The sequence below is a fragment of the Primulina eburnea genome, chromosome 4 (genome assembly GCF_022965805.1).
Source record: "Primulina eburnea isolate SZY01 chromosome 4, ASM2296580v1, whole genome shotgun sequence".
Lineage (NCBI taxonomy): Eukaryota > Viridiplantae > Streptophyta > Magnoliopsida > Lamiales > Gesneriaceae > Primulina > Primulina eburnea.
Window position 1 is genome coordinate 7,497,527 of NC_133104.1, and position 72,089 is coordinate 7,569,615.

General features: G+C 37.7%; 1 protein-coding gene and 1 non-coding gene across 6 annotated transcripts; both read right to left on the reverse strand.

The window, feature by feature from the left end:
- Positions 1 to 26,904: 26,904 nt before the first annotated feature.
- LOC140831249 (small nucleolar RNA R71) lies at positions 26,905 to 27,010 on the reverse strand. The gene has a single exon (XR_012117825.1). It is a non-coding gene; the product is annotated as a small nucleolar RNA R71 (small nucleolar RNA).
- A 14,263-nt stretch (positions 27,011 to 41,273) lies between these two features.
- On the reverse strand, positions 41,274 to 51,707 carry LOC140830831 (uncharacterized). 5 transcript variants are annotated; one of them, XM_073194335.1, is made up of 6 exons: positions 51,469 to 51,705; positions 48,807 to 51,249; positions 48,670 to 48,715; positions 48,450 to 48,560; positions 48,193 to 48,264; positions 41,275 to 41,764 (listed from the first exon to the last, which is right to left on the reverse strand). In XM_073194335.1, the coding sequence occupies exons 2-5, from the start codon at positions 51,168 to 51,170 to the stop codon at positions 48,218 to 48,220; spliced, it is 2,568 nt and encodes an 855-aa protein (XP_073050436.1). In that variant the 5' UTR covers positions 51,171 to 51,249; positions 51,469 to 51,705; the 3' UTR covers positions 41,275 to 41,764; positions 48,193 to 48,217. The 5 variants fall into 5 exon arrangements, with proteins under 5 accessions (XP_073050438.1, XP_073050439.1, XP_073050436.1 ...); XM_073194336.1 differs by having other exon boundaries at positions 48,807 to 51,384; XM_073194337.1 differs by having other exon boundaries at positions 41,274 to 41,782; positions 48,807 to 51,706.
- Between the last annotated feature and the right edge of the window lie 20,382 nt (positions 51,708 to 72,089).

The following is a 72,089-nucleotide window of genomic DNA, read 5'->3' on the forward strand; positions in this document are numbered from 1 at the left end:
CAGTCGTCAGAGATAGGGTTGTGGTGGCTAGAGCTTTGTTGTGTTGAGGACTGAAGGGCTCTTCTTCTGTCTTGATCTCCATCAAACTCGTACGCTTTTAAATATGCAAATAGTTCATGCAGCTCGAGTTTGTTGAAATATTTGGACTCCCGCATAGTTGTGGTCTTTACATTTCATTTTCTTGGAAGAGCTCCCATTGATTTCAGTGAAACCTCTATGTTGTTGTACTCCTTCCCAAGAGCGGCTAGCTCGATCACCATGCTACTGAACCTCTCATCAAACTCATTCATGGTCTCTCTAGCCTTCTTCTTAAGATGTCAAACTTCTGAATAGCCACAGTCAGGTTACTCTCCTTATTCTAATCATTACCTTCACAAAGTTGAGTTAGTTTCTCTTGAATTTCTTTGATAGTAGAACAAGTTTTACTCGTACTAAATATATGTTTATCAAGAATCTTATAAAAGATATCTTTGGTCACATTATCGATATTGATCTTTTTCTTTTCTTCTGTTGTCTGTTCTGACTGGTGCTTTTCCACTATCTTTGGAGCACCCTCAGATACTGCTACTATTGTATTGGCTTTTATAATCTTCATTGGACCATCAATGATGACATAGCACTTGTCATCATCATGTGCGTCTGCATACGAATCTTTCAATCATCATATTCTTCTTTTGAAAACCTTGAAATTTTATTAAAAGATACCATAATGAATATTTGTCTATCAAAGCACAAGGAAAACCCCACTTTTATACCATTTGTTGGAATCGAAAAATGTGTTTAGATGAGATAAATAAACACTTTTAAACTTCTTGCAAAAACGAGCTATCTTTTACAATTTTTAAGTTATAAAGTTATTTCTTGAGTGGCTGACTTTGTTGTATTATTAAAATAAGTAAGTACCAAAACGATACGGCTAGACTAGCGATAAAATGTCTGTGTGTGTTTATGTATTCAATACGAGCAGCAATTTAATAACTACTTTTAGAGATGCGTAATAAAAAAAATGCGTAAGTAAATGATACGATATTTTATGGATGTTTAGATATGAATACTTCAATCATATCTTCTTTCACTTTGAAAAAAATATACCAAAAAGACTTTGTTTTTATAATTTTTGTAACAGCTCATTTGGACTAGGACTTGTTAAGCCTAAATCAAAGCTCGTAGTGATCACACAACTTCTAGCTACTTAAGAACCATCGGTCCACACTATTTTTAGTGTGACCGTTTCCTAAGAGTTGAGAAAAAACAGATATTGCATAGCTAACACTAACAACACCGCTTGTAAAATTTTAAAAAAATTGTTTATTCACTCCTCCTCTAAATACATTAATGGTCTTATATTTTATATTATCTAATAAATGGTTTGACATGAAATATATTGAGTGGATTATTATTTTAATTTTAAATAATATTAATTATTTCATAATATTTATTCCATTACGATATGTTTAATTTATAAATTTCAAAATTCTAATTCGATTAACTATGCAAGTAAAAAATTTGAAAATAGAAAAATTGAAGAAAACTTTGTGATTTTAAATAAAATAATATATCTTTCTCAATTTTAATTATTGCAAAAACTTGTCTTGTATATATAGAATTGGACTATTTTTTATATAATATATGTAGAATTTAAAGATCTTTAAAGATTTGAAGTTCCTCCAGTTTCTGATTGCATAAAGATTGTATGTAGAGCATACTTTTACAAAGAACACCACGAAATCTTCAAGGAAAAAATATATATATATATATATAATATATATATATATATATATATATATATATATATATATATATATATATATATATATATATATATAGGCGGTTTAACTGGCCATATAATATATAATATATACATGCACAAGTATTTAATACATAAATAAAAAATATATTGGAATCAAAATAAGAACTTCAATATGAATCTTCAAAAGATTTACAAATTCTTTAAGAATATAAAGTTTGAAGGATAAGAACACTTTGAATGTGAGTGGAGAAAGTAGGAAAAGTAAGAAAGAGAAGAGAGAAGGAGAAAGAAAGAGAAAGAGATAATAAAAACTCGGTATCAAAAAACTGGCCTTTCCTTGAGGGACTTGTCTTCTTTTTATAGATATCTTCAAAGACATTTTCGAAATCTTTAATAGTATTTGTCGTTGTCATGCTTGCATCATTTCGACGTCATTTTTCAATTTTTTTATACACGAATATTACAATCAATATACAAAAATTAAAATTTACAATTCATATTTACATTCCACTGTTTCCAAAAATAGGTCCATCATCATCATCCAAATGGATAGAGGGCTCTGGAGATTCTGATCTGTTTGATAAGGCTGGTGTAAATTTCATCAATATCCCCTACATTTCTTCAGGAGTTTTGTTGTTGCAAGCATAGCTGCCATTTGAGATTTTTGTACCAATAAGTCTGTCTGTTGTGGTGTTAGGAATGTTTCTGGAGTTTTGACATTACAGTCTTTAATCCACTTTTGAATATTCATAATTGAAATGCTTAGGGGACTTTTAAATTTATCCCACCATTTAACTTTGAATCTTCTTATGAGCATGGGATGTTTTTGATCAGAAAATTCTACCTGTCCATGCAAGAACCCATGAAACATAAAATTTTGTACAAAAAAGGGCTAAGGGTTATAATGATTTTTCTTCGTCTATGGCTTTATACTGGGCTTCGAATAAATTGAAAGAACTTTGGATTGGGGGTTTTTGAATTTCATATGATGATCCGAAAAATTCCCACCATGAATTCCACCGAAATAGAAATTGTTTGGGATCACATATTTTTGTGTCAAAATAGAAAAGCCATGTGCGTTTATGTTTTTGGTTTTGGATCAAAAAAGAATTGTACTATGTTTGTTGATAATCCCAATAATTAAAAGGTATTTCAAAGAAATGTGTTTTTTAAGTTTTTCTGAAAAGAATAAGGATTTGGTTAAGTCATATCCCCAATCAGCTAGAGCAGTGACATTGAGAATCTTACAAGTAGAATATGCCGGATTTTCATATTTCTCTTCTAGGAATTTTTTTTAAAATATTAAGGATCCTGTAATTTCAAGAATGGCCTTGATAGAAATAAGGGGTTTTATTAAAATCATATAGTTTATAATATCTTCCTTTTCTAAAATATTTTTGAAGAATCTGGAATGATTCAGAACTATCGAATCCTCTTTCAGTATTAATAATATTTTGCCACATAGGTTTTTCAAAAATTCTGAAGAGGTTTTTAAATAAGGTTGTATAAAGAAAGCTGATGATTTAAAGATTGTTTTTTGTGAAGATGTTGTAGGGAAATCATCTGAATTTGACAATACCTAGAAAGTATTTGATACTTGGATTTTTGAGGATTTTTCTTCTGAATTTTCTTTTTCTAGAGCTTTTTTATCCTTTGATGCTTCAAGAATTTGAAGTCTGGTTTCAATATCACAGTTTTCTTTCTTTGGAATTTGGAGTTTGGATTGAGCTGTGTTGAGCTCTTCTTCTTTTGTAACAATTTCATACCAACTTTTTGGTTTTACTGGATCAACAGAGGTTTGGATAGACTTTTTGTCTTTATCTTTTTTCGGCGGCATTGTCTCTGTCTTGAAGAAATTCTCGGGTAAGGAAGTCTAGTAGAGAATTTGTATCTCCTTTGATAAATTCAATATTAAAATAAAAAATACTTAATATAGCCTACCATCGTGCAAAAATTTGTTTTGATTCAAGATTTTGAACATCTTTTTGTAAAATTTCTTTCGCACTTTTACAGTCTATTCTTAGTAAAAAAAATTTGATTTAATAAGTCACTTTGAAATTTTTGTATGCATAAAACAATGCCCAAAGTTTCTTTTTTTATAGTAGAATAATTCTTTTGGATGTCGTTCCAATGAGCTGATGTATACTGAAACTCTCTGTCTCCTTGTTTTTGTTTTAAAATACCTTCATATCCTATATCTGAGGCATCTGTCTCAACTATTTTTGGTAGGCTAGGATCTGCAATATGTAAACTTGGGATTTCTAATACTTGTTTTTTGATTATCCAGACTAACTCTGTATGTTTTTCTGTCCATGGAACCGGGTTTTTCTTAATCCTATCATGTAAAGGTTTTGCTATTCTATTAATGTTAGGACGGAAATTTAGAACATAATTTAAACTTCTTAAAAATCTTTGTAATTGATTTTTATCAAGTATTTTATCAGGGAATTTATTTGTAAATTGCAAAGATCTTTCAATGGGTGTAATAGTTCCTTGTGATATGTAGTGTCGTAAAAATCCGATTTTAGTATGAAATAGGTTCATTTTTTAATTGGATACCACTAAAACATTTTGTTTTGTGATATAAAGGAATTTTTTTAGGTGTTTTATATGCTCATTTATGTTGTTCGAAAAGACTAAGACATTATCGATATAAACTATGAAATATTTTGAATAATCATTGAAGATTTCATTCATAATTCTTTGGAATTCAGAAGGGACATTTTTTAACCCCAAAAGGCATTATATTTCATTCATATTGTCCAAAATGGACTGTAAAAGCAGCTTTGTACTTGTTCTTTTGAGAAATTTGTATTTGCCAAAATCCGATTTCATATCAAATTTTGAAAATATATAAGCATTATGAAGTTTTTGTAATAGATTTTTTTTATTTGGTATAGGGTATCCGATCCATTTTAATGCTTTATTTAATGATTTATAATTTATTACTAATCTGGGAGTCCCTCTTTCGATTTCAGAATTTTTATTAACATAAAAAGCAGCACAACTCCAAAGAGATCCAGATTTGGAAATTAGACCTTTCTTTTCCAAATCTTCTATTTCTTTTTTACAATGTTCTTCTAGATCAGAATTCATTTGTATTTGTCTAGCTTTGGTTGTGATTTGTTTATCATTAAAATCTTCTTCATAAGGGAGATTTACAATATGTTGTTTTCTATTTCAGAAAGCATTTGGAATTTCTGAACAAATTTATGTTTCTAATAGTTTTTGGAGTTTCGAAATTTTATTTGAAATTCTTGTGTTTCTAACTGTTTTATTCACCCCCCTCTAAACTCAACCCGATCCTCAACATTGATGCTGATTTAAATGGTATAAAATCAGATATAATACCTAAAATTTTCAAGAAAAAACTAATGAAAAATTTCGGCTGCTAGCAATTCTAAATTAAATGTTAATTCAAAAATAGAAGCATCGATATTAAACAATGGAGTTTTTATTAAAACTACATTCGTTCTAGTTAATGATATACATCATATTGTAATTCTAGGAACACCATTTATAGGATTAATTACTCCATATAAAGTAAATAATAATTCTCTCTCTTTTAAATTTAATTACAAAAAATTAGAATTTGAATTCTTAGAAAAACCCCGTACAAGAAATCTCAATTTAATAAAAGCATATTCTATATATAAAAATAGTATTAATATACTAATTCAAGAAAAAAAAATTCAGCTAGAAAATTTCAAAAAAGATATTTCTCAAAAAAAGATATCTTGAAAAGTGTTTCGTCTCCATATATAGGCTTCATCCAACGTTCTAAAATCTGAACGACTCTTTTGACTTTTCAGTGGTTCAGCTTTATTGCTGAAAATGGACCCTGCAGAATACACTAAAGCAATCAGTCTCAGTTCATACCAAAAATGGTAAGCCGTCTTAAATGTTCCCGTACAACATTTAATGGCATTTAATGAAGCAATAAATGCTAGTATCACGTTAATAGATTCAAGGTAATATTTAAAGACTTGAGATACGCAAAATTCTGCTAGTGTTTATTTCGAGTTTGTATTTCTTCTAGTTCTGGTTTTAGCTAACAAGTCATTTGTTAAGTAGATTAAGCAGTACTTGATAGGTGCTGTTACTGGTTTTAGCGCGGTACAAGTGCTTCTGGTTTTCTGCTTATGTACATCTACTGGTTTTGTACTTAAGCCAGCATCTACTGGTTTTTTACTAGCATCTCCACAACAAAATTAATTCTAACAATTTCCCCCTTTGTGGTGATGCCAAAACCTAGATGTCCCTTAAAACGTTAGTAGAATTGAGAAAACAGATTAAGAAGCAGATAAAAGCAATTAGTATCCAGAAAATCAAGACAAGAAAATAAAACTAATTTGTTCCAATATCTCTGAAAATAGCTTCATCTGGATTTTGATCCCTTCCAGAAGAATGAGGTCTGCTGCTACTCGCTCCAGTTCTATCTCCAGCAGTTCTATCTCCAGCTCTATCGTCTTCCCCTTTTTTGGCATCACTTTCTTTAAATTGAGTGATTAGATCATCAACTCGGTCTGTGAGGGTTTGGATTCCCGCATTCAGCATTTCCAAGTATGGTGCTTGGCTCGAAACTCTGTCTGACATATTTGTAAGAGATTGAAATTGAGATTCAATCTTGGTATCAAGGAGTTCCAGCTTCGAATCCAAGGCTTTGACTTTGGTAGAAACTGCTGAAATTGAGGAGTGATGATCAGATACGGTCTTGATGAGATCACTTTGACAAATCAAAATGAGACCTTGATTGTGGAAAATATTCTTCTTGAACAAACTGAATTCGATAAAAAATCTCATCAAAGAGTTGCTGGTGTTTGCGACTTCTTTTGATATACGTTCTTGACTAGTTTGACGCGACCTCTATGATCATTGTGTTCATAAGAGAGCTGTTTGACAATCTCAGATAGATTATGAAGTCTTCTTTGAAAAGTTTCCATGGCATATTCAAGAGCAGAAGTCTCAGAAGGTGAAGGAGATTCTGCAAGAGCATGTTGCTTAATATCTTCTATTCTGGCGATGTGCTCAGGAAAATGCTGAGAAGAAATTGTAAGAGCAGTAGTAGGTGCAGTTTCTGCTTGAGTGATAAAAGCTGGTTCTGGTTCTGGTTCAGCAGAAGGACCTTCTGAAGCAGTAGTTTGATCTGTTGGCCTCATTTCTGGTTGTTGCAAATCAGCAGCAGATTCAGTAATAGCTCTCGGCTCAACAGCAGAAGGTGAAGTAGGCAACAGAGTTTCCATTTCAGCTTGATGAGATTCTGAAAAATGTTCAAGCTCTGGAAGAGATGAAAATGTAGTAGCAGTAGCAGTAGCAGTAGTAGATTCTGGAATGGATTGGACTGGAGGAGGATCAACAGAAGTGGAAATAATTGGCAGTGTGTCATCCTGTGCGGTTTGAGTCTGCACAATCGATTCGATCACTTCATCAACCGATGTCAGATCATGAACAGAGATAAGTGAGGAAGATTGGGTAGGAGTGTAGTGACCCGTTCCAGAATCACCTACTAATCAAGAACTAAGCATGCAATTAACCTAATTAACAATAATCAGAGATAACAGCGGAAAATACCAACAAAAAAACCGATAAACTAAACCAACCAGATACTCACGTCCTCCTCCTGCTCCTCCTGAGCTGTCCAACCTGAGGCCTGCCCCGTGGGAATGGGGTGTCCAAGAATAAACAAAACCGAGGACGTGAGCGATAAGAACGCCCAGTACAAAAGTATGAGTATACAGACCTATATGAAATGCTCATGCTATGATCATGATACCGGGGTAGTCAAGAAACAGGAGTCACAAAGGAAAGGATCTCAACAATGCTCAGTCTAGAGGCGCCAAGTGGATAGTGCCGCGCGGTCCAACCTCTGGGTCACTGCATCCACTACAAGACAGACGTGGACCTAAAATGTCCCGGACCACCGAAGCCCTCCCGACCCGTCGGCCACTGTGTACTCTCGGTGTCCATGCGTCCACAAGACAGGGCTGAGCGGCCCCAAGATATAGCTTATCTCGAAAGAGATACAGCTCAACAGTAAAGGCTATCTCGAAGGAGGTACGGCTCAACATGAAATGCAACGTGCAGTAATAAACGTGACATAATAGCATGCATCATATGACATATATCAATGCACCACATAATCATGCAACACATATAAGAATGTATACTCAACCAGGATATCTCGGATAGTACTTTCGTACCTCTATCACAGCAATCCTAATCCACTGGAACAACCAGACAACAGGTCTAATCCAAGCCTATTCATCAAGTGAAAACCATCACTAAACTTATCTACCAGACTTAACTAGATAATCCTGAGATAAATACTGATAAAATTCCAAACCTTCGTCCGTCGCTAGCCCGCTGATGCCGCTAGCTCCCAACTAGAGCACAGCTCTGCTACAAGACCAGCAGCTCCCCGCTAGTGCCCAAATCTCGGAACAAGACTAGAACCTGTCAAAAACGACTGAAATGCTATGGAATTCTCTGAATTGGCGAGTCAAAATGAGGAAATCCGACCACTATTTAAAGGCCATGTTCGGATCCTCCGAACACCACTTCGGAACGTCCGAACGCTACGTGTCCATTGGCTCTTGACAGCTCATGATCGGATCCTCCGATCATACACTTCGGACCGTCCGAACATGCACGTGTCCAGCTGCTCTTGACACCTCATGATCGGATCCACCGAACCCACACTTCGGACCTTCCGACCTCTTCGGTGCTTCCGAACCATCTTCGGTCCGTCCGATCATGACTCGGTCAAAATTACACATTAAACCTTCTTAATCACCATTAATCCGTTGATTACCCAATTCGGCATTCGGGCTACTACATTCTCCCCCCCTTAAAAAAGATTTCGTCCTCGAAATCAAGTTTATAGAATGAACAAAACTGAAATAAAAACAACATCATTATTACATCTCAATTGTTGCTTCAATTCTCTCATCTCTGACTCTCATCTGCAGCCTGATCCTGGTTCAGCGCAAAAACCTGACCTTGGGCACGAGGTCGAAGATTCGAACTACCCACAGCCTGACCTTGCCTCCTCTGCTGAACAGTCGTCTGAGATCCAGAACCAGATCCTGCTCCACCTCGCAACTGAGGACAATTCTTCTTGAGATGACCCATCTCTCCGCACTGAAAACAAGCTCCTGCTGCTAATCGGCATTGCTCTGATGGATGGTTCTTCCCACAATGCGCACAAGAATCCTTCTTCTCACCAAAGCGAACATCACCGCTAGACCTTGATCCAGATCCAGAAGAAGAAGAACCAGATTTCTTGAAAGACTGAGGTCGAGGGCTCAAAGTATGCGAAGGTCTAGAAGAAAAAATAGCCCTACCACGCTGGAGACTGATCTCTGCCTGGCGACACCGGTTCACCAACCCATCGTACGAAGTAGGATTATCACAGACAGTGACTCGATCAAAGATCTCCTGGTTAAGGCCCTGAAGGAAATGATCGTACTTGGCTTCAGAACTGCCACTGATATGAGGCGCAAAGGGTAACAACTCGAAGAATTTCTGCTGATACTCATCAACAGACATACTCCCCTGCTTAAGGTTCAGGAGCTCAATCGTCTTGGCCTGGCGAAGGGCTGGAGGAAAGTACAGCTGCATGAACGCTGCACGGAAATCGGCCCACGTCGCTCTACCCTGCGACTGAACTATCGGCGCAGAAGTCGATCGCCACCACCTGCGAGCACGGCCCTCGAGAAGAAAACTAAGGGTCTCCATCTTCTGCTCATCGGTGCACTGGAATGCGCGAAAACAACTCTCCATGCGCTCTATCCAATCCTCCGCATCATCGGGAGTCTCACCGCCAACTAAAGGCTTAGGCCCCATCTGCATGAAACGATGCATATCGAAACGCCTAGGACCATCCCGACGATGACGATGCTCACGATGCCGCCTACGATCGTCCTGGTCGCCCCAACGACCTACACTCCCCTGACTACTCTCATCACCAAAGTGGTCAGCCATCGCTACAACATAGAATGAGGAACTAGTAAATTGGTCAACGGAAATCCCAAAACAGAAATCTATATCCCAAAAACGTACGCATGCTCTGATACCATAAATGTAGTGACCCGTTCCAGAATCACCTACTAATCAAGAACTAAGCATGCAATTAACCTAATTAACAATAATCAGAGATAACAGCGGAAAATACCAACAAAAAAACCGATAAACTAAACCAACCAGATACTCACGTCCTCCTCCTGCTCCTCCTGAGCTGTCCAACCTGAGGCCTGCCCCGTGGGAATGGGATGTCCAAGAATAAACAAAACCGAGGACGTGAGCGATAAGAACGCCCAGTACAAAAGTATGAGTATACAGACCTATATGAAATGCTCATGCTATGATCATGATACCGGGGTAGTCAAGAAACAGGAGTCACAAAGGAAAGGATCTCAACAATGCTCAGTCTAGAGGCGCCAAGTGGATAGTGCCGCGCGGTCCAACCTCTGGGTCACTGCATCCACTACAAGACAGACGTGGACCTAAAATGTCCCGGACCACCGAAGCCCTCCCGACCCGTCGGCCACTGTGTACTCTCGGTGTCCATGCGTCCACAAGACAGGGCTGAGCGGCCCCAAGATATAGCTTATCTCGAAAGAGATACAGCTCAACAGTAAAGGCTATCTCGAAGGAGGTACGGCTCAACATGAAATGCAACGTGCAGTAATAAACGTGACATAATAGCATGCATCATATGACATATATCAATGCACCACATAATCATGCAACACATATAAGAATGTATACTCAACCAGGATATCTCGGATAGTACTTTCGTACCTCTATCACAGCAATCCTAATCCACTGGAACAACCAGACAACAGGTCTAATCCAAGCCTATTCATCAAGTGAAAACCATCACTAAACTTATCTACCAGACTTAACTAGATAATCCTGAGATAAATACTGATAAAATTCCAAACCTTCGTCCGTCGCTAGCCCGCTGATGCCGCTAGCTCCCAACTAGAGCACAGCTCTGCTACAAGACCAGCAGCTCCCCGCTAGTGCCCAAATCTCGGAACAAGACTAGAACCTGTCAAAAACGACTGAAATGCTATGGAATTCTCTGAATTGGCGAGTCAAAATGAGGAAATCCGACCACTATTTATAGGCCATGTTCGGATCCTCCGAACACCACTTCGGAACGTCCGAACGCTACGTGTCCATTGGCTCTTGACAGCTCATGATCGGATCCTCCGATCATACACTTCGGACCGTCCGAACATGCACGTGTCCAGCTGCTCTTGACACCTCATGATCGGATCCACCGAACCCACACTTCGGACCTTCCGACCTCTTCGGTGCTTCCGAACCATCTTCGGTCCGTCCGATCATGACTCGGTCAAAATTACACATTAAACCTTCTTAATCACCATTAATCCGTTGATTACCCAATTCGGCATTCGGGCTACTACAAGGAGCTTCTTGAGGTTCAAGAGTACTAGAAACCTTGACTTCAGAAGAAGCTTTGGCCGGTTCCTCAACTGAATGAGTCTTCAATATGGCGGGGATAGTATTGATACTAAATTTTGGAGGCTGAGAAAAAGCCTCCTCCTTGGTAACAATTTGCTCAGACAAAATTGTCAGCTGCTCCGACAAAATTTGAATGACATTCTGATCATGAAAAGCAGTAGGACCAGTAGAGTCAAAATTTGACTTCAACGTTTTCATAACAGTGTCCATATTATGCTGTTTGACCTGATCCAGAATGTATTTTCTGCGATTGATGGCTTCTATCACATTTTGTGTCTTGGTAGCAGCAAAAAACTTTTTCTCATTTTTCACAGTTTGAGCAAAAGCACCGGGAGTCCTCAAAAAAGTGATTGGATGGTAGACTCTTACCTTGAGCCAATCATCAAAGAATTTCATGTCTTCTCTGGTTGAATTATTAATTTCTTCCAGATGAAGATCGATTGCTGTTTGAATGGTTGATGTGGCCACTGGTGACTGAGACAACTCGGTAATCTTGCCTTTCCCTTTTCCAGAAGTAGCAGGGACTACTGGTTTGAAAGCAGAAGAACTAGTAGCAGATTCTCTAATGACCACTCCAGAATTTGATCTGAAAAATTGAGCAGTTGAAGGTCCTGATTCAATGGCTTTAGCTTTGGTGGATGGGACAGCTGGTGGAAAAAATTGTCAAAGAGGAACATTATCTAATTCAGCAAGAGCTGCTGTTTTCTTGATGCGGATGGTGGTGCGAGGCTTCTTCTTGGATGGGGTGGGAGGCAGTGAAGCTTGTTGAGTGGGTGCTACTGATTCTTCATATTCCGTTTTGTTAGAATCAGACAAAACTACACCTCTTTTTCTTTTGATTTTCTTCTGCCCCTCAGCCTGAGATTCCCCAATCTCCTTCTTTATAGCCACAAACTCACCAACTGTTGGCTTTGGCCTTAAGGAAAGCACGCTATCAGCATCAGTCATGGTGACCGAAGAGCCATCCTCTTCTGTTGTTCTGGGAAAACCAGCATATTGCAACATTTTACTGATTTGCACAGCAAATCCAGTACCTTTCCTTACAACTATATCTTTCATAATTCGAAACAGAAAGCGACCCCAATCCACTTTCTTTTCTGAAGTGATGGCCACCATCACTTGAACCTTCTCTTTGGTCAGTTTGTCGAATGTTCCAGCCTTGACCAACAAGGCTTTTGCCACGATATCAGCGAGTACCTGGTACTCAATTTTCAATAGCTTCTTGAAGTAGGAAGGTGAAAGATCTTCTCTAGTGGCTGAAAAGTTTGTCAAAGCAGTAGAAATCTCTTCCTTTGTTATATCCGAAAGCTCGAAAAGTCCAGAAATTGGTAGAAAGAAATTGGAACCGAGAAGTGCAGCATCAATGGAGATTGATGCATCTCCCTGTGTATAGTTGATCTTTCCTTCGACAACTTCTGCTTTGGCATAGAAATCTAGAAGAGCAGACTTGTAGATAATAGCAGGCGATTCCAAGAATTTGCGAAGTCTAGATTTTTCCAAGGATTTGAACATCTTAACGAGATTCTCATCCTTAATGGTGAGAACAGATGCAAAGTTCACCTGATAAGTATTCAAAGTATAAGCTGCGGCCATTTCTGAGTTGAAAGAGATTAGAGGTAGATTAGCAGTAGATGCGAGAAAGCAGTAGATGCAAAGTAATGATCTGAATTCGTAAAGTGCAATGAAAGAGAAAGTGAACGGTTAAAAGGAATGAAATGTACAGCCGTCAGTAAACATAAGGACACTTGTCGATATGTTTATGGTTGGTAGAGAGAGAAAAAAGAAGTGTCAGTTACTCTACTCATTTCAAATTTTTAAAAAAAAAATCAGTAAAAAAATGGCGGGATGTCTGATGCAAACACGGATGGTCAAGTTCCAAGGAAAGCATGGGACCCTTTAGAGTTGCCGAAGGGACCAATCACGAGGGGACGACTAAAGAAGTTCAAGGAAGCGTTGCACGGACTTATGAGCAGTGAAGAAGGTCTTACAAGCGAGGTGGAAAGTGCTGGAGGGTTTTTGATGTATGGAAGTGAGTTTGGAAGTCACAAGAACATTATTCAAGTGAGATGAAGTTGAATCCAGCAGCATCGGCGCCCGAGCGGCCAAAGATTACCGCCCGAGCGCCATACTTACTGTCCGAGGCGAAGGATTCCAGAAGACTTCGCGCCCGAGCGGTAATAATCTACCGCCCGAGCGCGAGTAGTCCAGAAGTACCGGCGCTCGAGCGGGCAAATCCTACCGCCCGAGCGCGGGCCAATTTCGGAAGAGTCTTATTTTCCTAGTTAGAGTTTTAATTATTATGGCAACTAGATTTTTTTGTTATCTTTTGATATAAGACATATCTTGGACGAAATTTTACACACAATACACATATTATTTTGATTTTTATCAAAGTTTAGAGTTTTTCTCTCAAACGTTCAAAGCTTCGCTTTGTTATTCAGAAATCAAACTTATCAAAGTTTTAAACTTTGTGGCGTTTGTCGATCGTGCTTGTGCGGATTGTCGTTGACTAGTTCTTCGAAGGTTCGTTATAATTACGATTGTTTATCTCGTGATTATTTGTTGCTAGACTTTTCATAGTTTAGAGGTGAATATCACAACATACACACTTGATTCAAAAGATCGGGACAACAACGACTCTTTTTTTGGTATATTGTTCTATTCCCTTTAGAGAGTCATATTCAATGGTCTCTCACAGTCAAAAAATAAAATAAAATAATATTCCCTATATTTGAATTTCTTGTCTACACAGTCCAAGTGAGTCGGTCGCATTTGTTCACAAGTTTGAACCTTGATTGTTTGATATACCCAGAATACAAAGCTTGAGCACTTCCAAGAGAGCTTTCAAAATTTGAGTGATACACTTGAGTGCGAGTGACTTTTCTTTGGAGTGAACGGTGAGTATTTGCTGTGAGCAAACAAAATTGTGGGAAAAGACGAGTGAATTTCTTTGGAGTGACCGTGAGCATTTGGGTGAGGATTATTTTATTTCTACTAACCTTTTCTTGCAGGTACAAATTTGACGTTAAATGGAGAGGGAGGTAGGAGGTAGTTCGAATTCGGGGTTGTCTAAGGCCCAAATGGATGCGTTGTTTGGGGATTTTAGTAGGATGATGACGACCCAAATGGAGTCGTTGCATGAGAGGTTGGATAAACTTGAGGTTAGTGTTAGTGGGGGTAAACCTAAGCCTAGGGATTTGGGTAGAGATGATGAGGAATATGATCTGGGAAGAGGCGATGAGAGTCAAAATGAGAATTGGGGTAGGAATGGAAGAGGTAGAGGATTTGGGAGAGGAAAAAGGGAAGCCATGCGGGGTAGATATGAGGAGACTAGGGAAGATGGTCACATGGGTAGCATTAAGATGAAAATTCCATCGTTCCATGGGAAATCTGATCCGGAGACATACCTAGAGTGGGAAAAGAGGGTAGAGTTTGTGATTGACTGTCATCAATATTCCGAACTCAAAAAGGTTAGGTTGGCGGTGGTTGAATTTGTGGATTATGCACTCATCTGGTGGGATCAACTAGTGACCACTAGAAGGAGGCATAATGAGAGGCCTATTGAGACATGGGATGAGATGAAGAGGGTCATGAGGAAGAGGTTTGTGCCCAACCATTACTATAGGGAGATGTTTAAGAGGCTTCAAACCTTGAGGCAAGGGTCAAAGAGTTTTGAGGACTACTATAAGGAGATGGAGGTAGTCATGATTAGGGCCAATATTGAGGAAGATAATGAAGCAACAATGGCACGTTTTCTTTGTGGTTTGAACAGGGAGATTCAAGATCAAGTGGAGCTTAGGCACTACTTGGACCTTGACGAGATGGTGCAAATGGCCATAAAGGTGGAACAACAACTCAAAAGGCGTGGAGTTGGCCGCACCAACCAAACTGGAGGTACGTCCTCTTCTTGGCGACCAAATGTGGCAAAGCGTGATGATAGCAAAGTGGTGACCAAGCCTAAGATTGAGACAAAGCAAGAGGCACCTAGACACGGAGTGCAAGGTAAAACTGAAATTCCTTCTACTCGTTCTAGAGATACTAAATGTTTTAGATGTCAAGGGTTGGGTCATATTGCTAGTGAGTGTCCTAATAAAAGAGTGATGATTCTGAATGATTATGGTGAGTATGAGTCTCAAAGTGAGGGAGATGGCGAGAGTAGTGACGATGATATGCCTGCGTTGGAGGATCCCGATGAGGGATATGGAGCGGTTATAGGGGAAGCGCTAGTGACTAGGCGAATCATGAGTGCCCAAGTCAAGGATGAGGAGGCTAGCCAAAGGGAGAATTTGTTCCACACTAGATGTTTTGTGAATGGTAAGGTTTGCAATGTAATCATAGATGTGGGAAGTTGCACCAATGTGGCTAGTGTTGAGATGGTGGAAAAATTGGGATTGCCTACAATAAAACATCCTCAACCATATAGGCTTCAATGGTTGAATGATTGTGCGGAGGTGAAAGTAAATAGGCAAGTTCTAGTGTCTTTTTCTATTGGGAAGTATGTGGATGAGGTTTTGTGTAACGTAGTGCCCATGCATGCTTGTCATATTTTGTTGGGTCGACCATGGCAATTTGATAGGCACGTTACTCATGATGGGTTCAAAAATCTTTATTCATTTGTTTTAAAGAAAGAATCCATTGTATTGCTTCCTTTGTCCCCAAAGCAAGTATTGGAGGACCAATTGAAAAAGAAAAAGAGAGATGAGGCCGAAAAAAAGAGTGAACTAAAAAGTGAGATGGCCTTTGAAAACAAAAATGAAATGGCTGAAAAAAAGAGTGATCAAAAGAGTGAGATAGCCATAAAAACAAAAAAAGAGAGGAAAGAAAATGAGGGAAAAGAAAAGGAGAGGAAAGAGGCCAAAAAGAAATCATATATGACCCAAAAAGGTGAGTTGAAACAATTGTTGCACACACATGAACCACTTGTGTTAATTCTTTACAAGGAGATCCTCCTTAACACAAGTGATATAGCCGGGTCCCTTCCGAGCGTTATTGTTTCACTATTGCAGGAATTTGACGATGTATTTCCTGAGGAGCTACCTCAAGGTTTACCACCATTGAGGGGGATTGAACACCAAATTGACTTGGTGCCCGGGAGTGCCTTGCCGAACCGTCCAGCTTATAGGAGCAATCCGGAGGAAACTAAGGAGCTGCAACGACAGGTAAGTGAGCTATTAGATAAAGGGTTTGTGCATGAGTCCATGTCACCTTGTGCGGTGCCCGTTTTACTAGTCCCTAAGAAAGATGGCTCATGGCGTATGTGTGTGGATTGTAGGGCAATCAATAACATAATCATTAAGTATAGGCATCCCATACCTAGACTAGATGATATGTTAGATGAATTGCATGGTTCTTGCATTTTTAGCAAAATTGACTTGAAGAGTGGCTATCACCAAATTAGGATGAGAGAAGGTGATTAGTGGAAGACTGCGTTTAAAACCAAATACGGGTTGTATGAGTGGATGGTTATGCCTTTTGGCTTAACTAATGCACCTAGCACCTTTATGAGGTTAATGAATCATGTCTTGCGTGCACACATAGGAAAGTTTGTTGTTGTTTATTTTGATGATATCCTAGTGTATAGCAAAAACTTGGATGAGCATGTTAACCACTTGAGGCTTGTTCTAATCACATTGAGAGCTGAAAATTTATATGCTAACTTGAAGAAGTGTGATTTTTGTACTAGCAAACTTGTCTTCCTTGGTTTTGTGGTAAGTTCACAGGGTATACAAGTAGATGAAGACAAGGTAAGTGCTATTCGAGATTGGCCAACGCCTACTACTGTTGGTCAAGTCCGAAGTTTTCATGGTCTTGCAAGCTTCTATAGGAGGTTTGTAAAAGATTTTAGCACATTGGCAGCACCAATGACGGCAGTGATCAAGAAGAAGGTTCCATTTCATTGGGGCGAGGAGCAAGAGAAGTCCTTCAATCTCATTAAGCAAAAATTAATTAATGTTCCTTTACTTCTTTTACCCAATTTTGCTAACACCTTTGAAATTGAATGTGATGCTTCAGGTGTAGGTATTGGTGGCGTGTTGATGCAGGGAGGAAGGCCGGTGGCGTACTTTAGTGAGAAGCTCAATGGGGCAGCGCTGAACTATCCCACGTATGACAAGGAGTTCTATGCACTTGTGAGGACTCTCGAGACGTGGCAGCACTACTTGAGGCCTAAAGAGTTTGTGATTCACACGGATCATGAGTCTCTAAAGCACCTCAAGGGGCAACAAAAGCTGAACAAGCGGCATGCTAAGTGGGTGGCTTTCATAGAGACATTCCCCTACATGATCAAATATAAGCAAGGTAAAGAAAACATAGTGGCCGACGCACTATCACGGAGGTATGTGCTTTTCTCTACTTTGGAATCTAAAATCTTGGGGTTTGAGCTTGTTAAATAATTGTATGTGCTAGATGATGATTTTAAAGAAGTGTTTGAAACTTGTATGCATGGTTCACATGATAAATTCTACCTGCATAAGGGTTTCTTGTTTAGAGAGGATAGATTGTGCATTCCTAAGTCCTCAATTCGTGAGCTACATGTTAGGGAAGCACATGGGGGTGGTTTAATGGGAAATTTTGGTGTGGCGAAAACTTTGAATGCTTTGCATGAACATTTTTATTGGCCACACATGAAGCGTGATGTTGAACGTATTTGTGAGAAGTGCATAACTTGTAGACAAGCTAAGTCTAGGACACTACCACAGGGATTATATACACCACTTCCCGTCCCTAGTGAACCTTGGGTTGATATCTTTATGGACTTTGTTTTGGGGTTACCTAGGACAAAGAAGGGGAGGGACTCTATATTTGTTGTTGTGGATAGGTTTTCAAAATGGCACACTTTATTGCTTGTCACAAGACTGATGATGCATCTAACATTGCGGACTTGTTCTTTAGAGAAGTCGTTAGGTTGCATGGCATGCCTAGGACTATTGTGTCTGACCGTGATGTTAAATTCCTAAGTTACTTTTGGAAAACACTATTGGCTAAACTTGGCACTAAATTACTGTTTTCTACGACCTGTCATCCTCAAACTGATGGTCAAACTGAGGTAGTTAATAGGACGTTAGGAACTTTATTACGTCCTATTCTTAAAAAGAACTTAAAGAATTGGGAAAATTGCTTGCCATTTGTTGAATTTGCTTATAATCGTTGTGTGCATTCTACTACTAGCTATTCGCCATTTAAAATTGTATACGGTTTTAATCCTTTGACTCCGTTGGATTTGATGTCTTTACCTGTGAGTGAAAGGTTAAACTTGGACGGCAAAAAGAAGGCTGAATTTGTTAGGGGGTTGCATGAAAAGGCCAAAGCCAACATTGAGAAGAAGAATGAACAATATGCTAAGCAAGCCAACAAAGGGAAGAAGAAGGTGGTATTTGAGAAGGGGGATTGGGTGTGGCTACACTTGAGGAAGGAAAGGTTCCCCGAGAAGAGACGTTCAAAGCTATTACCTAGGTGTGATGGACCATTTCAAGTCCTTGAAAGGATCAATGACAATGCCTACAAGCTCGATCTACCAGGTGAGTATAACGTGAGTTCTACTTTTAATGTTAGTGACTTGTCGTTGTTTGATGTAGGTGACGAGCTGGATTTGAGGACAAATCCTTTTCAAGAAGGGGAGGATGATGCAAACACGGATGGTCAAGTTCCAAGGAAATCATGGGACCCTTTAGAGTTGTCGAAGGGACCAATCACGAGGGGACGACAAAAGAAGTTCAAGGAAGCGTTGCACGGACTTATGAGCAGTGAAGAAGGTCTTACAAGCGAGGTGGAAAGTGCTGGAGGGTTTTTGATGCATAGAAGTGAGTTTGGAAGTCACAAGAACATTATTCAAGTGATAGATGAAGTTGAATCCAGCAGCATCGGCGCCCGAGCGGCCAAAGATTACCGCCCGAGCGCCATACTTACTGTCCGAGGCGAAGGATTCCAGAAGACTTCGCGCCCGAGCGGTAATAATCTACCGCCCGAGCGCGAGTAGTCCAGAAGTACCGGCGCTCGAGCGGGCAAATCCTACCGCCCGAGCACGGGCCAATTTCGGAAGAGTCCTAGTTTCCTAGTTAGAGTTTTAATTATTATGGCAACTAGATTTTTTTGTTATCTTTTGATATAAGACATATCTTGGACGAAATTTTACACACAATACACATATTATTTTGATTTTTATCAAAGTTTAGAGTTTTTCTCTCAAACGTTCAAAGCTTCGCTTTGTTATTCAAAAATCAAACTTATCAAAGTTTTAAACTTTGTGGCGTTTGTCGATCGTACTTGTGCGGATTGTCGTTGACTAGTTCTTCGAAGGTTCGTTATAATTACGATTGTTTATCTCGTGATTATTTTTTGCTAGACTTTTCATAGTTTAGAGGTGAATATCACAACATACACACTTGATTCAAAAGATCGGGACAACAACGACTCTTTGTTTGATATTGAATTGAGGGCGCGATTCGATTTTAATCGTGTTTGCTATTTATTCGTACAAAGATTCACATCAATGTCCGAGGCGGTTGCTAAAATAACAGAAGTTGATTTGTCGTTTTATTATAATATCTACTGGAAGAAGGTAAAGTGCTGAAACAAATGCAGCACTTCGAGAAGGTAGATACACTGTTTTATCGAAAAGACAAACCAGTTTCTAATATAAATACCATGACAATGTTCCCCCTCAATTAATGCAGTAATAAAGGATATTAAACTCCAAACGACTCTTGGCAAACTTTCAATCTGAACCATTGATAATGAACAGTCGCAATGATCTTTATCTCCCTTGAATACCACTATAAATACTTGCTGCGTTTTCTAAGAAGACGTTTGAATATATCGTTCTTTATATAATGATCCTTGGATCAAACTCCTGGAGTTGTAATGTGAACAATAAAAAAGATTGTTTGCTTTTATTAGGATTGGGATGCAGCACCATTCCCTTCCATAAGCATTCTAATGCAATAAGAGAGTGCTAGTTGATCGATGATACTGAAAAGCTTAGTAGGATAATCTGTGTAATCATTCTACTGATATCTTCAATTGTACCTCTTGTAATGTAATGCATCTGATTATATGAATAAAAGATTTTGTTTTTCCATACCTCTTGTGCTGTTCTTATTCTTGAATATTTCTACTGGATTAGAATAAAGAAACAGAAGATAATAAACAGTAGTTATGATAAATCAATTAATCCAAGAACATTACGAAAATACGAAAACTTATTCTCAGGAAGTGGTTTGGTAAATATGTCTTCTGCTTGCTGATCAGTAGGAATGTATTCCAGACGAATATTCTTCTTTTGCACATGATCTCTAATGAAATGATGTCTGATATTAATGTGCTTCGTTTTGGAATGGAGTACTGGATTATGCGATATAGCAATTGCACTGGTATTGTCACAAAATATAGGTGATTCAGAGGCTTGAACTCCATAGTCTTTAAGTTGTTGTTGTATCCAAAGCATTTGAGAACAACAGCTTCCAGCAGCAAGATACTCTGCTTCTGCAGTAGACGTGGCTATAGAAGTCTGCTTTTTGCTAAACCAGGAGATCAACCTGTCACCAAGAAATTGACAAAAACCACTTGTGATTTTCCTATCCAGTTTACATCCTGCATTTCATCTGAGTATCCAATAATATTAAACGATGAGTCCTTGGGATACCAGAGGCCTACATTTTGAGTACCCTTCAGATACTTTAAAATTCTTTTACCAGCAATGAAATGTGATTGTTTAGGATTTGATTGAAATCTAGCACATATGCAAACAACAAACATAATATCTGGTCTACTGGCAGTAAGATATAACAATGAGCCAATAAGACCACGATACTGAGCTAGCTCTACTGGAGTTCCCCCTTCATCTTTATCAAGTTTGGTAGACGAGCTCATAGAAGTGGAAGCAGCAGAGCATGCTTCCATCCCAAACTTTTTCAGTAATTCCTTTGTATACTTAGCTTGATTGATGAAGATTCCAGTATCAAGTTGCTTGATTTGAATTCCTAAGAAAAATGTTAATTCTCCCATCATGTTCATCTCGAACTATTCCTGCATTAACTTAGCAAACTTTGCACATAATTTGGGGTTAGTTGACCCAAATATAATATCATCAACATAAATTTGAACTAATAATATATGTTTGTTTTTTACTAGGGTAAATAAAGTCTTGTCCACGGTACCAACGGTGAAATTATGATTAATAAGAAATTGTGAAAGTGTGTCGTACCAAGCCCTAGGTGCTTGTTTCAGACCATACAATGCTTTGCGTAATTTAAAAACATGATTCGGTAATAGATGATCAGAAAAACCTGGAGGCTGTTCAACATAGACTTCCTCTTGTAGTAGACCATTGAGGAACGCACTCTTCACATCCATCTGATACACTTTGAAATTTTTGAAAGCAGCAAAGGCTAAAAATATTCTGATAGCTTCGAGCTTAGCTACTGGTGCAAAGGTTTCATCATAGTCTATTTCTTCTTCTTGTCTTAATCCTTGTGCAACCAATCTTGCTTTGTTTCTGACAACTGTTCCTTCTTCATTTAGTTTGTTTCTGAATACCCACTGGGTTCCAATGAGAGCTTGGTGAGATGGTCTAGGTACTAGAAACCAAACTTTATTCCTCTCAAATTGATTCAGCTCTTCTTGCATAGCTTCTATCGAATTGAGATCCTGAAGAGCTTCTTCAATCTTCTTTGGTTCATCTTGAGAAATAAAAGCAGCATGCATGTATTCATTCATCATCTGTCTTCTGGTCCTTAGCGGAGCTGTTGGATTTCCAATCACCAAAGATGGAGGATGAGATTTTCTCCAAATAAAAGGATTTAGATTATCTTTATGTAAAGCAATAGATTGTTTTGGAATATCAGCTGCTGGTTCTGCCATATGAATGTCTGGTTCTGGATTTTGAATATCCTTGACACTTGCTTCTGCATCATCTTCACTGTCTAGTTCCAGATGAACCCTGTCTAACCTGTTACTTAGATTAGATATGTTAGTAATCTCGGGAGCACTGCTGTCTTCATCAAAGACAACATGAATAGATTCTTCAACATTGAGTGTTTTATTATGGAAAATTCTAAATGTCTTGCTAACTGCTGAATATCCAAGAAATATTCCAGCGTCAGATTTTGAATCAAATGCAGCTAAATGATTTTTACCATTATTATGCACAAAGCATCTACAACCAAAAACATGAAAGTAAGATACATTCGGTTTACTCCCTTTCCATATTTCGTAAGGAGTCTGATTATTCCTCTTGTTGATCATTGTTCTGTTTTGTATGTAGCAAGCAGTATTAATAGCTTCTGCCCAGAAGCGCTGAGAGATGTCTGCATCTGCTAGCAATGTTCTAGCAGCTTCTTTAAGTGTTCTGTTTCTCCTCTCAGCTACTCCATTTTGTTGGGGCGTCCTGACAGCTGAATATTCATGATGAATGCCCTGTTCATCTAGATATATCTCAAGAGTCTTGTTAGTAAATTCAGTACCTCGATCACTTCTGATTCTAATGACAGAAACTGATATTTCATTTTGAATCTTTTTCAGAAGTTTGATCAGGAGGCTACTGGTTTGATCTTTTCCAGCAAAAAATATTACTCAAGTAAATCTAGAAAAATCATCAACAACAACAAGGGTGTATCTCATTCCCCTAAGCTCATGATAGGGATTGGACCAAATAAGTCCATATGCAATAATTCTAAACATCTTGAGGATGATTTGCTGCCTTTATTTTTGAAACTAGATCTTACTTGCTTATCAAGTTGACATGCAGAGCATACATGATTCTTAACAAAATTTATGTCTGGCAATCCATCGACTAAGTTCTGCTTTTTGAGATTGTTGATAGACTTGAAATTCAGGTGATTCAATCTCTTGTGCCACATCCAGTGTTTATCACTTAGAGATGCAACTAAACATGTAGGAGCTATGATATGATCTATGTTCCATGAAATTTTATAGCCGGTTAAAATAGTAGAGTCATCAGCATTTTTAACTGTGCAAGTGTGCTTCTGGAAAGCTACTGAAAATCCATTATCATATAATTGACTAATACTGATCAAGTTATAACAAAGATTTTCAACTAAGAGCACATCCTTAATAGTGATGTTATCATGGAAAATCTTACCTTTACCCACGGTTTTATCCTTTGAGTTGTCCCAAAGGTTATCTCTGGTCCAGCACAATTCACTATTTTTGATAGTAGACTCTTCTGTCCAATCATATGTCTGGAACATCCACTGTCCAAATACCATGTTGAGCTACTGATCTTGGCTTTCTTCACATGTACCTGCAAACACAAATTTTAGTATCTGGTACCCAATCTACTTGGGTCCAAGCCTTATTAGTCCCTTTGGAACCCACATTTGTACAATTTTCGTACTTCGGGTATCCATGGAGGTGTGTGCAACAGAGAGTCTGTTATTTCTAACATTATGCATCTTAACATGTTGTTCTTCCCTTCTGTTTCTGGTGTTTGGCCTGTATCTCTTCTGAACAGGTCTAGAATTGTAGTACTGGTAGTTTTTAACCTTCATAGGAGGTTGTCTTCCTGAGTTGAATCCTCTACTGGATCCAGAACTCTGGTCAACTCTTTCCTTAGGTTCAACATAACCAGACCATAATGCATCCTTTTGTTCATCTGATTTACATTTCTTTCAATTGAAGAAGTAGGTACTTCTGGTTTCTGTACCACACTGGATTTCACAAAATGAATGTACTTTCCTTTGCACATATCCATTTTTGGCTTAGTATTCATTTCAGAAGTGCCTTCATCATTACAAATCTGAGACCACTCCTGTCTCCAGATTGTTTTTGTAACTCTTGCATCTTTTCGAGTGAAATAGAGGACTTGTTCCAAGCATTCAGTAGTATCGATAACTTCTGGTTTTCAGAAAGCATCGTCTGGTAATCTGCTTTTACTTTTTCATTCTCAATTTTTAATTTACTCATCTCAACTTGTAAATCATTACAGCTGTTTACTTGCAAGCAAGTTAACTTACTGTTTTGATCTCTTAAGTTCCGATTTTCAATCTTAACTTCCTCGAATGATTGAGAAAGTCTTGAATACTCTTCTAACATGACGTGTAATGCTTTGACTAAATCAGTGCGTGTAAATTCATCAGAGTCAAAGTCAAATACCTCTTCGGATGTCGAGGTTGATTCCGTATTTTCCATCAGACATTTGATCTCATCTTCATCACTGTCACTTGAATGGCTTTCAGAACCAGAAGATTCGGAACTTGAGTCTGCCCATTTGGACTTACTTTCTTCTGCAATCATTGCCTTTCTGTCTCTCCTGGTCTTTTTATCATTGCGTTTGACACCCTTCTTCTTCTGGTCATCCTTCTTTAGTTTTGGACAATCAACAATAAAGTGTCCAACTTTTCCGCAGCTAAAGCATGCCATATCACCAGATGGTGATTCCTTTTTGAAATTGCGATTGGGACTTTGAAATGTTCTGTGATTCTTTCTCATGAATCTGGAAAACTTCTTAACAAATAATGACATTGCGTCATTGCTTATCTTTTCAGCGCTTCTTGATAGGGGGTGTTTTTACGTGTTTATTGCATTAGTTTTAATTGTGTTTACATTGCGCATGCATGCATTTCATTTACTTTTTGTTCATTTTATAGTAATTAATTGCTTTTGATTATGTCTCACTTGTGTGTGATGGATCTGCAGGAAAAATGATCGGAGAACGAAAATCAGAGCGAAAGGTGGAAAGCTCAAGAATATTGGACAGAACAAGCGGCGCCCGGGCGGTACATTTATACCGCCCGGGCCCGAGAAGTGAATAATTCAAGGGCCGAGACAGAAAGTTGGCGCTCGGGCGGTGCTTTTATACCGCCCGAGCGCGAGAAAATGCCTCCGAAGTCAGCCTTACAGAATCTTGGTGCTCGGGCGGTGCTTTTCTACCGCCCGACCGCGAATGCCGCATCAGCCGAGGGAACTTACAGAAAGTTGGCGCTCGAGCGGTACTTTTCTACCGCCCGAGCGCCACTTATTTTTGGCAAGATTTTTTTTCAGCCGATTCTTTCCTTAATTTCTGAACAAGACTGATATGGTATGCGAGGGGGACGAATTGGAGACCTATTCAGACATAATTCGGCAGTCGTCAAGGAGCTTTGGAGAAAACTTTGCGCTTGGATTGAAGATTTGAAGTTTTCCGGGCACCGTTCTTCGCAGATTTCGTCTCTTCTAGTATTTCTAATCTAGTTTCTTTCATTTTAAACATTGTTGCATTTATTTTTACAATGAATTTTAGTAGCTAACTTTAATATTTGTTGGGATTAAAGGGGATCCTACCCCAAGCTTTTAGTTGGTTAATTTATATTTCGGTTTGTGATTTATTCTTGATTTTTCTACAATTTTCATTGTGTCGTTGAGCGTAGCTAACTTTTACGACAATTTTATATCACGAGTGAGTTCGAGAGAATAACTAGTGATAGGATCGAGTAGTATAATCTACGGATCTACAATTTGCATAGACATATGAAATTGGATACGTGCCGATAGTCATAGTCCTTAGGGTCAAAAACTAGGGGATTTCATCAATCGAAATGCGGTTCATTCTTGATAAATAATTAAAGACATTTAATTACTTCATTGAGTGAATTAGTTTGGCATAGCTCGAGAGAGTGTGTTCACTTGAATAGGAAATCCTGTCGGAAGCGTAGAACACAATCGAACGAATTAATTAATTAATAAGGGGTAGGTGAACCAGAATTCCCAACAAATTCTTTTATCATTTGAAATTTAATCCATTGATTTAGCATTCATATTTCATCATTTAATCTTTGAGCTTGTTTATTTAAATTTTCTTGAATTTTATTAGTCATAAAACAAACAATCAAATTTCGTCGCTAAAGTTTTAATAACTAAAATAATAATTGTTAAAGACAGTCTCCAGTGGAACGATACTCGTATTCACGTACACTATATTATAACTTGACATCGTGCACTTGCGATTACATTTTGAGCATACAAAATCATATTTTCTTGGGGAATTCATAGTGCAAGTTTTGCTCGATCAAGTTTTTGGCGCCGTTGCCGGGGACTGTTAATCTACAATTATATTTTTAGTTATTTTCTTTAGTGTATTTTATTTTTTTTATTGAACTAACACTCCATATTTTAATTCAGATATCTCTTCCGGTGCATGCCAAAGTCACTTGACTTGGAGCTTGAGTGTGACCCTGAAATTGAAAGGACTTTCCGCAGGCGAAGACAACAGCAAAGACTTAAGGAACTGATGGAGAGGCACGAACAAGAGCAGGAGGCAGAGCGCCGAAACGAGAGACGAATTGAGATGCCACGCCGCATACCCATGTTAGAGTATGCCCAGCCTTCTTTGGATGGTGCACGCCCCAGCATTGTGAGGCCGATTGTGCGGGCAAACCAATTCAAAATCAAACCAACCATTATCCAGATGATTCAGAACACCGTCCAATTTGGAGGAACTGCTGTGGACGATCCAAACACACACATCGCGGATTTTCTTGAGATCTGCGATACTTTTAAATTCAATGGAGTTTCTGATGATGCTGTTAGACTGCGTTTATTTCCTTTCTCTTTGCGTGATAAAGCTAAAGCTTGGTTGAATTGTTTACCTGTAGGTTCGATCGCTACATGGGAGGACATGGCGAAGGCGTTTCTTATCAAATACTTCCCTCCATCAAAAACCATGAAGCTGCGAGCAGACATTACAACATTTGCTCAATTCGATCAAGAATCTTTATATGAGGCATGGGAACGCTTCAAGGACCTACTACGAAGATGCCCACATCATGAGTTACCACTTGGGTTAGTCGTTCAAACATTTTATTACGGTTTGCTTACTCCTAACCGTACTATGATAGATGCTGCTGCGTGTGGGAACCTTTTGAGGAAGACTGCGGAAGAAGGATATGAGTTGTTGGAGGAGATGGCTACTAGCAGCTATCATCCTCAATCTGACAGGAACAACCAGTGGAGAAGTGCCGGAGTACACCAGGTAACTGATTTTTCTGTTATTACTGCACAACTTGACGCTTTAAACAGGAAAATAGACGGCTTGAACGTGGGTGGCACGGCTATGCGTCTTCAAGAGATATTCTGTGAGAAGTGTGGAGGGGAACACTATGTGAAAGACTGTCAAGATGGAAATCCCTTCTATGTGCAAGATGAGGCACCGGTGAATCAAGTGGGAGTTCAAAACCGCCCAAGGAATGACCCTTACTCGAACACATATAATCCTGGGTGGAGGCAACATCCCAACTTCTCATGGGGCGGTCAAAACAGTCATAATAGGCCGCAAGGAGGACAACAATATGGGAAACAACCGATGTACAGATCCGATCCTCCTAGAGAAGAAAAGTCCAACTTGGAACAAATGATGTCTAAGTTTATCTCATCCACTGAAACTCGACTCCAAAACCAAGATGCATCAATAAAGGGGCTCGAGAATCAAATTGGACAGTTGACCAAGATGATAGCAAGTAGAGAGCCGGGCACCTTGCCAAGTAATACCGAGACTAATCCAAAAGAGCAAGTGAAGGCTATTGAGTTGAAGAGCGGAAAAGTTTTGGAGCCTAGAGAAAAAGAGAAAAGCCAAGTGCCGGATGAACATGCTGCGACGTCTCAAGGTAAGTCATCTAACTCTACACCAGCACTCACTGCACAACCTAAGATTGTTATCCCTCCACCTTTTCCTGCAGCATTAAAAAAGGCAAAACTTGATGCACAATTCGGTAAGTTTTTAGAAGTGTTTAAAAAATTGCATATTAATATTCCTTTTGCCGATGCTTTGATGCAAATGCCTAGTTATGCTAAATTTTTGAAGGACATCTTAGCCAACAAGAGAAAATTGGAGGATCACATGACGGTAAATTTGACCGAAAGTTGCTCTGCTTTGGTGCAAAACAAAATCCCACCGAAACTAAAAGACCCAGGGAGTTTTTCTATCCCTTGCATGATTGGTGATGTTGTTTTTCGTAAAGCGTTGTGTGATCTTGGTGCAAGTATTAATCTGATGCCCTTATCTGTTTTCAAGAAACTCGGATTAGGAGAGCCTAAGCCGACGAGGATGTCTTTACAACTGGCTGACAGGTCTGTCAAGTACCCCCGCGGAGTGATCGAGGATGTGCTAGTGAAAGTGGGCAAGTTTATCTTTCCTGCGGACTTCGTGGTGCTTGATATGGATGAGGATGAGGAGATGCCTCTGATTTTGGGTAGACCGTTCCTTGCGACTGGCAAGGCACTGATTGATGTGCAAGAAGGGAAGTTGCGATTGAGAGTGGGCGACGAAGAGATTACTTTTGATGTGTTTAATGCACTTAAGCACACACTGCATTCTGATAGTTGTTTTAGAATTGATGCTTTTGACTCTCTTGCGTCTAACTATGTGCAGGATGCTCTTAGGGACCCTTTGGAGGCCACTATCGATACTGAATTGGGAGAAGAGGAATTGGATGAGGAAAGAGCCGAAATTGTGGCACACTTTAATGCCAACCAACCATGGAGAAGGCCAATGAGGATGCGACTAGAGGATCTAGGAGAACGAAGAGATTTGACCCCTCAAAGGTCAAGCATCGAAGATCCCCCAACACTTGAGCTGAAGCCGTTGCCTCCACACCTCAAGTATGTGTACTTAGGTGAGAATAACACTTTACCTGTCATTATTTCTGCTGCTTTGACAGATGTGATGGAGGACAAACTGTTGGAAGTATTGAAAGCACACAAGAGTGCATTTGGGTGGAAGGTGGCGGATATCAAAGGGATCAATCCATCAGTCTGCATGCACAAGATCTTGATGGAAGAGAAGTATTTACCTCTTGTGCAACCTCAGCGAAGATTGAATCCTAAGATGCAAGAGGTAGTGAAAGCTGAAACGATTAAGCTTCTCGATGCAGGTATTATCTATCCTATATCTGATAGTGCATGGGTAAGTCCCGTTCAATGTGTGCCAAAGAAAGGTGGGATTACTGTTATCACAAATGAAAATAATGAATTAATACCCACTAGGACTGTTACTGGATGGCGTGTGTGCATTGATTATAGAAAATTGAATGATGCCACCCGTAAAGACCACTTTCCCCTTCCCTTTATTGATCAGATGCTTGAGAGGTTAGCGGGTGATGAGTTTTATTGCTTTTTGGATGGGTATTCGGGATACAACCAAATTATGATTGCGCTGGAGGACCAAGAGAAAACCACTTTCACTTGTCCTTACGGCACTTTTGCTTTTCGCCGCATGCCGTTTGGTCTATGTAATGCCCCTGCCACATTTCAACGTTGCATGACCGCTATATTCCATGATATGATAGAAACTTTTCTTGAAATTTTTATGGATGATTTCTCGATATTTGGCTCGTCTTTTGATGATTGTTTGCAGAATCTGACGGTAGTGTTGAGGAGATGTGAGGAGACAAACTTGGTGCTTAATTGGGAAAAATGCCACTTCATGGTACAAGAGGGAATTGTCCTAGGGCACAAGGTTTCAGGGAACGGAATCGAGGTGGACAAGGCGAAAGTAGAAGTGATTAAGAACTTACCACCTCCGGCGTCCATAAAGGGAGTTAGAAGTTTTCTAGGCCACGTCGGTTTTTACCGGCGTATTATCAAAGATTTTTCTAAAGTTGCCATACCTCTATCTTCTTTACTCATGAAAGATGTACCTTTTGACTTTAATTCTGATTGTTTGCAGGCATACGAGAAGTTGAAGGAGCGCTTGGTGACGGCTCCTGTCTTGGTACACCGGATTGGGATCTACCCTTCGAGATCATGTGCGATGCTAGTGATACTGCGGTAGGTGCTGTCCTCGGCCAAAGACAGAACAAGGTATTCCACACTATATACTATGCAAGTAAGACTCTAGATGAGGCACAATTGAATTATGCTACCACCGAAAAAGAGTTACTTGCAGTAGTGTTTGCACTTGACAAGTCTCATGCATATCTTGTTTTGTCTAAAGTCATTTTCTACACTGACCACTCTGCACTGAAACATTTACTTGCTAAGAAAGATGCAAAACCACGCCTACTTCGGTGGATTCTATTGTTGCAAGAATTTGATTTAGAAATAAAAGATAAGAAGGGTGTTGAGAATGTGGTTGCAGATCATTTGTCTAGATTAGAGTGTATTTGTAATGATTCTGTTGATCATGCTATCGATGATTGGTTCCCGGACGAGCAACTATTTGAGGTGAGAAATTGTCCATGGTATGCAAATTTCGCTAACTTTCTTGTCACAGGCACACCTCCACCGAACCTATCTTTTCACCAACGAAAGAAATTCTTTTCTGACGTGAAATACTATTTTTGGGAGGAACCGTTCTTGTTTAAGATTTGTGCAGATTCCATGATAAGACGGTGTGTTGCGGAGGAAGAGTTTTATAAGATTCTCAACCATTGCCATGACCGTGAGGTAGGTGGTCACTTTGGACCAACGAGGACGGCATCTAAGGTACTCGAATGTGGCTTTTATTGGCCAACCCTCTTTAAAGATGCTCGTTCTTATGTGCTACATTGTGATAAATGCCAACGGTCAGGTAACATCTCTAACCGTCACGAAATGCCTTTAAATAATATCATTGAGTGTGAGGTTTTTGATGTATGGGGGATAGATTTCATGGGACCGTTTCCCAGTTCTTTCACGAAAAAATACATTTTGGTGGCGGTGGATTATGTGTCTAAGTGGGTAGAGGCGGAAGCATACGCCACTAATGATGCTCAAGTGGTTCTAAAATTTTTGAAGAAAAACATTTTTAACCGTTTTGGAACACCACGAGCAATCATTAGTGATGGTGGCACTCATTTTTGCAACAAACTCTTTGAAAAACTTTTGAGCAAATATGGTCTCACACATAAAATCTCTACCCCTTATCACCCACAGACGAGTGGTCAAGTGGAAGTGTCGAATCGTGAGATTAAGCGAATTTTGGAGAAAGTAGTAGGTGTCAGTAGGAAAGATTGGTCGGTGAGGTTAGATGATGCTCTTTGGGCGTATAGGACTGCTTTTAAAACACCTATAGGCACTACACCGTATAGGCTTTTGTTTGGTAAAGCATGTCATCTACCTGTTGAGTTAGAGCATCGAGCATACTGGGCCACAAAAGCGCTAAACTTTAATTTTACTGATGCAGGTGAACAGCGTTTGCTTCAGTTGGACCAATTGGAGGAGTTCCGGAATTCGGCTTACGATCTCGCACTGTCTTACAAGGAAAAAACCAAAAAGGCGCATGACAAGAGAATCATCGAGAGAGAGTTTAAGGAGGGTGAAGGTGTTCTGTTCTACAACTCCCGGTTGCACTTGTTTCCCGGTAAATTGAAGTCGCGATGGTCCGGTCCATTCGTAATCTCGAAAGTTTATCCATCGGGAGCTGTCGAATTGAAAGATGGGAAGGACGGGACATTCACGGTCAATGCCCAGCGCCTCAAGCACTACATGGGTGGCACAGTTGATCCACAACTTGGAATCACACGGTTCCAAGATCATCCGAACTGAGACGGACCGACAGTCAAGCTCTCGACTATAAATTGAGAACTATTCTTTTTCCCTTCATCTTGCATTCAATTTGATTTTAGTGTTATTTCATGTTTTTATTCAAAAAAAAAAAAAAGGTATCGGGACAGAAAGTTGGCGCTCGGGCGGTATTTTTGTACCGCTCGAGCGCGCAACTCACTTTGGCTTACAGAGAGTTGGCGCTCGGGCGGTGATTTCCTACCGCTCGAGCGCGACTGCTTACTTCAGACTATGACTTTCCAGACGGTTGGCGCTCGAGCGGTAACATTTTTACCGCTCGAGCGCGATCGCTTTAATAAGTGCGAATTCCCCTTTCCCCTTCCCATTCTGCACGAAATTTCCCCAATTATTCCTCTCAATCCCTAACTCCCCTTCACTCTCCTCTCATCTTCTTGCAGGGAATCACTCCAACCGTCAAGGTTCAAGCTTCGTGGGTACAATCATCCTTCGGAATTCAAGCGGTCATCTTCTCCGATTCACCCCACATCTCTCTCCTCACCTACCATGGCTCCAAAGAAGAAACAACGAGGTACTTCCGGCTCTTCTTCTTCTTCGACTTTTGATAGGCATCGATTTGTTAGTGAGGGAGCTCGGGCTAGATATGAGCATGCCAAGATGCATAGAAATCCGATAGTAAAGAGGGGATTCCGAAAAGAATCGGCCGATAGGCACCTAGAACCTCGGATAGAATTGGAACGGCGCGGATGGGAAACTTTTTCCAATCATCCTAAGGCAGCGGTAGTTTCGGTGGTGCGTGAATTTTACGCGAATGCTATGGAGGGGAGAAATGGGACGGTGTTTGTTCGGGGTGTACATGTCCCGTGTGACTCGGCAACTATCAATGCACTGTTGGAAACGGCGGAGGTTGACAACTCTCGTTTTGAGGCTTTAGCTGCTGACCCGAACTATGACTTGATTATCACCTGCGCTATGCCATCCGGGTGCGGGTGCGATGTGGAAACCAGTGGACGGACCGCCGAGCTGTTTCGACGAGAAATTCTTGACCGTTGACGCTGCCATGTGGTACTTATTTGTGGCCCGACGGATGATGCCGGTCTCGCATAAGAGCGAGGTCCAAAAGGAACGAGCGGTTCTCCTTTTTGCGTTAACTCACGGCTACGACGTGAATGTGGGCACACTTATCCACTCTCAAATCATGTTGTGTGCTCGCAACAGTCACGTCGGTCTGTTCTTCCCGACAATTATCTCCGAGTTGTGTGCCCGGGCGGGAGTTCTATTCCGGGACGACGAGGAGTGGATTCAACCCATGAAGCCGATTTCCATCGAAGACGATAAGCGAAAGTATGCCAAGCGACAGATTGACTTCCCCACTGAGGAGGAAAATTTAGGTGGCTCTAGCGCCGCCACTCCACGCCGCCGTCCACCACCACCCCGCCGGCGAACTCACACCGATATGATGGCCGAGAATCTCGCCTTCCAAACGCATCAAGGTCAATTCAACTCGTATGTCACCGACCATCTGTCTCACATTGACTCCATGATGCGCTCGCTGCTTGTGCAAGGGGGCGTTGACCCATCGACCGTGCCGCCGTCTCCGCTACCTCCTCCCCCATTCCAGTTCCAGTATGATTATTACCAGCACGGGGGTGCCGCCGGAGTGCAACCGCCGGACATGACGAGGATGAGCCTTGATCAGGGGAGTTTACTGTTTACCCTTTCTTTTTATTTTGCATTTGCATTCATGGTTCTTTTTGTTCTTAGTTTTTGTTTCGTTTTGTGCAATGAGGGCATTGCACAACTCTAGTATGAGGGGGGGTAGATTGTTTTGTTAGGTTGTTTTGCGTGTTTAGTTAATTGGTTTTTAAGTCGTTGCATTTATGTGGTTTAAAGTCGTTTATGGTGAGAAAACATGTTTATGAGCCAATGATGATGGTGAATTGATAGTTTACAAAAATATTGATTGGGTCACGTCGTGAATGATACTCGTGATTGTTAAAGCATGAATTATGGTACAAATTTTGAACTTTTAGAGCACATATGTGTGGGGGCTAGAATTTTGTAGGAATAATGGTGAAATTTGAAATTTATGTGGTTAACTTGAAAGGCACCATTTATGAGTTGATTTAGCATGCAAACCCGTGAAAATAAGTCGCTATGTGGGACCTTGAATGAGAAAATTTGATTTGCCTTGAACTTTACATTTACCTCCGTTCCAATGCACTCATTACAAGATCATACTCTCAACCGGCTGTAATTCAAAGTTATATTATATTCTTAGCCTAGGGAGTACATGTGTGAAAATTGTGCATTCAAAAAAAAAACAAAAAAGGAAAAAAGAATAAAGAAGGAGATGTAAGGTGAGGGGGAGCCGAAATAAAAGGAATGAAATTCTATTCCTAGGCTAAAAGTTGGAGATGTAAGGAGATGAGGAAAGTCAGACGATAAGTCTTGACGATTGCACAATGAAAATGATCGGTGTACTCCCAACTTTTAGCCATTTGAGCTTATTTTCCTTCTTTTCGACACCTTTATCTGCACTTAAAAGTTGAATAAAGTTCAATTTATGGCTAGTGATAAATGGACACGGGGATGCATGCTAGTGAGACTTGTATTGAAGTGTTGATTGAGTGACTCGCATGATTTGATGATTGATCTATTTGACGTACGAATGACTAGACCCATCATGACACACACACACGTTCAAATTAGTGTCGATATTTATGTGTAGACGAGAATGAGTATTCGTTGCGACTGGACTTGATGATGATGGGTAGTGGGAAAGTAAACTGAGGCATGAACATAAACGTGTCACTTCACCATTGGTATTTAATTGTGTTGATTAGTTCTTGTTTGAGTCTTTTACTTTTGTTGTGTTTGTTTAGAGTCTCGTGCTTTAACCTGTTTTGCCTGAGGGCAAGCAAAAGGTTAGTATGAGGGGGTTGATAGGGGGTGTTTTTACGTGTTTATTGCATTAGTTTTAATTGTGTTTACATTGCGCATGCATGCATTTCATTTACTTTTTGTTCATTTTATAGTAATTAATTGCTTTTGATTATGTCTCACTTGTGTGTGATGGATCTGCAGGAAAAATGATCGGAGAACGAAAATCAGAGCGAAAGGTGGAAAGCTCAAGAATATTGGACAGAACAAGCGGCGCCCGAGCGGTACATTTCTACCGCCCGGGCGCGAGAAGTGAATAATTCAAGGGCCGAGACAGAAAGTTGGCGCTCGGGCGGTGCTTTTATACCGCCCGAGCGCGAGAAAATGCCTCCGAAGTCAGCCTTACAGAATCTTGGCGCTCGGGCGGTGCTTTTCTACCGCCCGAGCGCGAATGCCGCATCAGCTGAGGGAACTTACATAAAGTTGGCGCTCGAGCGGTACTTTTTCTACCGCCCGAGCGCCACTTATTTTTGGCAAGATTTTTTTTCAGCCGATTCTTTCCTTAATTTCTGAACAAGACTGATATGGTATGCGAGGGGGACGAATTGGAGACCTATTCAGACATAATTCGGCAGTCGTCAAGGAGCTTTGGAGAAAACTTTGCGCTTGGATTGAAGATTTGAAGTTTTCCGGGCACCGTTCTTCGCAGATTTCGTCTCTTCTAGTATTTCTAATCTAGTTTCTTTCATTTTAAACATTGTTGCATTTATTTTTACAATGAATTTTAGTAGCTAACTTTAATATTTGTTGGGATTAAAGGGGATCCTACCCCAAGCTTTTAGTTGGTTAATTTATATTTCGGTTTGTGATTTATTCTTGATTTTTCTACGATTTTCATTGTGTCGTTGAGCGTAGCTAACTTTTACGACAATTTTATATCACGAGTGAGTTCGAGAGAATAACTAGTGATAGGATCGAGTAGTATAATCTACGGATCTACAATTTGCATAGACATATGAAATTGGATACGTGCCGATAGTCATAGTCCTTAGGGTCGAAAACTAGGGGATTTCATCAATCGAAATGCGGTTCATTCTTGATAAATAATTAAAGACATTTAATTACTTCATTGAGTGAATTAGTTTGGCATAGCTCGAGAGAGTGTGTTCAATTGAATAGGAAATCCTGTCGGAAGCGTAGAACACAATCGAACGAATTAATTAATTAATAAGGGGTAGGTGAACCAGAATTCCCAACAAATTCTTTTATCATTTGAAATTTAATCCATTGATTTAGCATTCATATTTCATCATTTAATCTTTGAGCTTGTTTATTTAAATTTTCTTGAATTTTATTAGTCATAAAACAAACAATCAAATTTCGTCGCTAAAGTTTTAATAACTAAAATAATAATTGTTAAAGACAGTCTCCAGTGGAACGATACTCGTATTCACGTACACTATATTATACCTTGACATCGTGCACTTGCGATTACATTTTGAGCATACAAAATCATATTTTCTTGGGGAATTCATAGTGCAAGTTTTGCTCGATCACTTCTCTCAGAAGTACTTTCTATAGCAGTAGCAGAAGATGAACTTGGGGCAACTGTAGCAATAGAGTTAACAGTAGCTGCGAGAGCTTTGGTTGGTGGAATTGCTAAGGGCTCTTCTCCACTTCGAACTTCAAGTTCAAACTCATATGCCTTCAGATCTGAGAACCAGTCATGTAGTTCTAACTTGTTTAGATCCCTCGAAGCTCTGATTGCCATCGTTTTGACGTCTCATTCTCTGGGTAGAGCTCTCATTACCTTTAATGCAACTTCCCTGTTGCCAAAATCTTTCCCAAAAGCTGAGAGTTCATTGACAAGGCTACTGAAGCGTTCATCAAACTCATTCATAGTTTCTCCAACCTTCATCTTCATATTCTCAAACTTCTGCATGGCTACAGAAAGTTTGTTTTCCTTAGTTTCTTCCTTTCCTTCACAGATTTGAATCAATTTTTCCCAGATTTCCTTGGCAGTAGGGCACATCTTGATTTTGCTCAAGGTATTTTTGTCGAGTGTCTTGTACAGAATGTCCTTTGTAACGTTGTCAAGATTGGCTTTCTTCTTGTCCTCACTTGTCCATTCATATCTTGGTTTTTCCAGCATCTGAGGTGCACCTTCGGTGATAGCAACAGCTGGATTTGGCTTTAAGATCTTTAATGGACCATCTGTGATGACATACCACATGTCATCATCTTGAGCTGCAAGATGAGCTTGCATTCTGATTTTCCAGTCATCAAAGTCTTCTTTTGAAAACATTGGAATTTTGCTGAAGTGAGCCATGTCTGTTAAATATTTTTCAGAACAAGAATAACCTGCTCTGATACCACTTGTTGAGGATCGGGTTGAGTTTAGAGGGGGGTGATAAACTCAACGGCAAAATTAATCGATTTTTCAGAATGATGTGCTAGAGTCCTGTTAGAGATGCTAGCGGTTCTTTGTTCAAGTTTAAAAACCAGCAGATCACAAGATAATGTGCGGAAACGATCTGTTGGTTAGTGGGTGAAAAATAGTAAAACAGAAAAGCAGTAGATGGCACAGGGTTTGTTTCTGGAAGTTCGAAGATGAATCTTCTACGTCTCCCCTTCTTCTGTTTCCAGAATGTATCACTAAAAGACTTTGGTGAATACAGTACAACAGTTGTACACACCCACTTCAACAGGACTTACCCTTCGCCTACTGAAACTTTTAGTTTTACAACTCCACTACTTGAATAATCTTAAGTTCTGGAAAGGACTCTTTTCCAGTTACAAATTCTTCTATTAATGAGATAGTGAAGTGAATAGCTTAAGAAGAGATAAAGAAAATAGCTAGCACAAAATAATCTCAAATGATCAAATGTATGCAATGAAGCGTGTGCTGCTTTTTCGGTGTTGAGCTTTTGAGATAACTTAAAGTTCTAGCGATGCTCGAATGAAATTTTTGATTGAGATTCGTTCTCTTCTCTTTTTCTTGAAAAGTGCTTCGTCTCCATATATAGGCTTCATCCAACGTTCTAAAATCTGAACGGCTCTTTTGACTTTTCAGTGGTTCAGCTTTATTGCTGAAAATGGACCCTACAGAATACGTTAAAGCAATCAGTCTCAGTTCATACCAAAAATGGTAAGCCGTCTTAAATGTTCCCGTACAACATTTAATGGAATTTAATGAAGCAATAAATGCTACTATCATGTTAATAGATTAACGGTAATATTTAAAGACTTGAGATACGCAAAATTCTGCTAGTGTTTATTTCGAGTTTGTATTTCTTCTAGTTCTGGTTTTAGCTAACAAGTCATTTGTTAAGTAGATTAAGCAGTACTTGATAGGTGCTGCTACTGGTTTTAGTGCGGTACAAGTGCTTCTGGTTTTCTGCTTATTTACATCTACTGGTTTTGTATTTAAGCCAGCATCTACTGGTTTTTTACTAGCATCTCCACAACAAAATTAATTCTAACAATCAGTATAAAAAAGGACTATTGTATTAATTTTAAAATTTTCTGAAAATAACAGATTTATTTTTAGTATGTATTTTCTAGAGGTTATTTCTCTTAATACAAAAAGAAATTCTTCAAGAATTTTCTCAAGGTTTTGAATGTTTTTAATTTCATTATCTTCAGATTCTTCGTAATTTTCAATATTAATATTATCTAATATTACTTTGATTATTTCAGAATCTTTCTTTTGTTTTTCTTTTAATTTTTTTAGTTCTAATTTTATTTCTTTTATATCTTTTTGTAAATCTTGGATTGTTATCTCTTTATTTTTTGTTTTCTTTCTTTTTTTCTAAAATATTCGTTAGGTCGTAAATATTTTTAAAAGTATTTGGTAAAGTAGTATAATTTATTTCTGTTTTTTCTTCTTTATTTTCTTTGAGAGAGATTTGAAATTTTATCAAGATATTCTTTTTGAATATTGGGATCATTAATGTTTTTTAGAATATCAAGAAGAAATTGTTGATGTTTTGAAAGCATGTTAATTTGTTTTTCAGATTCGTTACTAGATGTAATTAATTCATCTATTTCTAAAGATTCATTTTCATCTTCAGAAGAATTTTTTTTTATTCTGACTCAGAAGATTCAATTAAAAGATTTTAAATTTTATTTAATATTTCTTCATTTTATTCTAATTCATTTAACTGTTTATTCAATCTACAATAATTAGCAGTATGTCATTTTTTATTACATTTATAACCTTCAATATCTTTAAAGGATTTTTTAGGATATTGTTTGAAATTTTTAATTTTCTTATAAAGTTTCTTATAAAATTCTTCTATTGATTTATAAGTTTTCTTATTGTATTAAAAAAAATTTCTATATGGTTTTTTTGTAAGATTTACTACAGTTTCCAAAGTATTTAGAAGGAAAGCATTTCTCATTTTAAATTTTTTTGTAATTTTAGATCTTGAAATATTTTTAAACCTTCTTGTTGAGTTAGACTAATTGACCATAAGTAAATTCATTATAAGGAATTTTTTTTTTGTTTCCACATGATTCTCTAATTTTATTTCTAACAATTTCTCCTAAATGAGTTGGTAATCCTGCTCACGAACTCGAGCTCGAGCTCGGCTCGTTTAGGTGGCTCGCAAACATGATTTTGGAATGTTCAATAATATACTGATTTATGTTTTTTTAGCTCTTATTTGTGTCGTTTTGGTTATTTATGAATGAATTTAAATTTTTATGTCTGATTTAAAATTAGTTTATAGATATATTTAATTTTTAACAAGCTCGATTCAAAATCAAATTCGAGCTCAATTATATGCTTATCGAGCTCGAAAATGAGACGAACTCAAGTCAGGCTTGTTAAACATGCTAAACGAGCTATTAATGAATCAAGCTCGAGCCTGGCTTGATTAACATGCTAAACGAGTTTTTAACGAGCCGAGCTCGAGCTTTTTCTCGAGCTCAGTAATTTCAATACAAACCGAGCTCGAGCCTCAAACAATTTTAAACAAACCAAGCTCAAGCCTGATACTGTTTGGTTTAGTTTGGATCGTTTACATATCTACCATTGAAAATCACTTAATTTTTTACATTTAAGATTTGATAATAATTCGGCATGTTTATCTTTTAAATGTGAAGGATCACCTATAAAGTGTAAAAAGATTGTTAAGATTAAAGTAGCTACAACATCTTGTTGGGGATTTTCATCTTGATCTAAAATTGATATCTCATCTTCATCATTTTTTATAGAATTTAGAATATCTTCTTGCTATTGATTTGTAAGATAATAGTCCCCACCAACCCATAATTTGGTCAGAAAAATCGGCTACAAGGAGTTCGGCTATGGTTCTATCTTGTGTATTTGTTTGAATTTTATAGGCATTTGCTGTCGTAGTCATTTGTTATAAAATACTAAGAATATTATATTCAGTCATTCTATCTATGTTCCAATCATAAATGGAAGAAGCATTAAAACGAGATTGTGTTATATGTTTTATTATTCCTAAATCTGGAGTATGAATAATTTGTAACTTTTGAGAAGATTGATTTCAATCTATTTTATTGATTTTGTTTGTAGGATTTTGGAATTGTTCTAAAGCTTCACTAATATCAAAATCATGATTTAAGATATTTATTCTAAGATTAAATGTTGGTGTTTCAAGATCAGTATGATCTATGGGTTGATTTGAACTACTTCTTGTTGTTACAATTTTACTTAATTTATCTTGTACTATTTTTATGAATTCAGAATTATTTTCTTTAATATTTTTAACACTATTTTTCAGTTATTTGATATGGTTTAAAATTTGGTGTTTTGATTTTACTATCTGTATTCGAGGTTTCTATATTATTTACAATTGGATTAACAGAGTTCGAAAATGGATAATCTAAAGAATTTTGAGAGGAATATATTTCAAACAATCAAAGAATAAAATGTGAATTTTATATTTATTTATAAATTCATAGAATTTTTTTTGAATATATTTTCTGATATCCATAAATTTTTCAAAATACCATAATCTTTTTTCTTTATTATGAATATCATAAAAATCCTTACGTAGAAAGTTTTTATTTACTTGGAATTCCGTTTTGCTTGTACAATTTGTATTGAATGATTGATATTTTGAATTTTTATATATTTGATCTTTATTTATTTTTGGAATTTCTCATTTATCAATTGATTTATCAAAATCTTCTATGACTATTTCTTCAATATTTATTATCCTTCTATTATCATAAGAAGTTGAAGTAGCAGAGTTCAGAGAAATAGATTTATAGAAAATTGAATTCATTTCGGATCGACCATTGAGGTGAGTGCCTCAGTGTATGAAAAAAGTAAATAGACATCATATCAAAACTACATATAAATAATAATTAATAGTATAAAATTTTACTCATTACCCACATTCGTGTAACATTTATAGATAGATTAATACTTTAGTTTATTATTTTTCTACTTAAACTTGCTTATAAACAATAAAAAAAAAGTTGATTATTTTTATTTTAAGCAAAAAAGATTCATGTGTTGCACAAACAAGTGAGCGGTGAGCCATTAAAGGTGGTCGCAAAAAACATGGAGAGTTCGGGAACATATTAATTTTAAAGGTCAAATTGTGAAACTAATTGCAATTGTCAGTCGAGCTTGACATATCCTAACAGAAGACACCAATTTTAAAAACATTTTTATCCAAGAAGATGACATCCAAAGATAATGTCTGTTGCATGCATCATGGATCCATTCAACTAATGCCGATTAAAAACACCCTGCAACATTTTTACTTATTTATAAATAAAATTGGTAGCAACCAGGACAATTTACACCGGCAACCTCCCCCATCCCCGTCCCAACCAGACCAAAACTACAAATTCGTCTGTAGTACCAAAAAAACACAAAACCCCTTGCACATAACTCAAAAGTTCAAATGATGGTAAAAATAAAAATCAAAGTTTTCAGTCATCTACGTAATTATGAACCATGACGTCTCCTTCTGCGAGTCGAATGGAACTTTCCAGTCATCAACCTAAATAACTAACCGAGACACCAAGTTCATCACACGCCACATGTTGCACAGCCAAATATCTTCTAAGCTTTAATAATTCAGCGAGTTTTGGTCCAGACAAATTGTCCCAGATGTCCCTTGATGCTATAAAACGAGTCCCAAAACTTACTTTCTGCAAACCATATTTAGGTAAACACACTGACGATGATTGGAGTGAAAATCCAGTGAACAAGTCCTGCAGAAAAATAGTAAACTATTCCATTATAGGTTGTTAATCTAGTACTGGTGGGGCATTTGGAGAAACAAGGGGTAAATATATCACGTGCTGACTCATTGACATAAAATATCACAAGTTTACAGTGTCAACAACTCATATGGATGGAATAAAAAATGCAGTATTAAAAGATAAAAGTATTTGGTTTTTAGGGAAAAATCAACATCTTTCTAACGTCGAATCAAGATCAACTACAGCAGAACTAAAGCGATGGAGATAAGAGAAGTACTCACTACCACAACTGCCACACACAGACTTAACCCCAGAAAATAAGTTTGCAAACCAACAGCTCCACCTTTGAACTAATTGGTTGGCCACATTTAATGGTCAAACAAAAAGAAATGAGCTCTGCTAATGTGAGAGGAATGAATTTACTGACAGTCGACAAAAGGTAGCACTTAATGATATAATACAAAACAGGATAGTTTTATAATTGAAATGTTCAACCTATCTCAACAAGACAGTAAACCCCGTAATTCTGGTAGCAGCAGCATTCAATACAGCTGCAGTATTTTATTTGAAAATAAAAAAGTACTTGATTTAGGCAGTCCTTGTCCAGAGCAAGGAGTAGCAACAGGTCAAGTCAACCATATAAAGCATGCATCTTCACAGTGAAGATTGAGGTATTTGATATTGACAGCACCACACCCTGTTACGTAATTCATTTTGAGTCCAAATATACAAAAAATAAGCCAAACAAGCTTTTGGATGGTGCAGAGTCTTAAACACGGAATCCCCCAAATCAGGAACGATATATATAGCGCAAATTCTAAATCTTTCTTCCTACAGTTATATCCATAATTGAATATAATATTTACCAACAGTAGGGCGATATGCCACTTGTTCAATACATCTTCCAATCTTTCAAGCAGGTAACTGCTAAGGTTAAATTTGGAAGCACTTTGATAAGCCTCTAGATTTACCTTGTCTGGACAGGTGAATGTGATTCCCTATGGCTAGAGCTTGGGTGCTATTAAAAGAAAAGAATTGTAATAAATAGTAGCCTAGTTAAATTTAGTCAATGTAACAATTAAAGATTTAGATATATTAAAAGGAAAAAAGAGCAAAAATACCTTAAAATGCCTAAAGAAATCTGTATAAAACCTGCCAGCATCCACTAACATCATTGGAGGATTGGTTTAGTTGGAGGACGGTAAATTATAGTAAGTTGTTGTCAAACTTCTTTTTAACTCTAAATACATTAACACCTTAATTTTTGTGGAGAAAAAATAATAAGCATAGGACAAGCATACTGCACCCCGGCTACGCCTTGAGCGTCAGCAGAAACGTGTGCCTTTTGATGTCAATGCACCTGGAGGTGTCTCCAAGCGCATTGATTTTTCATTGTTATGTCTTTGGCAGCTCTTGTTGTAGTTCATTTAGTTTATCTCATCAATTTTTATTAAATTAATATTTTAGCTAGCAGAGCAGAACATGCAATTATACTAGCACTAGATTCAGACACTTCCGAGATAGTAACTAGGTGTGAGCAAAACCGGATTGGTTTGATTTATGATAAAAGCTCAAACCAAAGCAATTCTATCGGAAAGTTGCAAACCAAGCCAAACCCTTAACAGTTAAAAACCAAAATGTTTGGTTTAGTTTGGTTTGGATTGGTTGGATGATTATATTTAAATTCTAATTTTGGCTCCAACAAATTATTAACTAGCTATTATAAATAAAAAAAATAAATATTAAACACTTTACGTTATAATGTATGTTAATGACATTACAAATTTCGTCCAAAATATATAAATACTCAAAATGAAGTAGTTCAGCTTCAAAAGAAAAAACTTCACCATCATCCGTCATATTTAAAAAAGTAGAGAAAGTTAAAAACCAAAAAATTTGGTTTAGTTTGGTTGGGTTTGGTTGGATGATTATATTTAAATTCTAATTTTGGTTCAAACAAATTATTAAGTAGCTATTATAAATAAAAAAATATATATTAAACACTTTACGTTATAATGTATGATAATGACATTACAAATTTCGTCCGAAATATAAATACTCAAAATGAAGTAGTTCAGCTTCAAAAGAAAAAACTTCACCATCATCCGTCATATTTAAAAAAGAAGAGACATTTATTTTCTTCGCTCGTTCAACTTCAATCATCGGTAACAGTAGATTCATTCACATCCAATATTTTTTACTCAAGTTTTTCAACCTCATCCTAACCTTCAAGAAGATCAATTCATACCGAATACCGAGGAAGAATGAATGGGTTAATGGATAGATTTTTGTGCAAATGAAATGAACTAGTTTAAATAATTGGAAAGCCTAAAATTTATAAAAGTAATATCGATTATCAATTTTTCATTATCGTAATGATATGATCATAGTTGTCAAAAGCGCACGAAGCACACAACCTACACTTCAGTGCACTTCAAAGCGCAGCTTCCATGAAGAGCGCTTCAGAGAAAAACAGCTTCTCTTTAAAAAAATATGCCAAAGGAGAAATCGCTCGTTAAAAGTGTGATTTTTCTTTTATTAATTAAAAATACAGCATAGGAAACCCTAAAATCACTTTGCCACTGCCCTTTGCCCTCACATTTTAATACTTGATAATTGGGTGATGAATATGACGATGATCTTAATATTTGATATCTCATGTTTCATATTTTTGAAAACAAATTGATTTTATTTTTATATGTTCAGAATAAGTTACTTTTTCAACTTTATTTCCGTAAAATTTGTGTTGCTTCTCTTTGCGCCTTACTCCCCCGGATACCTGAGCGCTTGAATGGGCCTTGCGCTTTTGATTACTAGGGATATAACATAAACCACAGTTGTTAAAGGCACAAAGAGGTCCTGAAGCCTGAGGCACAAGGTGGGCTTGCGTCTTATCGAAGCAAGGCGCACAGTTAATTTTTTTAAATAATATATTTATTTACTACTATGTTATTACAAAACAATATCATTGAAATAATTAAGCTAAGCAAAAATATATTATATCACAAAAATACATTTAATTATTTATCTACTACTGCTATTATCTTTCATTATATCTGCCCTTCTTTTATATAGTATGTTATGTGGCACTTTAGCCAACAAATCTGCTATTACTGACAGAATTTTTTCCTTGCTTGAAATTTCTTCGTACAATAGCAAGTGTAAGGATTTTCTCCACTAGTTTGTCCAGTCGATAAATTTAGATTTTATTAACTAGCTCTATCTATATATGTAATTTTCGAATATATTAAGAAATAAAGCCTCAGTTAAATTTTTGTAGAAAAGGAAATGTATATGAGTTTTCTTGGCGTGCTTATTTTTTCTAGGGCTTGGTAGGCTTTCTTTTCTATTTTTTCTTTTAAAAATTTTACGAGAATAAAACAAAGAAGGAAAAGATCACTTGGGCTTCAAAGGTGAGGCCAGGATCACTGCGCCTGGTGTATACCCTGGCATAGAGAGATAATCAAGTGGTGCCCTCGCCCTCGCCTTTAAAAATATGATATAAACTAAAAACAAGTAATCTACATATATAATAAAAAACGTTATATATTTAAAAAAAATCAGTTTGGTTTGATTTTGTTTGGATTTTTTTAACCAAAACTTTGAACTAAACCAATTTTTTCAGTTTGGTTAATTTAAAACAAATCCAAACAGTGATCAACTAAAAACCAATCCAAACCAACGGTTTCATTTGGTTTTTGCTCACCCTATTTGTAAGGTCTAAAACTAAGACGACATAATTCAACTGTATGCAAATCTAGAAAATATGAAAAATGATTAATTAATTTATTTTAATTGCTTAATTGATTATGTGACATGTTTACATGATATTTTAGTAGTTTTCTACTTACATGCATTAAAATGTATTTTTAAAGGATCATTCGAGTTGCGATCAAGGAACGGAGTCGGAGACCGATGGCTGAAAAATGAAAAAATGTTTTTTATTAAATAATTGTTTTAATTATTTAAAATAGGGTCCATAGAAGGTCTAGGAAGGGGCTTGCTCGGGGTGGCTCGAGCTTGGCTCGATGAAAAAGCTTGATGGCTCGTAAGTGACTTGAACCGTAGGTTTGGGTTTTGTTTTTAGAAAATAAATCGAAACACGGCTCACGGGTCGAGTCGTGGTTCACGAGGGCTAAAATAATATAAAAAGTCTAAGTTTTAAATTTAGAAATTTTATTTTAAAGTTTGAAATTTTTCGGGATTAAAACGCCTTAATAACGAATAATTAAAGATTAATTAAAAAGTCTAGTATTAAGCTAAATAAAATTATGGGAAAATTAATATAAGCTTAAATAATTATTTGGGACATGTTAGAGTCAATGAAATTAAGAAAAAGTCAAATTCGAAAAATTTTACGTCCAGGAGTACCATAGTTGTCAAAGGCGAGCGCCTCTCGCCTCAAAGTCAAATTCGAAAAATTTTACGTCCAGGAGTACCATAGTTGTCAAAGGCGAGCGCCTCTCGCCTTGAGGCGAGAGGCGCCACCAGGCGTGGGCGTTGCGCCTGGGGCCGTCCCAGGCGCAACGATTCACAAAGGCTCGCCCAGGCGCGCGCCTGGGCTCGCCTTGGAAAGGCTCTCGGGCGCGCCTTAGACGCGCCTGAGTTGCTTTTTTTAAAAAACAAATTCAGTAACAGAGAAGTTGCATTTTGAAAATGCAACTTCTCTGTTTTTTTTAATAGTAACTTAAAATGTAAAAGCCCAAACTAACCCCAAACGTAACTACTCAGGATGATTGAAGAATTTGAATTGTGTTACTTATTGTTATGAACTTATTAATTATTTGTTGTTTTGTGTGACATTGTGACTTAATTATTTCATATTTTAATATATTATTCTAAGATAAATATATTTAAAAAAAAATAAAAATGTGCGCCTTGTTTCGGTAAGGCGCGCGCCTCGCCTTGCGCCTCAGGCTCCAGAGCCCTTGTGCGCCTCGGTGCGCCTTGCGCCCTTGACAACTATGAGGAGTACAACTGTAATTTTACACCTAAAAATTAGTAAACGTCATGACAGTGCTCTGAATGTTGTTTTATGTGCTAATATGATTATTTCAAATGTTTATGAATTTTTTTCATGTTAAATTATGATTTTAAATGTTTATGGAATTTTGATGAACGATAAAAGCCAAAAGATATGTTGCATGCTTGTTTTTAAAAGAAAAAGGATATTAAATGCATGATTTTTATAAAGTGATGAAAATGTGAAATATTGGAAGAGGTGAAGTAATCGTGACTGTTGAGGATATGAGGATATGAATGGGGATATCGTGAGAGAAAAGGGCCCAGAGGGAGCCCGCCGATCGTATTTCCATTCGATGAGGATAGGTCAAGGCTCAGTTGACGGATGAGAGTGTCGCTGATTTCCCCGCCGCCCAGTACTGTTGTTACATGTAGATGGATCCATCGACTTTATGAGGATGAGGAAAGTCACAATTAACGATTTGAATTCAATAAAAAGGAAAAATGTTTATGCTCATGATGAAAGACAATAAAAAGGAAAAATGTTTATGCTCATGATGAAAGGTTTTATGTTATGAAATGAGGAAAAGGAAAGTGTTGAGATTTATGTTATGCATGTCATTAAATGTTATTTTACGTAAAAGTATCTTTCACTGTTGCTTGTGGTTTTATACGTATTACTTGTTATCAAGATTATGGTGCGTTGAGTCTTTAGACTCACTAGGTATGATGGATGCAGGTGATTATGCTGTTAATATCACTGGAGGTCTTGATGGTTGACTTTGCTGGACTGTCGGTGCACATAACCCGAGGACCAGCGCTTTCATTTTCCACACTTATGATTTAAGTTTATGATTACGTTAGAGATTTTTAAGACTATTCATTTATGCTTTTGAGTGGTTTTGAGAGGATGATACTTTTCACATTTATAGCTTTTTAGGGTTGGTAAAGTGTTGACGATTCCCTTGATTTTCAAATACTAGTTGGATGTTTTATTTTTAAAATGGTGCGTAATATTATATATATATATGTATGTATATGTATATATGTATATGTATATGTATCGGCCGATAGTTTAGGTTAAAAAAAAGAAAATTAATACTTTTCAAGCAAAACGATTAGCAGACGTTTCACTATTAACCGTCAAGCACATGCAAATCGAGGTATAATCGGAGCAAACAAGTTTCCACATATCAAATACCTTTTAAATTCCACACGGACAACACCCAACGTTTACACAGGATCCACAAACGTGTTAATATTGTCTGCATCTCAAAGTGGCATAATAGCAAGGTCTATATACATTTCTCTATCAATATGATAATACAAATGAAACTACTCAAAAGACCAAAACACATTATGGATCCAGGAAGCTGGTGGGACGTGGTAAGCAAGAAAAAAGGTTTCTAGAGAAAGTTTAGGATCTAATACATGATAATTATATCACAAAAGGACAAATCCAATCAACAGTTTACCTTAATGTCATTCAGGTCCAAGTGATTATCCTGCATCCGGTCCATCCGCAGAGGAATGGCCACTGTCAGAATCTGTAGGTTAAATACAAAGAAATGAACATACACCAATCATTTCAATGAAGAAACGATATATAAAGATCATGACAAGTGACAACATAAGAATTACATCTAGGACTGAAACATGCTATCCTACACTAATTATGAAGGCAAAGTATCAATCATAAAAGAATAAACATCAAACATAGATAAACATTTACCACTGGAAGACGCTCCAGAATCGCTGCTGGAACTGCCTGAACTACCAGACCTACTCACATCATTACCATGCTTTTCACCTTCAACAGCATGTGTGTCCTGCTTATCAATGACTTCAGAAAAAGCAGAAAACAATCCTCAGTTCTCCCAAAACACAATTTATATTTATAATCCATAAAAAAATGTCAACAGAAAACTGAAAATACAAGAGTAAACTAACACCTGTTCCACTTTCAACCTGGACCTCCGGTACAGTTGGGGTGGTGGTCTGAAACATTTGCAAAGAAAATTTTCATCGTCTTGTAATGACACATTATTTAAGCATTGGGCTTTATTTCAAATTATCCACCAATACTTACCATCCGTGAAACAGACTGATTAGATACTGTTCTAACTTGAAGAGCAAGTTCAGCTTTTCTTTTCTTCTTGCTCAAGCCCTTTTTGTAATTACTCACAAATCGATCGAGCTCCCACAGTGTTTCTTGATCGACACTGTCAATGTCAACTTCAATCTCATCATCATGTTGAGAAAGTGCAGTATTATTCTTCTTAATGATTTGAATAATGGCATCAAGCTTATCAGAAGCCAAGCTCTGAAGGTTAGTGCTAAGTCTTTGCTTCTCCTCGTAAGTCATGTCCCTTTTATTCAGATCCTTTGCTTTAGGTTTCTTAGGAACGGGCATCCTGCCAACATGCGAACGTTGAATTTTTGCATCAATAGTCATAGGTGCAGTAGGTGCGAAGGCATGAACAGAGGCTGGAGCAATTGGTTCTAAATAAGGCTGAGGAAACTTTCTCGAAGTGGGAGTAGGCAACCCTGCGTCCTGGTACACATGATATTTCAAATAGGGATTATACTTTGTCTCCATAACAGCCCACTTCTCCTCAAAAATACCTGACAATTCTTCTGCCATAACATGAACATCCTGACCCTTCGGGTTATAAGTCATGGCATTGCGAAACACAAGTCTCACATCCTCTGCAAATTCTCTAGGTGACTTATACCAGTTTTGCGATAATCTAGTTTTAATTGTACCCAAGTCCATTGGGTGATTAATGACAACATGATAATCATGCAGCCCAAGGGCCTTGGCATCCACTGGCTCGTTAAAAACCCAACCATGCTTATGCTTCATCAACCTCTGAAGTATACTGCTACAGCTTTTAAACACTTGATTTCGGTTCTTATCAAACCCAAAACCGAAATCAGGTGCTTGTTCTGATCGACCACCATGCTTCCTCCCATGATTGGTTTTCGATTTCTTGTTACTTTCAGGAGGCAGTCTGTCCTTCCCTAGCAGGAACTCCGAATTTCTGTAATACTGATTTGCCTTTGGAGTTCTCTTCTCCTTGTCAATAATTTCACCAGCATCATGAGCGTTCTCAATTACAGCAATACTGAGCTGCCTACTATACATCTTTGGGTCAAGAGTTCCTGCAGTACCCACATCAGAACTCACTCTAGCTAATTTCATAGGCGTAGTTTCTTGGATCCCCATCACACTCATCTCTGAATTAATTCTCACCAATGCCCTCCTCTCCGCTGTACCATTAGGCACATTTCCTGGTTTAGGATGATAACATCCACCAATTTCACTGCCGTCAACACCAGAGTCTATATTATTGAAAACACCATTGCTAACATGGGCATTAGATGAAGCAAGTTCATGCTCTTTGACTTCAAGCTGATTAACCAACTTTCTAATCTGATCAAGCTCGTGCTCTAACTTGCTCCTAAGCTCCTTGATATCATCTTTCTGTGTTGCTTTTGATAACCTAAACAAAACCCTATCATTTATCCTAGTTATCACCAGCGGCTCCACCAGTTTATTCGTGTTTGCAGGCAGATTGCTAGAGGGAGCTGGCGGTAGCACTGATAATGAACTTTCATCATTCTGCAGCTTAATCTGACTGTCGTTAGGCAGATCGTTCTCACCAGATAATGCAGATGATTCCCTCAAATTCTGCCGCCCATTCTCGCTTATCTGTAGTTTCTCATTCTCACTATGAGACGAACGGGTTTCCTTTGGACTCTGGGCTTCAGCATCAATATGAAACAAGCGAGTTTCCTTTGGACTCTGGGTTTCAGCATCATTCAGCAATGGAGACAACCTGCTCTGATTCTGCTGCCCCAAACTTTGACAGCAACTGCCTTGCCCCACAACATTCTGACTCGAATCATTCTCAGACACTGATGGTCTCAGCTCATCATGCTTTACTTGTTCTGACAGCTGCTGAGACTGGAAGGAATCAACATCTCTGTCTGCCAGTGTTTGTGAAGGAGTCTGTTCAAGAATTGGGGACTGCACTTGCAGCCTTCCCCGAGAGGAATCAATATCCTCCACCACTGATGCTTCCACACATTCTTGCAGAATATTTTTACCCAAATACCTGGGGAATGTGGCTGTTGTGGCTGCAATGTCATTAATGGGCTTCGGAGACGAGGCAACCTCAGAGCGGATATGCTCCTCGGTGGAGGCAGCTGCGGCAATAATGGGAGACAAAACCTCGGTGGATGCAGCAGTGGTTGAGGTAATCTCGGTGCTGGCAGAGGCAGCTGTGGAGGTTCCAGTTCCGATGTTTGCTGTATCGATGTCGACGCTAGTTTTTGGCAGTTTCTTGCGGACTCTTCGTGTATAAACTTTGCTATTTTCATTCCATAAAACCGTACTCATCGATTTCAAATAATCATAATTGAAATCCCCAGTGGTGCCAGATGCCATACATGTAACACCAACTATTGATCAAGAAACCAAATTTTCCAAATCAAACCTCGACCAATCCTAAGATAACCCTAGCGGCCTGTAACCAGAACAAAAAATAAAAACCAACCCCGATTCAAAAGAACAAACAGGAAACTTTAGCTCGGAAATTAGCCAATCGACATATAAACGCAGATCCAACGCTCGTTAACCAAAAAAAAACCAGACGTTAGAACTGACAAAAGCGGAAGATTCAAGGATTATAATGAATTAAGATTACATGAGCAGAAAACAGAAGTTCAAACAATTATGTCCCAACCTCTAGGGTTTGAAGGTAGCCGGAGGCGGAGGGCGTGGTTCAGTTCGAAATCTCCTCTCTTTCTCTCTCTAGCGACGCGCTTTTCTCTCTCTAAATGCTCTGCCACCCGTACAGCGTCTTAACCGCACGCGCGGGGCACCAGTCCAAAGGCGGTGAACGTCCGCCACGTTGCTAGCGCGTTGGATTCGCCGAGAAGGAATCCAATGAGTTTGAAAGATCGGGATCTCACGCGCCGTGTGAAGATGTTGACCACATCTATAGCCTCTCATCACACTCCTCAACTATTTGTCCCACGTACCACTACCTACCCCACCACTTGATGCTTAGTAATAATTAATTTAATAATATTTCTTTGATTTGATTTAAGCAGAGATATAAACGAGTCAAACCGATTGTGAGTTATTCGAAGCTCGATTCTATAAAAGTTTGTTTGAACTCGTTTTAATGAGGCTCGTTAAGATAAACAAATCAAACTCAAACTTTACAGTATTCGACTCGTTAGCTCGTGTACATGTTCGTTTGTAAGTTCATGAATAATATTTTAGATGAAAAAATAATAGTTTTGATATTTGATTTATTGATTTTGCATACTATTTATGAAATATATAGGAAAAACCTATTAAATTTATTTATTATAATAAATTTACAAATTTTAATAATAATAATAAATTTTTCTTTAAATATATAATTTACTTTTTAATTAATTTAATGAAAATTTAAATATATAATTCATATTTATTAAGCTTGTTTAGGTTCGATAAAGGTTTGAATAAGTTCGTGAGCCATGCATATATTCGTTAAATAAAGCTCGAGTTCGGCTCGATTATAAACGAATCAAGCTCAAACATTCAAAAGTTCGGCTCAGCTCGACTCGATTACATTCTAGATTTAAGATAATTTCATTATGGATATATAAATATAAATATGTCTTAATAAAAATTTGATTTAAATTAAATGAATAACGAAAAAACCATATCCAAAATAATAAAAATATGTTTATTTTTCTAAATTATGAATATATATACACTATTTTTAGAGTTAAATGAATTGAAACATAATCACTGAGAATTTGTATTAATATTATAAACTTGTAGGGATGATTTTTTGTGAAGTTTTAATGAGCTACAATGATTTTTGAAGTAGGGTTATTTACCGGTTTTTTTATTATTAATTTAAAAAAATTATTTTAAAAAAATATGCAAAACGTTTATGGTAATAGTGGACGCTGTAATTTTTTGCATCATTTGCTGCAGTACATAAGCAGCGTGTGTAATGTCCGTTGTCTCTGACAACGGACGCTGCTCAGTTTTATTTTGTTTTCCTGTAATCAAAACCTCCACAATTTCTAAAATTATTTGTCTACAATTTCTTTCTTCTTTACACTTCTTCAACCCAAAATTTTTCTGTCAATTTATCCGAAATTTCCCCTATATCCGAAATTTTTTCATTCAAGTGGCTACTATTGAAGTGCTTTTATATTTTGGTGGTCATTTTATTGTCAAGAATGGAACGGTTGAATACAATATTCCTTATATTAGAACGATATGAGTATTACGATCTATTACTTTGTTGGAATTTGTTCAAGTTGTGAATAAAATATTACGAATCAATCCAATGAAGTTTACTATGAAGTTGTCAACAAAATATTCATTTACGTATAAATCATCTTGGCATAAAGTTCAAGTAAATTTTGTTGATGATAACGCTTTCGAGTTTACAATGCAGTATCCCAATATGCATATGTTGCATTTATACATGGAAAAAAATCCAATTTGATCATTATGTTGGTTTTGGTGAACATAAATCATATGTACCACACATCTCCGATTCAGGGTTCAATAACCTACCTGATACCTCTACATCTGAGACTTTTCATGAGCCAAGAGCATATGTTGCATATGTAACTGAAGGATTGAGCAATATATATTGTGAGTATGGAAGTGGATCGGGGGATCAATACATGACAGGCCCGTCTGATCCAAATCCTGCTGCATGTTGGCCGAATACGACACTTGATTGGGACCTAAATGTTAGTAGATCAAGTTGGAATCCAAAAAGACATAATTTATGCATTTCAACTCTTCATTGGTTTGTTGTGTCCCCCGAACTTTTGCACCATCGTTTACTCCTTGGAAGCAATACATGACCTCATATTCAAACTCTCCAGGCTGGTATTGAGGATTAGTCACAACATGCTCATAGTTCACTGCTTCTTTCGCATTTTTAGTGTCATTCACTTGAGCATTTAACTGAGTTTCTCGACTAATTGCTTCATCCTTTCTATCTGGTGACATTTCTTCATGGTTAGGGAGTATGGTCTCTAGGCGGTGAAGGTCAACTGCTTTGGAATTCCAAGACCATTGGTCTTGAGCCTTAGGTTGATTACTCCCATTAAGCACGTCTTTTTCACTTGTTTTTCTGTATGCTTTGATTGTTCTAACCTTGTGAAATTCTTCAAGCAAGCATGAACATCGTCATACATTATTTTGGACATCTCCTCTCAATCCATAGCACTCAGCTCATCTGCTTTTAAGTTTCTTTGTTGACCATTCACCTTTTTTGCCAAAAAATCCCATTTTTTTCTCAGAATTTCCTCATCTGTGGTGGTATATTTTCGGATCTCATTAGGCGTGCCAATTTTTGTTTGAACAAATTTTGTAGATTGAGAGCGCACTAGGTGCAAATACACCAAAATAAACAACAATAATGAAAATCTAACTTGTAGAAAAACCAAACAATTATGAATTCCTAACTTGATCGTTCATTATGATCTCCTAAGCAAATATAATGCTAAAAACAAATAAATATGCAGAAAATACTGGAATGATAAAACAAAACTTTACCAATGATCACTTACACATGGTTTTTATATAAGATAAAACCAGCAAGAGTAAAACAAACTAAAATACCGAACTTGAGAATATAAATCACGACATAATCAAGCTAAAAACTAAGAAAACTAGAAAATCTTTTGGAAATTTGATTAGAGAGAATTTGCAGTATTTGCAAGTATTGTTGAATTGAATTGCGCTGTGTTGTATTGTGTCTGTCGATTTACTCTTTTCCTCCAAATTATGTGTGTTCCCTCACTCTTCCCATGACCCCCCGATCTTCCCATGAATTTGTGTACATGATTTTCTTGTCCACGATGTCATCTGCTTGTGTTAGGATCGGGAAAGAGTTTAGAGGGGGGGTGAATGAACTCTTTCAAATTTTATTGTTTTTGAATTTTTGCTATCAACCGTTTTTAGGCGGTTGAAAAATATTTTCTCAAACGGTTGAAAACTTGAACTACTGGTTGTGCGGAAAACAGTTCAGAGTTTTCAATGACCAATAAAATTAGTGACACCATTAACAACAATAAGTGACTGAGAACTATTTAAGCATGCAAGAAATAGATGACAACGGATTTTATGGATGTTCGGAGATTGAATACTCCTACGTCACCCCTTCTTCCTTTGTTAGGAAGGATTCCACTAAAAGACTTTGATTTTACAAAATGTTTGTAACAGCCCAATCTAGCCAGGACTTATCACACTGCCTGTATTGGAACTCTTAGTGATCACTTTACACTTCTGGATATTAAGAACTCTTAGTTCTCCAGACACCACAAATTTTAATCAAATAACCACCAGGTTACTGATATGAAACAGTAGTTTGTTTGAGTAGCACGAAAAGATCCTTGGATGATCAAGTATGTTTCTGTTGAACTACGTGCAGAGAGAGCAAAGATGAATATTGACTATGATTGCGCTCTAAGATTTCTTTTGAAGGCAAGCTCAATAATCTGTGTATCGCTACCTTTCTTTAGCTTGCAACCCTCTCTGTTGATATAGCCAAATGACTTAACGGTCGGAAAGTTCAGTTAACGTAAACCTGAGCTTCTGAATCAGATGAGTCGCTTTCATCTTTATGAGCAATAAATGTTCGCAATTAATCTTCTTTTTGCTCATCATAAATCTGAAGCTCTTTCCTTGAGGATTTCCTCTTAAGGCAACATTCTTTTAGCATCAGAATACGAAGTCTATCTCTGAGCTTCCTTTCTGGGATAGAGAGTTAAATGCATATCATTCTTGGAATTGATGTGCAATCGTTGACTTCAAAAAGTTTTGAATGCATTTAACCGGTCAGAGAATGTCTTTTAACAATAAGTGATTCTCTTAAATGAATCAGTTCACTTTTGCCGAAATCTAAAGAATCAACAGTTGAAAATCAGCGGTTGAGAAAGCTATAGGTTTTTGCCGGTTGAGCTTATTAGGATTCCAGCCGCGGTTGATTTTGATTTGTCATACACCAAAATTCGTGAAACGCTAGTTTCATTTCTTAACAATTTCCCCCTTTTTGGTGATGACAAAACTGAGCCGTAAGTTTGTTTATCAGAGTGAAGAACCAAGGAATCAGAAATTGTATTAGTAAGAACAAAGGAGCCAGAAATTGTATTATATTACTATTTCTTAAGTCCTGAACTCTATTCCCTGGCTTTATCCTTGTCTTCCTTTTTCTTCAGGACTGCTAATTCTTCTTGAATTTTCTTTTTCTGATCTCTTTCCCTCTTTTTGACATCACCATGAACAATAAATTCCATAATTTCTGTAAGTTGAGCACCTTGTGCGTCCATTCGTTGTTCGATACGAGTGATTTGTGCCGAAAGACCAAGGCACATATTGATATGAACCGTATGATGATGATCCTGTCGGTGGGAAGTTCTTGTGGTCATGGCATCAAAGTCTTTAGACATGGTACTTTTTATAGAGTGGAAGTCCTCTTTCAGATCAAACTGTTTGCAATTTAGAGCAAGGATAGACTGATCCATATTTGCAAGGCGGTTCAGAAGTTCTTGTTTGAAGTTTTCTTCGACATATGCTTCCTCCTCAGATGCTGCTTGTTCAGCAAGTAGGTTGGTCTTGAAGGCAATTAATTTAGAGGAAGTTGCTTTGTCAGCAGATTGAGTAGATTCAGTCTCATGAGGTTCCGCCGTGATACTTTCAATAAATTGATCAATGTCCTCATTTGAGACAAAAGAGTTTTAACCGATGACCTTTGGTTCCTCTGGTTTTCCGATTTGATTATTGGGTATTACAGCTTCCTGCACTTCCTTTGGAGAAGATGTGAGCTGCTCTTGTAATACGTTCGGGGTATCATCCGTAATAGGATCTTGTGAAGAGATAAATGGCTCTTGAAATGGTTTAGCCGCATCAAAATCAGAAAGAAACTGCTCTGCCTCAACAACTGAAAGAGTTGGAGCTTTGTTTGAATCATCAGGAGGCTGTGAAGCAGATGCGCCATTGTCAGAAAGCGGTGGAGAACCAACTAGGAGAGCCGAAACATCCTGACAGCATTGGTGTTCGGAACTTGGAGGGTCCTCCATCATGAGTTTTTCAGAGGGTGGGTGAGCTGTTGCTTCATGAGTTGGTTGATTGGTTTCAAGAAGAGCTTCAGGTGAGAAGGCTTTAGCATTCGCATCGGATGAATGGTCTTGACCAGTGGAGGAGGCTGGTAATTGTTCTGATCGTGGAGTATCCTGAATAAAATCTAGCTCCTTCTGAGCTGTTGTGGTAGGTTCTGGTGAAGATGGTTTAGAGCTAGTGCTAGGAATAGACGAAGAGGCCTTCTGAGTGGCAATGGGTTGAACTAGTTCTGAGCTGATATCGTCATTAATATCCATCATAGAGTCAAATTTACTCTTTTCAGCAATAGCTGGAAGATTGAGCTCCTGTCGCATGTGAGCGACTGACATAGCCAGGGACAAAGCGTCCATTTCAAGTTGAGATATGACTGCAGAATCATCCTTGGCTGTAGGACATGTAGAAGCAAAATTTTTCCTTTTCAATTGTATCATGATTCGAAGAGTGCTTTCTTTCATTTGAATCTCCAGAAAGTCGCATCATTGAAGAGTGGTTTGAATGTCTGTCGTTTCTGCCCATTCCAAAATGGACCGTTCAAGCTTGGCAGCTGCCTGTATCTTCCCGATTTGGAGGAGCGAATCAAAAGTGACAGCAGTGCGATATTGAACCCATTTATCAAACATCTTTTTTTTGTCTGAACAGCCTCATTGACACGCTGACTTGTGAGGATGATGGCCGTATGAACTGCATTGTTTTGTGGTGGATTATCAATCATCACCTATTTGCCCTTATCGGAGGAGAGAATAATAGGAACTCCTGAATAGGAGGATTGGATATCTGTTTCTATAATTTGAATTCCTTTCAACTTGGTGACAGATACTGCAGGGATAGGGGCAGGAATGAGCGGTGCAGAAATATGCTTGACCAGCTTAATCATTGTTGGTTGTGCGGTTCTTCTTTTCTTGAAAACCTGAGCAACTGGAACATCATCTTTGAACTCATCATCAGAACTTGTTTGTAAAACCAGTTTTCTTTTGGCTTCTTTGGGAGTAGAGACACTCTGTTTCTTTTGTTTCACAAACTCAACACCAGTTTCTGTTTTGACAGGGACGTATTCTTCATTTGTCGGTTTTTTTTTTTCTGAATGAATTTGTCAACCGATACCCAAGAAAACAGTTTGGTTTTGCCAACCTCAATCATGTCAACCGGTTGGACTCCTGCTTTGATCAACATGTGTCATATTTGAACCGCGAAGCCATGAGATTGATTGTCTTTCTTAATCATGGCTACTAGTATTTTGAAAAGAATATCAGACCAGTTGATCCCTAGATTGGAGGAGATGGTGGCCATAACAAGGAATTTTTCCATAGTAATTTTATCATATGCACCAGCTTTGGCAAGAATTCCTTTTGCCACAATATCAGCCAACAATCGAAATTCGATCTTTAAATCTCGCTTCTGGAATGTTGGGTAAGAGATATGAGAATCAGTGAGTGAGAAGTTTCTTCGCCAAATATCAGTATTACCATCTGACAGTGTAGAGAAGTCAGTGATGCCAACCGTTGGTAAGCTAAACAATTCAGCAAACACTTTCTGGGTGAAGATGAAGTTTTTATTTTGAACATAACAAAGAATTTCTCCGTTATTCATGTGAGCAGAATCAAAGAATTCTTTCAGTAATGTATCAGAGTAGTTGTAGCTGCAGCCCATAAATGTTCGAATCCCAGATTCTTCGAGTGAGCGGAACATAGCCTTCATAGACTTGTTGGGCATCGTAAAGATGGATGAGAAGTTGATGGCTACTGTATTCTGTGCAATGGAGGCAGCCATTTGTTTTGAATTTGCAAAGAATTTTTTTTGTTTGTTCCTGCAGAGTGAGCTTAGATGAGATAACACAGTGAGAACGATGATGTGGATGAAGGTATGTATGTCCGGTTCAAGAATGCACTAGTTAGTCCATGTGGAGGACTGTTAGTGGAGGATTTTTCTAAAATATTTGCAAATTTGGATGGCGGTAAAATGAGTATTTTCAAATTTGAAGGAGAAAAACGTCACTTCACACAGACGCAGTCGAAGAGTTTGAGTGCTTTTTACGAAAATGACGTGAATGTATTATGTCCACTCAATTTGAACCGGATCATTGATGTGATTAGGAAGGGACCGGTTAAAGAAGATAATAATTATTCTTAACCATTGTTCTCCCTAAGTACGTGCATGAATGACAATGAACCGTCGGTTGCTTATAATAGAACGCTTCACATTTCCCACCACCATCATGATGACATAGACTTTTGGCGCTTGATTTTTATCTATAAATACAAGCAACGATGTTAGCAATAAAATCAAATAAGAGAGATGGAGAGAGATAACAGCCCGGACTTAGCTGTAGAATTCATGAATACTGTGGTGGCTTCTCGTAAAAGAGCTATTGAGGATCGAGTGATGAAGAAAACGCTGGCCATGTGGACAAAAGTCCAAAGACTCCAGTCCATCCTTGAGGGCGGACAAGATGCTTCCTCCAGAGAGATGGCGGCACTGGGAAGATATCGGCGACGTCTTCGCGTGGCTGATAATGTTGGCGTCTTTTCTGACGATGGCGTTTATCTTCTCATGCTGTTCAAGGAGAGGAGTGCTCTGAGAAGGATAGCCATCTCAGAGGAGTTTTCACGTGTTTCCATCGGAGGGCTGAGCCGCTGGTTTGCATTCTGGAGGTTGTACATAGATAGGGAGATTAAGAGTGTACGCCTCCGCCTCTGTTGATGTACTGCCCCCGGCTCTAATTATGTATTGCCCCCACCTCTAATGATGTGCCCCCGCCTCTTATGATGTACTGCCCCCGCCTCGTATAATAAGATAATTTTATTTTATATTACTGACTGTTTCTTGCCTTTTTCTTTTATTTCCTGCAAAATTAAACTGAGCATACACAAGAAATAATCATATCATGATAAGTCAATCAAACCAAGCATATTACGAAAATAAGAGAACTTAGCCTCGGGTAATAGTTTTGTGAAAATATCGGCTGTTTGTTGATCAGTATGAACATATTCAAGCCGTATTTATTTCTTCATGAAATGTCTCGGATTAAATGGTGTCTGATATCAATATGCTTTGTCCAATAGTGCATGACAGGGTTGTATGTTATGGCTATAGCGCTTGTGTTGTCGCAGAATATGGGAGATTCAGCAGCTTGGATTCCATAGTCTTTTAACTGTTGCTGTATCCATAGCATCTGAGCACAACAACTTCCGGCTGCTAAGTATTCTGCTTCAGCGGTTGATGTAGCGATTGACGTTTGTTTCTTGCTGGCCCATGAAATAAGTCTTTCACCCAAGAATTGGCATGAACCACTTGTGCTTTTTCGATCGATTTTCCATCCAGCATAATCTGCATCTGAGTAATCTACAAGATTAAAACTTGAATCTTTGGGATATCAAAGACCCACATTGTTCGTTCCTTTCAAATATTTGAGTATGCGTTTAGAGGCAGTAAAATAAGATTGCATGGGTTTAGCTTAAAACCGTGCACATAAACATACGTCAAACATAATATCAGGTCGACTTGCGGTTAAATACAGTAAGGACCCAATTAGTCCTCTGTACATTTTTCATCCACCGAAATTCCCCCTTCATATTTATCTAATTTCATTGATGAACTCATTGGAGTGATGGCTTGAGAGCAATTTTCCATGCCAATTTTCTTTATCATATCTCGTGTATATTTGGCTTGATTAATGAAGATACCGTTTTCAGACTGCTTGACTTGCAGCCCTAAAAAATAGTTTATTTGCCCATCATACTCATTTCAAATTATTCCTGCATCATCTTAGAGAATCTTTCACATAACTTAGGATTAGTTGGTCCAAAAATAATAACATCCACATAAATTTGAACAAAAAGTGAATGATCATTTCTGGAGAACTTAAATAGAGTTTTATCAATTGTACCAATAGAGAATCCATGCTCGAGCAGAAATTTGGTTAGTGTGTCATACCATGCTCTCGGAGCTTGCTTGAGTCCATATAGAGCTTTATCCAGTTTGTAAACGTGATCAGGAAAGGCATGATTAACGAAACCGGGTAGTTGTTTTACATAAACTTCCTCATTTAATAAACCATTCAGAAAGGCAGATTTAACAACCATTTGATATACTTTGAGGTCCTTAAATGTTGCAAAAGCTAGAAATATTCTAATAGCTTCTAATCTGGCAACATGGGCAAAAGATTCATCAAAGTCTATTCCTTCCTCCTGTCTATATCCCTGAGCCACTAGACGAGCCTTATTTCTGATGATTAAACCACTTTCATTCATTTTGTTTCTGTAAACCCATCTAGTTCCAATTATGTGAGCATCATTAGGTCGAGATACTAAGTGTCATACTCTGTTCCTTTCAAACTGATTAAGTTCTTCTTGCATAGCCTCTATCCAGTTTGTGTCTAGTAAGGCATCATCAATTTTCTTGGGTTCTATTTGAGAAACGAAAGCAGCCTGCATAAATTCATTTATCATTTGATTTCTAGTTCTAAGAGAAGCAGTAGGGCTACAATGACCAGCTCGAGTGGATGATCCTTGTTCCACCAGAGACAGGGTCCATATGGATTTGGATCGGTTGGTTGATTGATGTCATTTTCTTGTTCTGGTGCCTCTTCTTCCATTTGTATGTTCTGCGGTTGATAATTGTTTTCTGGTTCATTTTTTTGCTGATTTTGTTCTTAACAGGTTGGGTTTTCTTTGGAGATGGTTTCACCTGTTCTTCTTAGGTCTATCTCATCATCATTGCTAGCTTCAAGGTTAGCAGCTTCAAAATTAATTATCAGATCATGCATGCTACTGTTGCTATTGTCATGACATATAGATGATTCATCGAACACAACATGTATGGATTCTTCGACAGTGAGAATTTTTTGATTATACACTCTGTATGCTTTAACCCAGAAAGATGCCATTTTCAGCCTTTACATCAAATGCAGTGAGATGCGTTTTGCCATTTATATGAATAAAACACTTACAGCCAAATATGCGAAAGTACCCTACTTCTGGCAATTTGCCGGTCCATACTTCATATGGAGTCTTTTCATGATTTTTATTAATCATAAACCGATTCTGAGTGTAACAAGCTGTGTTGATGGCTTCAGCCCAAAATCGTTGTGAGATACCAGATTCAGCCAGCATGGTTCTAGCTATTTCCTTCAGTGTGCGGTTCCTTCTTTCTGCTACTCCATTTTGTTGTGGCGATCTTGCAGCTGATAACTCGTGTTTAATGCCATGATCTTCAAGGTAGGATGACAGGTATTTGTTCAGAAATTTAATTCCTCTGTCACTCCTGATTCTGTCAATTTCTTCTCTTTTCTCATTTTGAAGCCTCTTGAGCAGCTTAATTAGTTGATCGTCAGTTTGATCTTTGGAGCTTAGGAATAATACTCATGTGAATCTGGAGAAGTCGTCAATAACTACAAGAGTGTATTTCTTTCTCCCCTAAGCTCATCACCGGAATAGGTCCAACAGGTCCATATGAAGGAGTTCCAAACATCTTGCTGAAGAGTTTCTTCCCTTGCTTTTGAAAGTTGATCGAACTTGTTTTCCTAGCTGACAAGCATTGCATACTTTATCTTTGGCAAAGTCAACATTAGGCAGTCCAGATACCAGCTTAAGCTTACTAATAATAGCAATGGGTTTGAAATTTAGATGATTGAGCCTTTTATGTCATAGCCAATTTTTATTACCATTTAAAACAATGAAGCAAGTAGATGCATTTAAATATTCATCATTCAATTCTACTCTATAGGTATTTTGACTTCGATAACCAGTCAGCACAATGGTGCCTGCATTAGTTTTAACCATGAATTTGTCTTTATGAAATTCAACCGTATACCCATTGTCACACAGTTGACTTATATTGATCAGGTTATAACATAAATTTTCTACCAAGAGAACATCTTTAATGATGATTTTGCCATGAATAATCTTACCCTTACCCATGGCTTTACCTTTAGCGTTGTCACCGAAAGTGATTGTTGGCCCCTTGAAATTCACAACTTCTGACAAGAAATTTTTGTTTCCTGTCATATGTCTTGAGCATCCGCTGTCTAAAAACCATGTTGATTTTTCCAAGTTTTTCTTCTTTAGTTCCTGAAATTTTGAGATAAGAAATTGGTACCCTTTTTATTTGGGTCCTGAATTAATTAGACCCTTAGGAATCCACACTTAAATTATCCTTGCGAATTTTTTGTGACGTGTTCCAGGGTAACCATGATTGGATAAATAATCTGGTGGTGAATGCAATATATGTTGTTTGAGCCTTTGGTTACTGTCATTCAATCTATACCTCTTTTGAATTGGTCGGCAATTGTAGTAATTGTTAGGTCTGGTTCTTGAGTGATATCCAGTTGAGCCATCGTAACCGGTTGAGTTAGGCCTGGGTTTGCGCCAATATCGTTTAGATTTATCACTCTGAACATAACCCAAACCACGTCACCTCCCATTATTCTCAAGAGTCGTATTTTGAATGCCTGGATCTTCAGGCTTATCATGTTCATATACCGAGCTAGATCTGACAAATTTAATTGATCTTAAACTGTCTTTCTCTAGTAACGGTTGAGTTGAAGCTTCTGAGGTGCTGCAATCATTGATGTTGTAACCCAGCCCAGTTCTGTCTCCGGCTGGTTTCTGCATCTCATGCATCCTATTAAGAGAAGCAGAGGACTTGTTCCAAGTATTGACGGTATTCATTAACCGTTTTTTTTCTTTTAGTGTAGCATGGAAAAATCTTCGTAAATCATCATTCTCAGCTGCTAGCAGACTTAACTTAACTTTCAAACTTTCAACCTCTTTGTGCTGCGAACAGTTAGAGAGAGTTAACTTGTTTTTTAAGTCTTGTTTTTCTGCTACAGCTTCATTGAATTTCATAGATAGTCCTTTGAACTCATTTACCATGTCGTGCAGTGCTGTAACAAGATCTTCTCGTGTAAATTCTTCAGAGTTAAAGTCAAATACCATTGCATCTGTGGATTCTTGATCTTCCTTGGCCATGAGACACTCGACTGTCTCGTCTTCGCTTTCACTTGAAGATGCCTCAGAAGAGGATTATTCTGACTCGGTTTCAGCCCATTTGCCTTTATCTTCTTCTGCAATCAGAACTCGCTGATTCTTTTTCTTGACGAATTTCTTGTTGTCTTTGAACCATCTTCTATTCTCCTGTTTCTTTTCATCCTTCTTTGGCCTGTTGCATTCTGCAATAAAGTGTCCCTTCTTTCTACAGTTAAAACAACCTTGACCATCCTCAGTATGGTCCTTTTTAAAATAAGGTTTATTCATTTGAGATTGATTTTTGCGCATGAATTTGCTGAATTTCTTAACAAAAAAGACATGGCTTCATTGCTTAGTTGCTCAGCCGATTTCTTACTTGTGGACTCTTCGACCGGAAGAGTCACTGTAGCAGCTGCCAAAGCCTTTGTTTGTTGAGTTGCGGATGGATCTTCTTCAGTTCGTATTCCAAGCTCAAATTCATATGCTTTAAGATCAGCAAATAGATCATGGAGTTCCATTTTGTTCAGATCTTTGTATTCGCGCATTGCTATGGTCTTCACATCCCATTCTTTGGGAAGAGCTCGCATGACCTTCAAAGCGATTTCTCTGTTGGAGTACTATTTTCCAAGTGAGATGAGCTCGATGATAATGCTGCTAAACCGCTCATCAAATTATGCAAGAGTTTCTCCTGGCTTCATCTTTGCATTATCGAATTTTTGGATAGCCACGGTCAGTTTGTTATCTTTGGTCTGATCATTGCCTTCGCACAGTTGAGTAAGTTTTTCCCATATCTCCTTTGCAGTGGTACATGTCTTGATTTTGGCGAACATGTTCTTATCCAGAGTCTTATAAAGAATATCTTTTGCAACGTTGTCCAGGTTTGCTTTCTTTTTATCCTCTGCTATCCATTCAGATCTATGTTTCTCTATCATTTGAGGAGCACCTTCGGTTGTGCCAACAACTGTGTTTACTTTCATGATCTTCATTGGTCCATCGGTAATTACAAACCACATATCGTCATCCTGTGCGGGTAGATGTGCCTGCATGCGAATTTTCCAATCATCATAGTCTTCCTTGGAGAACATAGGAATTTTGTTGAAAGATGCTATGATTATTTGAATGATGTCAATGTTTAGAGAAAACCCTGCTCTGATACCACTTGTTAGGATCGGGAAAGAGTTTAGAGGGGGGGAGGGTGAATGAACTCTTTCAAATTTTATTGTTTTTGAATTTTTGCTATCAACCGTTTTTAGGCGGTTGAAAAATATTTTCTCAAACGGTTGAAAACTTGAACTACTGGTTGTACGGAAAACAGTTCAGAGTTTTCAATGACCAACAAAATTAGTGACACCCATAACAACAATAAGTGACTGGGAAATATTTAAGCATGCAAGAAATAGATGACAACGGATTTATGGATGTTCGAGATTGAATACTCCTACGTCACCCATTCTTCTTTTTTTAGGAAGGATTCCACTAAAAGACTTTGACTTTACAAAATGTTTGTAACAGCCCAATCCAACCAGGACTTATCACACTGCCTGTATTAGAACTCTTAGTGATCACTTTACACTTCTGGATATTAAGAACTCTTAGTTCTCCAGACACCACAAATTTTAATCAAATAACCACCAGGTTACTGATATGAAACAGTAGTTTGTTTGAGTAGCACGAAAAGATCCTTGGATGATCAAGTATGTTTCTGTTGAATTGCATGCAGAGAGAGCGAAGATGAATATTGACTATGATTGCGCTCTAAGATTTTTTTTGAAGGCAAGCTCAATAATCTTTGTATCGCTACCTTTCTTTAGCTTGCAACCCTCTCTGTTGATATAGCCAAATGACTTAACGGTCAGAAAGGACAGTTAACGTAAACCTGAGCTTCTGAATCAGATGAGTCGCTTTCATCTTTATGAGCAATAAATGTTCGCATTTAATCTTCCTTTTGCTCATCATAAATCTGAAGCTCTTTCCTTGAGGATTTCCATTTAAGGAAGTTGTTCTTTTAGCATCAGAATACGAAGTCTATCTCTGTGCTTTCTTTCTGGGATACAGAGTTAAATGCATATCATTCTTGGAATTGATGTGCAATCGTCGACTTCAAGAAGTTTTGAATGCATTTAACCGGTCAGAAAATGTCTTTTAGCAATAAGTGATTCTCTTAAATGAATCGGTTCACTTTTGCCGAAATCTAAAGAATCAACGGTTGAAAATCAGCGGTTGAGAAACCTATAGGTTTTTGCCGGTTGAGCTTATTAGGATTCCAGCCGCGGTTGATTTTGATTTGCCATACACCAAAATTCGTGAAACGCTAGTTTCATTTCTTAACAGCTTGGATGATGTGCTGTTCAATTGAATGACGGGCTTTTATTGTTCACCTGTTGTCAAAATTTTTACTGGGCTTGGGCCAAACTAATTGGGTTTGATTTAATTTTTTGGTGCAAACAATATAAAACAATGCTAAAAGATATTAATTAAGTTTAAAATAAAATAAGATATCTAGTAGGGTTTTTTGTGTAGGAATTTAACATTTTTCATTCACTTTTCCTATTTTTTAGTTTTGGTACATTATTAAATTTTCAAAGTTTGGTTTTTGTACACTACCTTTGTTTTTTGTGCTTTCAGTCATAGTCACTTCTTGAGTAGGGATGTCAACTTTCCCTGCGGATTTGGGGCTCCACGGAGAAAACTCGAAACGAGGATGGAGATCCCCGATTTTTTCGGGTTGGGGTTCGGGGATTTTTTTAAATCCCCTATGTAGTTTGGGGCAGGTATGAAATTATTATCTCTATCCCCGAAATCTCCCCGAAAATAATATCAATAATATAATAATAGTATTATTAGTATTAATAATATAATAATAATATTATTTTTTAAAATATTAAAAATATTATTATTATTAATATTGATAATGTTATTAATATTAATATTATCTCTAATAATAATAGATATTAATAAATTTTGGTTTGAAAAAATCTTCGAATCCGTCATCGTCTTGCCATATTAATATTTTGGAAACAGAGATGGGGGCGGTGATGAAAAGTTGATCCCTGAAGTTTCGGGTTTGGGGATTTCTCGAACCCGAAAAAGTGGGGATGGGGTGGGGATGGAATTCGGGGATGGGGATGAGGATGGGGATGGCAACCCCGCCCCCGCCCCCGCCCATTGTCATCCCTATTCTTGAGTAATGATTTGACAACAAAAAACACTGACATGACATCATAATTGTTGATTTATCCGATGTTAATTTAACAATTGGACTAAAATAGTAAAAAACATAAAAGTTAATGTACAAAACTCAATATTTGAAAATTTAATTAACCAAAACCCAAAATGAATAATTTAATGTACCAAAAAAATTATTTTTCCATTTTTTTAAAGATTACAAATTTTTAAATAAAACTATAACTCATAATTTTTTATATTTTAAAGTACGTAAAATTAAGTCAAGGGATATTTTTTTTGATAAACTCTTATTTATGCTTTCAGGAGGATTTAAAAACTCTAATTTATTACAAGCAATTTCATTGGAAATGTGTTTGATTTGTTTCATGCAAAATTGTCCAACGACTTACAGCATGCGTCACAATTTGCACATGTGCTTCTATTTTCAATTTTGTTTTCACCTCTCAACAGCCTTAATAATTCAATAAAGTTTATTATATATAGCTTATAGAAAATAACAAACTCAGGCATATAATTTATTATTTTTTCCCCTCTAATTGCTCCATTTTCAGTCTCAATACACTAAGGCATAGTTTGGTATACATGATAGGATAAACATGTGATATATAATATAATGATAAGTTAAGGATAAATAAGATGTATGATATTATAGTTAATGTTTGGTATGATTTTAATAAGAGTGTTTAAATTTATATATTAGATTGTAATGACAAAATTAATCTTATCATAATAAATTTATAATTTCAAAGTTGCTGCTTGAGTTCATATTTTTTATATGTTCATGCGCCGATAGTGGTTGAATGCTTTATTTATTTTTACCTAATTTTATATATTATATAATATGATAATTGAGCCATTGATTTTGTGAGTCAATCAAATATCAATTTTTAAGGTTAATTGGGTGATGCTAATAATTTTATTGAGATTTATAAAAATTATTTATATAATTATCTCGAATTCATTTGTATAATTATCATATTATATAATATATAAAAATAAATAAAAATATTTATTTGATTTTAATTTCTACATGCTAGCATAGATTTATAAAAATCATTTATAAATTGAGGGTAATTAAGTCATTTGTAGTGTATTTTATCATTAAATTAAAATTATCACACCTAATAGAAGGAACGTTTTATCCTTCTAAAAATTTATTTATCATTATCATGGGCTTTTTAAAAAGGTACTAAACATGGGATAATGAGGATTAACTATCAATCACTCCCTGATCCCATGTACCAAACTATGCCTAACATTATATTTATATTTTAAAATAATTTCATCTTTTTTTACAGAAATTCTAATATAACAACAAACAATGTAACAGCTAACACGTTAATAATGCCCGAATGTCAAGTAAAAATAATTATATTATCTAATGTAACATCAACGTTTTAACGAAATAAATTGTAAAAGAAGAGAAGTTATTGTACAAAAGACTTCGATTAATTTGACAAATCATAAAATTACACTAACTCGTACGATCAGTTTTATGAATTTTTCGACAGCCATGATAAAAAATATTATGAACTAGATAAGCTTTCATATGGCCTATCTATATGATAGAAAAATTTTTCTTCCCATACTTGGAGCTTCTTCCAGACGATATGCTTATTCTTGGTAATATTCTCATTTCATGCATTTTATATGGGGAAATTACATAACCGATCATGTACATTTATGATTTTGATTTTTTACATTAGCAAATTTAATAGGAGTGTGATGCGCTCAAAAAATACGCATCCATAAAAATACCTTGAATCGATGATCACGAACCAATTTTTCAATATACCGGATCAAATGATCTTTTCCGTTGAGTCGCTAGAGAGTCAAAAGAGCCAAGAGTGGCCATACTCCTCAATAAGAATTCGGGTCAAGATGTTGAGACCATAAAAAATAAGAAGTTCGAGATATATCGACTGTTGCGAGAATATAGTACGTGTCCGAGTAGACCATGATTAAGAGTCCGAACAAAAATACAGTTTGATATGATGTTCTGATATGTTTGAAAGTCATACTCAAATAAGAGTTGTTGATGAATATCTGCTGAAAGTCGAGCTCGGATGAAGAGCCATAAAGAATATCATACTAATAACCAAGCTAAAATGATAAGCAATAGATAAGATCCTGCTGAAAACCGAGCTCAAATGAAGAGCTATATAAGATCCTCCTGAAAATAAGCTCAAATAAAGAGCTATAGATAATCGTCTGCTGAAAATCGAGCTCAAATAAAGAGCAATAAATAATAGTCTACTGAAAACCGAGCTCAAATAAAGAGCAATAGATTAAGAATCAAATTACTAGCGCGAGGTCGAGCTTATATATTTTCCAAGCCGAGTTGGATTTACTGAGTGCCGAGCAAGGTCGTGTTTACTGAGGTGCCGAGCAAAGTTGGGCTTACTGAGATGCCGAGCAAGGTCCTTATGTAAGTGCCAAGCAGAGTTGGACTTACTGAGGTTCCGAGCAAGGTCGGGCTTACTGAGGTGCCGAGCAAAGTCGGGCTTACTGAGGTGCCGAACAAGGTCGGGCTTATGTAATTGCCAAGCAGAGTTGGACTTACTGAGGTGTCGAGCAAGGTCGGGCTTACTGAGGTGCCGAGCAAAGTCGGGCTTATTGAGGTGCCGAGCAAGGTCGGGCTTATGTAATTGCCAAGCAGAGTTGGACTTACTGAGGTACCGAGCAAGGTCTGGCTTATGTAATTGCCAAGCAGAGTTGGACTTACTGAGGTGCTGAGCAAGGTCGGGCTTACTGAGGTGCCGAGCAAGGTCGGGCTTATGTAATTGCCAAGCAGAGTTGGACTTACCGAGGTGCCGAGCGAGGTCGGGCTTACTGAGGTGCCGAACAAAGTCGGGCTTATGTAATTTCCAAGTAGAGTTGGACTTACTGAGGTGCCGAGCAAGGTCGGGCTTACTCAGGTGCCGAGCGAGGTCGGGCTTATATAATTGTCAAGTAGAATTGGGCTCACTGTTAGATTGTATGTTCGAGCTGTAGAATATCCAAGCCAAAATACCAAGGAGTAGTAATCCAATATAACAATATAATCACACGGCCCGATATAAGAAATCCATCACCAAACATCCCAGCTCTCATACCGATAAAATCTCGAGCATATGCAATGTATCATGATACGAGGTTGCACATGTTTTTGAGCAGTTCAACATAATTAAGCTGGTCGATCAATAATTCATACGATCTAATAAAGAAAGGCTCGTTATAATATATGTGGGGACCCGGGCTCTAATTCTTTTCTTTGGGATTAAATGGATCATTATTCTAAAACGTGGGTCAATTTTTCGCGTTTTACATTAAATCAAATGTAACTAAACAAACATAAGTTCTTTATTTAATTTACGATATAAAACATAAAATACATGTCTTGGTCTATATACAACTAGTGTTCACTACCATCTATAAACAAAAGATAGTCCAAAGCTAATAAAAAGACCACTAGTCCTCTGCTGCGCCCGTGATCTCCACGCTAACACGATCATCTCTGTCTCGACCCAGATCCTGCCCCACCTGTTGTTATGCACACATACAGACATAACAACAGCCGGAAAACCGGTGAGAACAAATCCCAGTATAAACATGTATACATGCATTAAAACAATCTAAAACATGAAACATGCTGATATGAATGTCATTCATATAAAATCAGGCAATGCGAATCTAATCATGTCTAGACTCGACTCGACTAGAACTCTAGGGATCCCGGTGTGAATAAGACGATCTATCACCTACCCTCCCAATCGGGGTGACGGTACGTCTTATTCCTAGACTTCGGCCTGATCTGTATCCGCGTCTACAATAGGGGCGGTGATCTTCCCCTAAGCTGTGATATCGCCGAACGTCTAGAAGTCTGGATAATCTCTCAGACTTTCCTATCTTAATGCATGAATACAAAATCTGTAAACAAGCATGATCATCTTAATGCAATGCAACATGATCTGTAAACAAAGCATAGCAAGATTTGCATACAAGTTCTAGAAACAAATCTATAAACAATCATAATCTTATCAAGTTATAGATAATAAAACAAGTATGTGATTTTGGTTGGGAAACTCAAATGTGATCTCCTTTGAGTCGTGATTCCCCAAACAAAACATGTACTATACCTTTCTTGATCAATCGTTATCGATGTCGAGGTCTCGATGTCGAAGTGAAGCGAAACAAATCTGAAATGGCAATGTATAATACATACACGATCAATTACTAACTCTAGTCAATACCTACACTATCAATAATCAATCTCGGTATAGACTTGGACGGCATAACGACGTAAATTCTCAATACCGGTCAACACACACACCTCAATCCTCAATTATTCTCATTCATAATCCACCACACTATCAATCTAAAACACAATAATTATGCCCCAACTATTCATAAACCATGCTGAAATTCATAGGAAATGCATACGATATCATTTCTTCGTTCCGGTTTTGATTATAAACTCATAATCTTCCCTAGAACAACTAAATACAATCATAATAGCATTTCCTTTACATGTCATTCTCGAAACATGTTAGAACTAAATAAAACTTACATCACTTCGTAGCCAATAACGAGAGGAGCTCAAAACCGAAATCGGATTCAAGTTTGGATAACTAACTCATGAAAAATCGCAAGCCAAAGATCAAAAGAAATGGTAGCTTTCTTTCTGAATTTCGACCTTCTCTCTGCTGAAATGAAGAAAGAATCGAAGCAAATCTATATATATCTTGCATGCAACATAACACATGGTTCATTCTTTGCATAACACGCATCACCGCGGGTGCGGTACTTGCAGGAGCGCGGGTGCGCTATGCCCTCGGCAGCCCAAAAATTTTCCAAAATGCATCGACCGCGGGTGCGGCTCTTGCATTACCGCGGGTGCGGTCTCACCACCGCGGGTGCGGTCCCTGTAGCACCGCGGGTGCGGTGTCTCAACGGAAAAATTGTTCAACTTACTGTCCATGCACCGCGGGTGCGGTGCTTCCTATACCGCGGGTGCGGTGTTGCTTCGGCAGCACATTCCAAAATTCCACAATTTATAACCGCGGGTGTACTCTTGTTCTAAGCG

What these genes read in the sequence shown, in the direction of transcription:
- LOC140830831 (XM_073194337.1), bottom strand. Translation starts at nt 51,170, where the DNA reads ATGGCATCTGGCACCACTGGGGATTTCAATTATGATTATTTGAAATCG. An exon ending in CCAGGTTGAAAGTGGAACAG is followed by an intron (nt 48,561 to 48,669) that starts GTGTTAGTTTAC and finishes CTTTTTCTGAAG; the next exon opens with TCATTGATAAGCAGGACACA. An exon ending in TTCTGGAGCGTCTTCCAGTG is followed by an intron (nt 48,265 to 48,449) that starts GTAAATGTTTAT and finishes TTTAACCTACAG; the next exon opens with ATTCTGACAGTGGCCATTCC.